Consider the following 72089-nt stretch of genomic DNA (forward strand, 5'->3'; position numbering starts at 1 on the left):
AGAAATATTCTTTAAGGATAGGTGCTGCAGAGGAGCAGCTGTTTCCAGTTAATTACTTTCACACTGAGGTGTGTGGGTGTGTTTCCTAAGGGGCTGAGCAGGAGACACGCAAGGAGAAAATCATAGAGAATGATCAGCAACTCAGCAGCCTGGCCACAACTCCCTTAAAGCTGGTTCCAGCGTAGGATGAGTACATATAGTTACATTATTAATAATATAACAATAGTGTTTAAATTTAATGTATATAAAGGCTGTCTCCCCTCTAGCTATAAACTCGCTGTGGTCAGGGAATTTGTCATTCATTCAGTCGTATTTATTGAGCGCTTACCGTTTGCAGAGCACTGTACTAAGCGCTTGGGCAGTACAAGTTGGCAACATATAGAGACGATCCCTACCCAACAATGGGCTCACAGTCTAAAAGACAACGGACTCACAGTCTAGAAGTCTAGAATTTGTCGACCCACTCTGTTGTATTGTCAGTACTGTAAATTGACCCTCTTGATTAAATTACCTCAAAAGGTACCGGACCTGGATTCCCCTTTCCAGGAAGTTTGGATTTCCCTCTAGACTGCGAGCTCCTTGGGAGCAGGTAGCAGGTTCTCTAACTCTGTTTTATTGTACGCTCCCAGTTGTTTAGTACCGTGCCCCTCACACAGTAAGCGCTCAATAAATACCACTGATCAAAATATTGATTGATTCCCCTGCTATCAGTCATCATCATCATCAATCGTATTTATTGAGCGCTTACTATGTGCAGAGCACTGTACTAAGCGCTTGGGAAGTACAAATTGGCAACATATAGAGACAGTCCCTACCCAACAGTGGGCTCACAGTCTAAAAGACTGTCAATCAATCAGTAACAATAATTGTGGTATTAAGCACTTACTATGAGCCAGACACTGTTCTAGGCACTGGAGTAGATACAAGCAAATCGGGTTAGAAACAATCCTTGTGCCACATAGGACTCACAGTCTTAATCCCCGTTTTACAGATGAGGTAACTGAGGAACGGAGCTGTTAAATGACTTGTCCAAAGTCTCGCAGCAGACAAATAGCTGAGCCAGGGCTAGAACCCAGGTCCTTGTGACTCCCAAGCTCGTGCGGTATCCACTAGGCCATGCTGCTTCTCCAGTTAAGCGCTTGGAAGAGTACAAACAGAATTAGTAGACACATTCCCTGCCCATAGCAAGCTTACAGTCTAGCTGGGGAGACAGCCATTAATATGAATAAATAATTTATAACCTACAAAGATGTGTACAAACAAAGTGCCCTGGGGCTGAGGCAAATATCAAATGTCCAAAGGTCACAGATCCAAATAAATAGACAACCCAGAAGGGAGAGCAAGCTGGGGGAAAAGAGACCTTAAATGGGGAAGGGCTCTTGGAGCAGATGTGGAATGGTTGAAGGTGGAAAGAGTGGTGGTCTGGTATGTGTGGAAGGGGAGGGAGTTCCATCAGTCATCATCAATCGTATTTATTGAGCGCTTACTATGTGCAGAGCACTGTACTAAGCGCTTGGGAAGTCCAAATTGGCAACATATAGAGACAGTCCCTACCCAACAGTGGGCTAACCGTCTAAAAGGGGTAGACAGAGAACAAAACCAAACCTACTAACAAAATAAAATAAATAGGATAGATATGTACAAGTAAAATAAATAGAGTAATAAATATGTACAAACATATATACATATATACAGGTGCTGTGGGGAAGGGAAGGGGGTAAGATGAGGGGGATGGAGAGGGGGACGAGGGGGAGAGGAAGGAAGCAGAGCACCTTCAGAGTTCCATTCATTCAGTCGTATTTATGGAGCGCTTACTGTGTGCAGAGCACTGTACTAAGCGCTTAGCACTGAAGGGTTTTGGTGATGGGTTAGATGAGATCAGGGTACAGTGAATGTCGGAGCTAGAGGAGTAAGTAAAGTGTGCCTGCTGGGCTGTAGTAGGAGATTAGTGAGGTGAGGCAGGATGGGGCAACGGGATTGAGTGCTTTAAAGCCGAGGGTAAGGAGTTTTTGTTTGATGCTGAGGTAGAGCATGCAGAGAAGCAGCGTGGCTCAGTGGAAAAAGCCTGGGCTTTGGAGTCAGAGGTCATGGGTTCAAATCCCAGCTCCGCCACTTGTCAACTGTGTGACTTCGGGCAAGTCACTTAACTTCTCTGGGCCTCAGTTCCCTCATCTGTAAAATGGGGATGAAGACTGTGAGCCCCATGTGGGACAGCCTGATCACCTTGTAACCTCCCCAGCGCTTAGAACAGTGCTTTGCACACAAGTGCTTAATAAATGCCATCATCATTATTATTATTAGATGAGTGGCCATTGGAGGTTCTTGGGGAGTGGGGAGACATGGACTGAACGTTTTTGTTGATAAACGATCCGTGCAGCCGAGTGAAATATGAACTGGGGTGCGGAGAGGCCGGAGGCCGGGAGGTCGGCCAGGAATCAATCAATCGTATTTACTGAGCGCTTACTGTGTGCAGAGCACTGTACTAAGCGCTTGGGAAGTACAAGTTGGCAACATATAGAGACAGTCCCTACCCGACAGTGGGCTCACAGTCTAAAAGATGGGCTCACAGTCTAAAAGGAAGCAGGTGCAGTATTCAAGAGGGGATGGGAGAAGTGCCCAGTGAATGTCTGCCCTACAACACAGGAAGGGACAGGGCTTTTTAAAGGGCAGAACTGGAACATTCTTAAAAGACATGTTGGGCAAGCCCTGGAAAAATAAAACAGGTGAGAGAAGTCCTGCCGCTCACCTGAGCTCATGGCAGAAGCTGGCTGTGATCTCACAAAGGGAACAGCTGCTGGGTAATTAAGGTTTGCTTGAATTTATGACATGAGAGTGAGTTAGTGTTCCCCCCCGCCCCCCCAGCTAATCCTTTGAAATTGAAAGTAGGTGTGAAAACAATCAAACTGATGGAAATGTGAATGATTTGTGAAGTTGAATCAATGTTTATTCCTGCAGTAAATTGGCTCAAAGGAAGGATTGGGCTGGTAATTATTGCTTGCCATGTGTATGGGAGTCGAAGGTTAGTGCTATATATGGCAGCATCTCTTATTATGAACAACAACTCTCTACTTAAAGGGTAAATAGTCGATTTCATTAAAAAAGGTGCTTTCTGTGCTGATAAAGATGTGAATTTAGAGAATTTCACTAGGCCTATTTTTGCCTCCAGCTCCGAGCACAGATGATGCCTACAATTTGTGACACTTTAAAAGGCATAAATTTTGGAAATTCGCTAAGAGGCTGAGACCAATGTCTTATTCATACAGTTTTCTAAAAATGCACCCAGCCATCTGTTCAGGCAGCTCATCGGTCACAAGGATCGTTTTTTGGGGTCAGTTCTCAAGAGTCACTACTAGGGCAAGCTTTGCTTTCTCCCTGTAGCCCCGGAGAGTAAGGCTACCTGAGGCTCTTGGTCTGGGTCCTTTCTGGCGAATCTTGTTGCCATAACCAAGTTGGTATTTTCTGCCCTTTTAAATTCCACATTTTCTCAGGTACACTGTGGAATTTGAATGTCCCCATTTTTGTGTGGTTCATACCCATTGACCGGACTCTCTTCCTGTCATTCTTAGTCATTTCCTGGTAGTCAGGTTCTCACAAGGTATCCGACCTTGGGCCAGTAAGGTATCATTCAACACCTTCCCCTGCTCTGACAGATTTCAGGTTCTTCTGTGTTGACGTAATCCAGGCAATTGATATTTATTGAGCTTCTGTTCTATGCGAAGCAGTATACTAGGCACAGTACAACATGGTCTCTGCTCTTACAGAGCTTCAATCGCATGGGGGAAGCAGGCAGACAGAAATAATGTTACGAATTGTGGGAGCAGGAGGAAAAACAAAGATGTAATAGGAGTATGCAGAGAGGAATAGATGGATACATAGAAAGTGTACACAGCATATGGCATATATAAGCGTTAAGAGTGACTGTTAGGATATGGCTGGGTGTGGAAATTAATCCAAAGACTACTTTAGATAACAGTGCAAACTCCTTCATCCCCTGGAATCACAGAACCCTTATAGAGCTGGGATGAGGGAATTCAGAAAGGGGCCTCGTTGTTAGTTTTCCCCTGCAGAACTCTATTTCTAGCATCAAGAGAGTGGGTGGTGATTTTTATTTTAAGATGGTCCATTTTCTCCCTGCAGAAATGGATGAATTTGATGGAGATGGGCAGGGGGCAGATGGGTACCGATTATATGGCATTGAAAGGCCAGAGATTTCGGAGATAGAGTTTTAAAGGGGAGGGGGGAAGAGGGAAAGGGAAAGAGCAGCAGCGTGGCCTGATGGATAGAGCCCAGGCCTGGGAATCAGAAGGACCTGGATTCTAATCCCGGCTCTGCCGCTTGTCTGCTGTGTGACCTGGGGCAAGTCACTTCACTTCTCTGTGCCTCAATCACCTTATCTGTAAAATGGGGGTTAAGACTGTGAGCCCCACGTGGGACAGGGACTGCGTCCAACCTGATTATCTTGTATCTACCCCATTGCTTAGAACAGTGTTTGGCACATATTAAGTGCTTAACAAATACCGTAATTATTATTATCAGGAGAGATGAGAGGAAGGAAAGGAAGAAGAGAGGGAAGGGCTGCCAAATCTGTCCTACTGGACTCTCCCAAGTGTTCAGTTCAGCATTCTACACATAGTAAGTGCTCCATAGATACCCCTGATTTATTGATTGGGGAGTTCCCCTCTGTTGCCACGCTTGTTGGTATGCAGTTGCCCTGCTCTGCTGCTGTCTCCGTCACTGCCACCGCCAGCCCAGTGGAAACAACCGGTGGTGTTGAGTCGACTGGGCTTGGGAGGTAGCAGAGGAGGGGATGGGACTCCAGGCTTTTGTGGCTCAGCGTAAAGAACATGGGCTTTGGAGTCAGAAGTCATGGGTTCAAATCCCGGCTCCGCCAACTGTGAGCTGTGTGACCTTGGGCACTTAACTTCTCTGGGCCTCAGTTACCTCATCTGTAAAATGGGGATTAAGATTGTGAGCCCCACGTGGGACAACCTGATCACCTTGTAGCCCCCCCAGTGCTTAGAACGGTGCTTTGCACATAGTTAAGTGCTTAACAAATCTCATTATTATTATTATTATTATTATTGACTGCTTTGCCGTAGCTGTTCAGTGCCCTCGAGGACAGTGGTAACTCATGGAACCCTCCTTAAATCTAGCACTCTTCCACTCTCCTATTACTAATAATTAATAATAGTGATATTTGTTAAGCACACACTATGTGCCAAGCACTACTCAAAGCACTGGAGCAGAGAGAAGATCTTCGGGTCCCCCGTGGGGCTCAGTCTAAGGAGGAGGGAGAACAGGGATTGAGTCCCCGTTTTGCATTAGATAGAACTGAGGCCCAGAGAAGTGAAGCGACTCGCCCAACGTCACCCAGCAGACAAGTGGCAGAGCTGGGATTAGAAACCAGAGCCTCTAACTCTCAAGCCCATGATCTTTCCATTAGGCTTGGAACAGTAAATCCCAGATCTACTTCCTACTCTTTCTGCCTCCCAGATGTACTCCCATACTCTTCTGACTTCCCAGCTCTGCTTCCTACTCTTCCAAGCTTTCCAGGAACACAGTAAGGGGGCGGGGAACGCGTGTGCTACATGGTTATATTATACGCTCCCAAACACTTAGTACAGTGCTCTGCACACAGCTAAGCGCTCAATAAATACGGTTGATTGACTGCAAGAGTAATCAAGTGATCCACCTAAGCCTCCCTCATCGCTAATCCAAGTCATCACCATCCCCCTCTCAAGAATTGGAATCATTTCTGATCTTCCGCCACCACTGAGCCAGACAGAAGCACCCAGGCTTTAAAAAGGTCATAAAAGCACGAATGTGTTGGCATTTTCATAAATTCTCTTTTTTCCTGTAGGGTCTATTGCATCCGTATTCCCACCCAATCAAGCCTTCTTTTATGCCTTCTTTGTTAATAAGGATGGTATTTGTTAAGCGCTTACTATGGTCAAGTACTGTTCTAAGCAGCATTTTCATAAATTCTCTTTTTTCCTGTAGGGTCTATTGTATCCATATTCCCACCCAATCAGGCCTTCTTTTATGCCTTATTTGTTAATAAGGATGGTATTTTTTAAGCGCTTACTATGTGTCAAGCACTGTTCTCAGCACGGGGGTGGACACAGTCCCTGTCCCGTACAGGGCATGCAGTCTCCCCATTTTACAGTTGAGGTAACTGAGGCACAGAGAAGTGAAGCGATTTGCCCCAGGTTACACAGCAGACAAGTGGTGAAGCAGAGGTTAGAACCCAGGTCCCTCTGATGCACGGGCCCGTACTCTGTCCACTAGGCTATGCCGCTTCAGTGAAATTCTTCTAAATCAATTTCCAAATGATCCCAGACCCCCATGCTTAAATACTCTCCTGATCTCTCTCCTTGCAGCCAAGTCAATGAAGAAGAAAGCAGCCAACTTAGTTAAGCTAAATGTTTATTTTGAAAACTGGCACCTTTTCCCAGGCTGTAAAATATAGCACCCTGGCTATACCGGTCCCTGTTTTATTTGTGTTTGCAATTTTTCCGGTAACATCCTCTGCTGTTTTTTTTTTCCTTTTTTTTCCCTCCCATGCTCCTTCACACTCAGTAAGAATGACTTTCAGTTGCTAAATAAAACCTGCTGTTATCTTTAATTAAAGGTGCCACAGAGACACTTGATAATAAACCTTCTGTAATCAGAGGAAAAGGAAAATTTTCTTTGGAGTTCTGACCACCAGCATTGGCTCCATGTTCAGTGGTCAGTTGGAAAAAAAAAAATATAGCCAGATCTATTTTGATCTCAGCAGCAAAAACTGGCGCAACTAGTTTGTATGCAGCTCAGACTCACTATCCTACTCTTCCATAATGCAGTGCTCTGCGTGCATTAATTAGGGCTGAAAATCTGGGTTAGGATTATGCATTTAGGCATTTATGTACATAACTTTAAACTTTGCTGCTTCCCCCACCTTAAACTTATTTTTTTTTTTTTGTCTGTCTCCCGGCTATAAACTCTCTGAAGGCAGGGATCCTCTCTAGATTGTAATCTCACTGTGGGCTGGGAATGTGTCTGTTTATTTTTATATTGTACACAGTAACTGCGCACCAAATACCATCCATTTCCTTGCTTAATGCAGGCAAAGTCTCAAGCAGACACGTTGAAGTCAGGATTCCTGAGGCAGGATTGGGGTTCAGTGTAAGACTGGGGATGCCCATCCTTCTCCGATATTTGCCTTGTCTCCCTGCTGCCAAGTTTAGTTTGATTAGCATCATTCATTCAATCGTATTTATTGAGCGCTTACTGTGTGCAGAGCACTATACTAAGCACATTTATCCCCTACAGATTCTGGCCCAAATCGGAGTTTTCTTCTAAAAAAATCACCTTCACAAAAGCAGACAGCAAATGTTTCCTTCCACCTGGAAGTCTATCAATCTTTTTTTTTTTTTGAGCTTCCTTGTGCATTTATTCTATTTATTCTGACGGCTTTGACACCTGTCTACATGTTTTGTTTTGTTGTCTGTCTCCCCCTTCTAGACTGTGAGCCAGTTATTAGGTAGGGACCGCCTCTATATGTTGCCGACTTGTACTTCCCAAGTGCTTAGTACAGTGCTCTGCACACAGTAAGCGCTCAATAAATGATTGAATGAATGAATGAATGAATGAACTCTGACAAAACAGCTTCTCAAAAGCCCATCTCTGAACTATGCCTAATTCAATCAGTGTATTCATTGAGTACTTAATTTGTGCAGCGCGCTGTACTAAACTTTCCGGAGAGCATAGTAGAATTAGTAAACGCAATCCCTGCCTTCAGGGAATTACAATCTAGTGGGCAGACTGACACTAAATAAATTTATTTAATTTATATTCTAAAGTAGACACTAAAACAACCAAACCGAAATTCGAATAACCCCTGAACAAAACTGTGTCTTGCCAATTTATCCCATCCACTCTTTTCACCTATTTTTTACTCTCTGGCTCACTTTTCAGTGCTGCTATCCATCAGTTAAGATCGTATTACATTCGTGTGTGGTTGGTTTAAGTTTTATTTTTTATTACATTTTCTGTAGGACTGCTTTAGATATAATTTATATCCAGGCAAATCAAACATTGCTTTTGATTGCTGATACAGATCTCTCTCTCTCTCCCCCACCCCTTGTGTTCACAAGTCCTTTTCACATTATGTGAATGTGAAAACTGTCCACTTGCATCTGATGACATTGCTTTTCCATCTTGGGGTCACATTTCACCCAAAGCCATTTTTTTTTTAACAACAGCCACCCCATCTCTATTTGACATCATCACAGTATGTATGTGTTCTCCCAGAAAATGTCAGACATTTTTTTCCATTTTGTGAAAGTAGTTCAGAATATGACAGTTAAAAGACAGGTTACCTTAGAAACTGCTGGGTATTTTGGTTTTTTAAACCCATCGCACTATCCCAAAATGGATAATGGTGACTCTTGGGTGTGTTTGATTTTTGAAATGACCATGCACGTGAAATTGTTTTTTCTCTGTGTGCAGTTTCCATAGCAACCATCCAGACTGTGTATCATCCTGCCTGACCTTTTCTTCTGCCTTGCTTTTTCCTCTTCTCTCAGATCCCCACACAACCTTCCTGGATTTGAACAAGGTTTTCTTTATCTTTTTGCTGAGCCTCCTATGGTCGTGAGTTACCCTGAGGTCACACTTAATACTTTAGGGTGAAGAAGCAGTCTAATACTGAAGGTCTGGGCTGGAAAATGTAAAAATGTAGTCGTGGTTATCTTTGAGTTGGGAAGGAACATACAGAGATTGTCTAGCTCATTACTACTGCTACACCAAGCGCTTAGTACAGCGCTCTGCACACAGTAAGTGCTCAATAAATACAGTTGAATGAATGCACTACTACTATTAAATCATTCCAGTCTAATTTTCCAGGGAAGGAGGTCCCACAGCCTCTTATGGGTAAACCCGAGACTGAATTTGGTAGCCGACTAGCTTTGACTGGCGATCAGGTCAGTCGGGAGGCCCAGATTCTAATCTCGGCTTCTCTGCTTGTCTGCTGTGCCGCCGGGTAGGTCCACTCAAATCTCAATTTTCTAATCTGTAAAATATGTATTAAATACCCGTTTTCCTTCCCGTAGTCCCATGAGGGAGGGGGATCGTGTTGGATCAGGTTATCTTGTATTTACCCCCGTACTTAGCACATTGTAAAGACTTAAATATTATTATAATTGTTTTCATGAACCATTTTTGGATGCCCTAGTTTGACACCTCCCGCTCCCCCGAGACATAAAGAAATTGGCTTTATTTTTTAGCATTGTTGGTGAAAGTGAGCACCCAGTTTGACAGAATGTAAGCTCCCTGTGGGCAGGGATTCTGTCTTCTGCCCCTTTTAAGCTCTCCCAATTGCTTGGTACAGTAACCTGTACGCAGTAGGTGCTCAGTACATAATGATTGATTGATAGGGCTGGAAATTGAGGGATCAAGATGCTGATATTCAAACCTCCGTTCACCGTAATCGCTCAGCGGTGATTGCTTCTGCAGTTTTTGGCCATCAGATACCCTCAGACACCACCACAGCATCCCTCTTCCCCCAAAAAACACACACACACACACACACACACACACACACACACACACACACACACACATTCTAGTCACCCAATGCTTAGCATGCATTATTGGAATAGTGTATTTGTGTGTTTACATCTGTTCAATATCTGTGCTGTGGACGTGACAGTTCTGGTTTTCATACGCAATGTGAACAAAACCAGTCTTTCATTTTGGTTGTTGCAGTAGCAGGAACCCTTACAATCCAATCGTTTCGGGGTACTTACACGTTCATCTGTGTTCATTGAGCCTTAATAATAATGATGGCATTTATTAAGTGCTTACTATGTGCAAAGCACTGTTCTAAGCGCTGGGGAGGTTACAAGGAGATCAGGTTGTCCCACGGGGGGCTCACAGTCTTCTTACAGATGAGGTCACTGAGGCTCAGAGAAGTTAAGTGACTTGCCCAAGGTCACCCAGCTGACAACTGGCAGAGTTGGGATTTGAACCCATGACCCTTGACTCCAAAGCCCGTGCTCTTTCCACTGAGCCAGGCCGCTTCTTAATGTGTGCGGAGCGCTGTGCTAAACGCCTGGGAGGGTATGCGGGAGTGAGTCAGGCCTTCAGTTGTCTTTATTGAGTGCTTACTGTGTGCAGAGCACTGTACTAAGCGCTTAGGACAGTTCAAAATAAAACTAAACACATTCCCTACCCACAACGAGCGTGCAGTCTAGAGGAGGAGAAGCAGCACGGTGTAGGGGATAGAGCACAGCCCGTGGTTCCGGGAGTCACAAGGTCATGGATTCTAATCCCCGCTCCACCACTTGTCTGCCGTGTGACCGTGGGGAAGTCACTTCACTTCTCGGTGCCTCAGTTATCTCATCTGAAAAATGGGGATTGAGACCGTGAGCCCCACACGGGACAGGGACTGTGTCCAACCTGATTTGCCGGCATCCACCCCAGCGCTCAGTACAGTGCCTGGCACCTAGTAGGCGCTTAACGAATACCGCAATTATTATTAACCCGATTAGCTTGGATCCACCCTGGCGCTCAGTACAGTGCCTGGCACCTAGTAGGCGCTTAACGAATACCGCAATTATTATTAACCCGATTAGCTTGGATCCACCCCGGTGCTCAGTACAGTGCCTGGCACCTAGTAGGCGCTTAACAGATACCTTAATTATTATTTACCCGGTTATCTTGGATCCACCCCGGCGCTCAGTACAGTGCCTGGCACCTAGTAGGCGCTTAACAAATACCGCAATTATTATTAACCCGATTAGCTTGGCTCCACCCCGGCGCTCAGTAGTGCCTGACACCTAGTAGGCGCTTACCAAATACCGCAATTATTATTGACCCTGTTAGCTTGGATCCACCCCGGCGCTCAGTACAGTGCCTGGCACAGGAGAAATACCGCAATTGCTATTAGCCCGATTTGGTTGGACCCCCCCCCCCCCGCCAGCGAACGGTTATTGACCCGATTAGCTGTCCCGATCCCGCCCCTCCCGGCGCTGAGCACAGTGGCCGGCCCGGAGCAGGTGGTTAAGCAGTGCGGTGGTGGTTCGGTGAGGAATCCCGGGCCGGCCCGGGCCTGGGCCCCGCTCCGTCGGGCGGCATTGGGGGGTGGGAGGAGGGAGGAGCCCTCGGCCCGCCCCGCCCCGCCCCCTCCCCTCCCCTCCCCTCCGACCCTCCATCTCTGCACTGCAGCGGCTCCCTCCTCTCTCCTCTCGTCTCCCCTCCCCTCCCTTCCTCCACCTCCCCATCATCTCCTCTCCCCTCCTCCACCTCCCCATCTCGTCTCCCTCCCGTCCCCTCCCCTCCCCTCCATCTCCGCTTCTCCTCCCCCCTCCTCTCCCTCCGTCCTCTCTCCTTTCCTCTGCTCTCCTTCATCTTCTCCCTCCTCTCCTCTCCTCTCCCCCCTCTCTTCTCTCCTTTCTCCTCTCCCCTCTATCTCTCCTCGCTCCTCTCCTGTCTCTTCCCTCTGTCTTTCCTCTCCCCGTCTCTCCCCTTCCCTGTCTCTCCTCTCCTCTCTTCTCTTCTCTTCTCCTCTCCTGTCCTCTGTCCTCTCCCCACTGTATCTCCTCTCCTTTCTCTCCTCTCTCCTCTCCCCCTGTATGTACTCTCCTTTCTCCCGTCTCTCTTCTCCTCTCTCTCCTGTCTCCCTCCCCTCCTCCCCTCTTCCCTGTCTCTCCCCCTCCTTCCTCTCTCTCCTCTCCTCCCCTCTCTCTCCTCTCCTCTCTCCTGTCTCCTCTCCTCTCTCCTCTCCCCTCTGTCTCTCCTCTCTGTCCTCTCCCCTCTGTCTCTCTTTTCTCTCCTCTCCTGTCTCTCCTTTCTCTCCTCCCCTGTCACTCCCCTCTCTCTCCTTTCTCTCCTCTCCTGTCTCTCCTCCTCTCCCCTCCGTCTCTCTCCTCCTCTCCCCTCTGTCTCCCGTCTCCTCCTGTCTCCCCCCGGGTCCCCCCCCCCGGGTCCCCCCGTCCCGGGCCCCCCCCCGAGGGCGGGATGAGAGAGGAGCCGTGTTCGGGGGGGGCGCGGCGCGGGGGGCGATGCGGGCGGCGGGCGGCGGGGGGCCCCTCCTCGGGGGGCTGCTCCTCCTCCTCCTCCTCGGGGGGCGTGGGCGGCGTCCTCACCAACGTGCTCAAGAAGCGCAGCTGCATCGCCCGCACCGCGCCCCGCCTGCTCTGCACCCTGGAGCCCGGTGAGGCAGCCCGCCCGAACCTCACACCCCCGGCATCCCCTCCCCTCTACACCCACCTGGTCCCCCCCTCCCTCTCCCCCTCCCCGGGACGTCCCCCTCTCCCCCCGACCCCCAGGTGGTCTCCCTCCCCCTCTCCAGGACGTCCCCATCTCCCTCCCCCCGACCCCCAGGTGGTCTCCCTCCCCCTCTCCAGGACGTTCCCCTCTCCCCCCGACCCCCAGGTGGTCTCCCTCCCCCTCCCCGGGACGTCCCCCTCTCCCTCCCCCCGACCCCCAGGTGGTCTCCCTCCCCCTCCCCGGGACGTCCCCCTCTCCCTCCCCCCGACCCCCAGGTGGTCTCCCTCCCCCTCCCCGGGACGTCCCCCTCTCCCTCCCCCCGACCCCCAGGTGGCCTCCCTCCTCCTCTCCAGGACGTCCCCCTCTCCCCCCGACCCCCAGGTGGTCTCCCTCCCCCTCTCCAGGACGTCCCCCTCTCCCCCCCGACCCCCAGGTGGTCTTCCTCCGCCTCCCCAGGACGCCCACCTCTTCCCCGGGACTCAGGTGGTCTCCCTCCCCTTCCCCAGGCCGTCCCCCTCTCCCCCCTGGGATCCGGGTGGTCTCCCTCCCCTTCCCCATGGTGTCCACCTCTCCCCCCGGCACCCAGGTGGTCTCCCTCCCCAAGACGTCCCTCTCCCCCCTGACACCCAGGTGGTCTCCCTCCCTTCTCCCCAGGACGTCCTCCTCCCCTCTTCCCCCACCCAGGATGTCCACCTCCCCCACCCACCCATCCCCCCGGGTCCACCCACTCCCGGGGTCATTCGCTCATTGTCATATTTATTGAGCGCCTACTGTGTGCAGAGCACTGCACTAGGCGCTTGGAAAATACAGGGGTCCGCCTGTTGTGGAAGGACTGGACTGGAGCACTAGGGACTGAGAGAGAGAGAGAGAGAGGGCATATTCATGCAATCGTATTTATTGAGCGCTTACTGTGTGCAGAGCATATGTGACTATGTATGGAACATAATAATGATGGCATTAGTTAAGTGCTTACTATGTGCAAAGTTCTAAGTGCTGGAGCACCGTTCTAAGCTCTGGGACATGTGAGATGGTGTGTGTGTGTGTGTTTGTGAACGCCCCCCGAGTCCTCAGCTCATCCCTAAGAGGAGGCCCCATTCCAGGGTGACTGGTCCCATGTCCACCCTCCGACCCTCCTCTGTACTCTGCACACAGTAAGCGCTCAATAAATACGACTGAATGAATGAACCTCCTCTTTTTCCCTCCCCAAGCGCAGACCCACCTGGCCCGGGCCGGCTTCTGGGCTGGCTTCCCCGAAATCCCCTTTGAAAAACGAAGCGTTGGGCTTTTCAGACCCCAGAATGGCCAAGGTCAACGGGAAGAAATATATAAACGCTCAAACAGGGCCCTATTCAGCTGGAAAGGGACTCAAGCGACCAGGTGCAGCTTGGGTGGGGAAATCATCATCAATCGTATTTATTGAGCGCTTACTATGTGCAGAGCACTGTACTAAGCGCTTCAATGGGGGCAAAGAGCAAAAAAAAACAACCAAAAAATGGCTCTTCATTTGGGTTTGGCCTTGACAAAGACCCCCTTTTCTTTGCACCCCTTCCTCTGCCCTTACACCATCCCCACATCACTCGTGTACCTATGTTTATACTCCGTTGCTTCTTCGGCCTGAAATATATTCTGATGCCTGTTGCCGCCGCTCGATAGCAGGGATCCTATGTCTTCCAGCTCCACTGTACTCTCCCAAGCGCTTAATACAGTGCTCGGCACACAGCGTAGACAGTACCTCCTTGTAGACCCTCTAGATTGTAAAATCCTCGCGGTAGGGGACGTGTCTACCAATTGTGTTCTTCTAAGCACCCAGTACAGTGCACTGCACATAGTCGGTGCTCAGTAAAGACGATGGAGAGTGAGCGTTCAGTAAATACTGTGGATTTGTTGGTTGACTAGACCAGCCTGGGGGGCGGGTGGGTAATTGAAACCTCAGTTCTCACCATCCAGTTGAAAGTCTTGCAGCACTCACAAGGAGCAACCAGGCAGAAGATATGCCAACTCTCAGTGGCTCAGGAAGAGAATCTGTTTTGTTTTAACAGGCAAGGCAGCGAGGCCTAATGGATAGAGCCCGGGCCTGGATGTCAGGAGGACCTGGGTTCTAATCCCAGCTCCGTCACTTGGCTGCTGTGTGACCTTGGGCAAGTCATTTCACTTCTCTGGGCCTCAGCTCCCTCCTCTGTAAAATGGGGATTAAGACTGCGAGCCCCGTGTGTGACGTGGGCTGTGTCCAACCTGATTAGCTTGTATTTAGCCAAGCTTTTAGCACAGTGCCTAGCACATAGTAGGCACATAACAAATATCATTATATGTATTTGTATACATATATGTATACATTATATGTATACACCTGTATATATGTATATATGGTTGTACATATTTATTACTCTATTTATTTATTTTACTTGTACATATCTATCCTATTTATTTTATTTTGTTAGTATGTTTGGTTTTGTTCTCTGTCTCCCCCTTTTAGACTGTGAGCCCACTGTTGGGTAGGGACTGTCTCTATATGTTGCCAATTTGTACTTCCCAAGCGCTTAGTACAGTGCTCTGCACATAGTAAGCGCTCAATAAATACGATTGATGATGATGGTCATTAATGTCACTCATGGGAAGCTGCGTGGCTCAGTAGAAAGAGCCCGGGCTTGGGAGTTGGAGGTCATGGGTTCTAATCCCGGCTCCGCCGCTTTCTAGACTGTGAGCCCACTGCTGGGTAGAGACTGTCTCTATATGTTGCCAACTTGTACTTCCCAAGCACTCAGTACAGTGCTCTGCACACAGTAAGCGCTCAATAAATACGATTGATTGATTGTCAGCTGGGTGACTTTGGGCAAGTCACTTCACCGCTCTGTGCCTCGGTTACCTCATCTGTCAAATGGGGATTAAGACTGTGAGCCCCCCGTGGGACAACCTGATCACCCTGTATCCTCCCCAGCGCTTAGAACAGTGCTTTGCACCTAGTAAGCGCTTAATAAATGCCATCATTATTATTATTAAAAATAAGGCCCCAGAGACTAGCGCCCACATTTCCATTTCAGCACTTAGGGTTTGGGACAGCACCAGTCTGCCTAAGCAGTAAAACAGGAGAGTTTATTTTATTGTTTATAACAGGAATCAAAAGGACCAGATTGGAAGGGATTTTCGGAGCAGTAATAAGAGCAGATATTCAAAGCACCGTACTGAGTGCCGGGAGGGAAACAGTTGTCTGTAGTGTGACCTTGGGCAAGTCGCGTAACCTCTCTGTACCTCCGTGACCTCCTCTGTAAAATGGGTATTAAGACTGTGAGCCCAACGTGGGAGATGGATTGTGTGCAGCCTGATTATCTTGTGCCTACCCCAGCGCTTAGTACAGTGCCTGACAAATAGTAGGAGCTTTGACATAGTGGACAGTGCACCAACCCGGGAGTCAGGACGACCTGGGTTCTAGTGCCGGCTCTGTCACTTGTCTGCTGTATGACCTTGGACAAGTCACTTAACTTCTCTTTGCCTCAGTTCCCTCATCTGTAAAATGGGGATTAAGACTGTGAGCCCTATGTTGGACAGGGGCTGTGTCCAACCCGATTATCATGTATCTACACGAGCACGTAGAGCCAATGCCTGGCACGTAGTAAGTGCTTAACAAATAACACAATTATAATAATTATATATAGAAAATAATAAATACCATTAAGAACGCATTGATGGGATAGGGAACCGGTCTCGGTCCTCAGACTGGTCAAAATATGCTAGTCTAAATTAGGCAGGACCCTAATTTAAATCACATGCGACACGTGAAAACATATTTTCTTTTTACTCATCAGACCACAACTCCCTTCAGCTCATTCCAGGGTGCACAGAATAGATCCCACTTTTCTGGTGGGGACCATTTTCTTGGGAAGCGAGGATATTAAAAAGTGGTAAGCTATTATGTGAGATCCTTTATTTTGCCTTGGTTTTATGAGTAGCACAAATGTTATTTCCTCTTGTTCTAAATCCCCTTCCAGTCCAACTTTTTACCACTCTCTTCTGGGCTACAGAGGAGTAGCTCTTTTTTCAAATACTAGATGATTGACAACTTAATCATAAAAATCATATTTAAACAAGAGCAATTGGCTAGTTTTTCCACTGTTACTGAAACAAGCGCTTAGGCATTAAATCATAGAGCCTTACAGCTTCTTGAAATTTTAAGGGGTATTTTCAACAGTTGATTAAAATAATGCAGAGCATGGTACCTGACTCTAGATCCAATTTAAGGTCTACAGAACGGCAGTGGTATCATCATCATCATCAATCGTATTTATTGAGCGCTTACTATGTGCAGAGCACTGTACTAAGCGCTTGGAAAGTACAAATTGGCAACATATAGAGACAGTCCCTACCCAACAGTGGACTCACAGTCTAAAAGAGGGAGACAGAGAACAAAACCAAACATACTAACAAAATAAAATAAATAGGGTAGATATGTAAAGTAAAATAAATAAATAAATAGAGTAATAAATATGTACAACCATTAATAAATATGTATCCAACCTTTATGAAAGCTGTGAGTTCTGAGTACCACATCTGGCTCCTTGAGCAGTTCATTCAATCAATCGTATTTATTGAGCGCTAACTTGTGTGCAGAGCACTGTATTAAGTGCTTGGGAGAGTACAATATAATAATAAACAGATGTATTTCCTGCCCACAATGAGTTTACAGTCTAGAGACCGATGACATTTATGGATCATTTTCAATATCAACTGGCAGGACAAAAGTCACAAAACAATGAAGTTCTGGAGTGGAGTCCGTCTCCTAACCTTGAGGCTACATTCTCTTCAATTCAGCTGTTTTGGGTGGGAACCTGGGAGAAGAATGAATGACTACTGTGTGGGCAGGAGAAGTTAGGAAACAGAAAGCAAGGAAATATGTTAAGAACTCAGTAAAGCAAAGATGCATCTCAGCTGAAAACTGAGCTTTGAGTGAAGTGCTATCAAGAAAGGAGTTTCAAAAAGAGGCAGAAGAGAAGCCAGAAACCAGGGGCTGCAAATCACAAACATAATAATAATAATGTTGGTATTTGTTAAGCGCTTACTATGTGCAAAGCACTGTTCTAAGTGCTGGGGAGGTTACAAGGTGATCAGGTTGTCCCACGGGGGGCTCACAATTTTAATCCCCATTTTACAGATGAGGTAACTGAGGCACAGAGAAGTGAAGTGACTTACCCAAAGTCACACAGCTGACAGTTGGCAGAGCTGGGATTTGAACCCATGACCTCTGACTCCAAAGCCCAGGCTCTTTCCACTGAGCCACAGTTTGTGTGTGAGTGTATGTGTGTGTATACACGCATGTACAATATAGCTGTTACCTGGTTTTTGGGGGTGGTGGTTCCACAATGGTCTTTTAAGCTGCACACACATTCATAGGTGAATTTCACCATCAATCAATCAATTAGTGGTATTTATTGAGCACTTACTAGGTGCAGAGCACTGTACTAAGTGTTTGGGAGAGTTCAAAAGAATTAGAAGACATGTTCCTTGCCCATAATGAGCGTACAATCTAGAGGGGGAGACAACATTAATATAAGTGAATGCTTCATAATACGTAATTCAAAGATTTGTACGTAAGTGCTGTGGGGTTTGGGGTGGGATGAATATCAAATTCCCAAAGGTCACAGAACCAAGTGCATAGATGATGCAGAAAGGAGAGGGAGCCGAGGCACAACTAACTCTCTCTCTCTCTCTCCCTCTCTCTCTCCCTCTCTGTATTCATACACACACACACAGGCACACACAAAGTGATGTCTTCTGTGGCATTCAAAAATTTTTTTTAAGTTAGGAAACAGTTTGCAAGGGGCTTAGAAGATTAATTTGTTGTTACTCATAATGTGCTCCATAATCCTTTGTCTGTAGTACTACACATAGTACTGACAGGGCACTATATATCTTCGAAGACCTACTGATATTAAGAATTTAATCCTCAAACCCCAGTTACCAAATTATCTCCAATCCAGAGGTGTGGAAACTGTGATTCAGAGGTTTATCCAAGGCATCAGTTAGTAATTCAGCATCAGCTTGATTTAGGCCTCAGTTCTTCCCATACTTAACCTGAATTTTCATTGCACATTCTGTGTGAGGATTCTACATAGAGTAGGACTGTCAAAACAGTTGCTTTTTTTAAATCCTAAAACGCCCTGAACGAATGATTGCATTGAATATTGGTTGCCGTCATCTGGAATGGCTTATTAAAATTTAGAATAACTAAGCAAACACATATTCAGTAAACCCATTATTTTATGTATTTATTTTTGATGAGATGAAATTCACCCACCAGTCAATTAGTAGTGTTTATTGAGCACCTACTGTGTGCAAAGCCCTGTACTAAGCATGTAGGGGAGAGTACCCTAGAGGTAAAGGACCCAATCCCTCCCCTCAAGGAGCTTGCTTTCTAATGGGCAAGACAAACACAAAGTTATTTACAGATAGGAGGAAAGATGGGTAGAAGAATAAATAAAATGCTTCAATAGCAGAGTATATAAATTAATGTTTATGGAAATACTACAGGTGATGAGAGTGTAAAGTGTTGAAGTGGTAATCAATCAATCAATCGTATTTATTGAGTGCTTACTGTGTGCAGAGCACTGTACTAAGTGCTTGGGAAGTACATGTTGACAACATATAGAGACGGTCCCTATCCAACAGTGGGCTCACAGTCTAGAAGGGGGAGACAAAGAACAAAACCAAACATATTAACAAAATAAAATATAATAGATATGTACAAGTAAAATAAATAAGTAGAGTAATAAATATGTACAAACATATATACATATACAGGTGCTGTGGGGAAGGGAAGGAGGTAAGAAGAAGGTAATTAGAAGGATCAAACCTTAAGGGGAGACAATTGACTGAGAGAGACTCCTGAAGGAGGTGGGATTTCAGGAATGCTCTGACGATGGGGGAGACCCGCGGTGGATTTGAATGTTGGGGTGGGTAAGGAACTCCCAGGGAGGGGGTGGGCCTGGGGAAGGGGCAGGAGAGGGGAGGGAGAGGGACAGTGGGAAGGTTCTCTTGGGAGATATCTGAAGCATGGGCTCGGGAATAGGGGGTGACTAGAGTGGGCTAGTAAATTGTAGAGAGCAGATACATATCTATTCTATTTATTTTATTTTGTTTATATGTTTGGTTTTGTTCTCTGTCTCCCCCTTCTAGACTGTGAGCCCACTGTTGGGTAGGGACTGTGTCTATATGTTGCCAACTTGTACTTCCCAAGCGCTTAGTACAGTGCTCTGCACACAGTAAGCGCTCAATAAATATGATTGATTGATTGGTTGAGGGCCTTTATAACCAACGGTTAAGGTTTCTTCTTGAGGAGCAGGATAATAGGTAGCCAGTAGGAGTTTTTCCAGAGGGCAGAGAGATGAAGAAAACCACATTTAGTAAAGCAGCCTGATTAGGAATTTTTCCAGAGGGCAGAGAGATGAAGAAAACCACATTTAGTAAAGCAGCCTAGCCTAGGACCAGTGGTCAGGAGACCAGGATTCTAATCCCACCTCTACATGTGCCTGCTGTGTGACCTCGGGCAAGTCACTTAACTTCTCTGTGCCTCAGTTTCCTTATCTGAAAAATGGGGATTAAATTCCTGCCTTCCTTCCTCCTTATGCTGTGATGGCAATGTGGGATGGGGACAGTGTCCGATTTTTATTTTTATAGTTTTCGTTTAGCCCTTACTATGTGCCAGACACTGTACTAAGCACTGGGGTAGATACAAGTCGATCAGGTTGGACACGGTCTCTGTCCCACATCGGGGTCACGGTCTTAATCCCCATTTTTTATAGATGAGGTCATTGAGGCCCTAAAAAGTGGAGTGACTTGTCCCAGATCACACAGCGGACAAGTGGTGGAGCCACATGGAGCCGGGATTAGAAGCCGGCTCCTTCTGATTCCCGTGCCCAGGCTCTATCCACTAGGCCATGCTGCTTCTTGCTGCATTGTATCTAACCCAGTGGTTGGCACATAGTAAGCGCTAGCCAAATGCCATTCGTCATCTTCTTCTTCTTCCTCTTTTTGTAATGACGCAGGCTGTGGAGGGTAGAACAGCTCGAAGAGCATAGTAGTAGTATTAATAGTAGCAGTAGCAGCATTTTTCCAGTGCCTCGTTGGTGCGATGCATTGTACCAGGCCCTTGGGGAGTACAAAATAACAAAGTGACGTGTTCCTTACCCACAGGGAGCTAATACTGTAAGGCGGGGTGACAGACGTAACAATATTTATATGTAGAGGATCAAAATGAAGAAGGTGAACAGATATATAATCATAGTGCTAAGGACTGTAAGTTCTTTGTGGGCAGGGGATGTGTTGGTTATATTGTCATATCGTGCTCTCCCAAGCGCTTAGAATAGCGGTCTGCACACAGCCCTCAGTAAATACCACTGATGGATGGATTGATTAACAGTGTAAATAAGTTATTAAGGGCCAGCATTGGCTGATGGAACCATATGGCTCAGGGTGGTGAAAAATTAACTGGAGGAAGCTGGGAATACTTGAAGTCAGAGAGACCAGTGAAGAAACTGTTACAGGAATCTGAGAAATGATGAGGACTTGACCCACAGTGAAGGCTATTTAAAGGGAAAAGAAGGAGTGGATTCAAGAGGCTGAATCGACCGATCAATCAATCATATTTATTGAGCGCTTACTTTCTGTAGAGCACTATACCAAGCACTTGGGAGCGTATAATAGAATAATATAACCGATACTTTCCCTGCCCGCAACGAGAATGTGGAGGTTAAAGATAGCGAGGAATCAGAGACGACTCTGAGATTGAAGGTTTTGGGGGGACAGGGAGGCTGATGGTTGCTACTGACATCTTTATGTTAGAAATGACAAAGAACAAATAACATAAATTGTGTGTTTTTCTTGCAGGGGTTGACACCAAGTTGAAATTCACTCTTGAGCCATCTTTAGGTCAAAATGGTTTTCAGCAGGTAACTTTTATTAGTTCGACAAAGTTGAACTTTTATTTCCACTGTTATCTTTCGCAGCAGGGAAGGGTATTAGTTTCCGTTGCCAAAACGATCCTTGCAACTCATATGTTTGAGAGGCCCACCTTTTCATTGCAATTAAAATTTTGTGAGTCTGTATCTGGCCATGTCTCATCAAGAATTCACATCTTTATGTCCTTTCGACCAATCCACTCAATAATTAGCTGTAAAAACAATTACCAAGTATCAACAGTGAACCTTTTGTGTGTTTCGATACTAGGGTAATAGGTTCCTTTTTTCCCCATCTTCCGTCTTTGTTCTCAGTGGTACGATGCCCTCAAAGCAGTAGCCAGACTATCAACAGGAATACCGAAAGAGTGGAGAAGGAAGGTATGTATAGATTGCCAATTCTTTTCTTTTTCAAAGATAATTTTGGGGATTCCGAATTTTCGGAAAGAAAGTTTAGCTTTGGAGGTTTGAACTGAATGCGGTCTCTGAAAAACCGGGTCCTGACCCCCAAAATGGAAAAGATCTTCTTAGAACATTGCTTCAGGATAAACTTAATATCTGCCCGCTTTGCCTTATTTGGGTGAGGAGTGTTTTTTCATAAAATAAGCCGTCGTTAAAAAAGACAACAGGAGATAAGTGTTTAGGAAGAAGTGTGGCCTAGTGGAAAGAGCTTGGGCCTTAGAGTCAGAAGATCTGTGTTCTAATCCCGGCTCCACCACATGTCTGCTCTGTGACCTTGGGCAAGTCACTTCTCTTCCCTGTGCCTCAGTGACCCCATCTGTAAAATGAGGATTAAGACTGTGAGACAAGGATTGTGTCCAACCCGATTATCTTGTATCTGCCTCAGCGCTTTGAACAGTACTTGGCTCATAGTAAGCCCTTAACAAATACCACGATTATTATTATTAGGAGTCCCTGCGTGACCTAATGAAGTACCGTAAGAGAAAATTGTTTCATCGGGCTATCCAAAGGGAGCCTGTTTGGTACGCGTTAAATGTGTGCTGTTTGAACGGTTGTTGTCTCAATAAGGAAAAGTCGGAACGTGCGTTTGACTCAGACACTGATGACATTGCTGTAGGTTTGGCTCACCTTGGCCGATCACTATTTGCACAGTATCGCCATCGACTGGGATAAAACCCTGCGTTTTGCATTCAATGAAAGAAGCAATCCCGATGATGATTCCATGGGAATACAGATAGTAAAGGTAAAAGCCTCATTTTCATTCAGCTTTTTGTGGGAGGGCATTGGAAATCTGTAGCTGATATGGTGATTTCTGCTTATGGAGTGAAGATCTCAAGTTTCCCAGGTGTAGCAGTGAAGGTCTTTATCGAGTGCTTGTTTTGGGCCTGATACTGTGCTTTTCCAAATAAGTGAAGTTAGCCACAGCCCCTGCCCTCCATAGGGGTCATAATCTAGATGGCAGGGGGATGGCAGAGGGGAGGACCTTTAGAAGGGAGGAATACATTTGGGAAGCAGCGTGGCTTAGTGGAAAGAGCATGGGCCTGGGACTCAGAGCACCTGGTTTCTAATCCCAGCTCTGTCGCTTGCCTGTTGTGTGATCTTGTGCAAGTCGCTTCACTTCTCAGCACCTCAGTTTCCTCCTCTGTATAATGGGGATTAAATTCCCTGTTCTCCTTCCTCCCTAAACTGTGTGCCCCATGTAGGGCAGGGACTTTGTCTGACTTGATTAACTTGTCTCTGTCCCAGGACTTTGAACAGTTGCTTGACATAGAGTAAAGCTTTAGCAAATTCCATAATTATGATAATAAGGGAATTCACTGCATCTCTGCACAGTTTAAGGAGCTTTTACTGTTACTAGTGTTTTGGTGCAGAACTTAGTCTAATTCCCTCGTGTGCAGTCTCTCCCAATCAGTCATATTTATTAAGCACTTACTGTGTGCAGAGCACTGTACCAAGTGCTTGGAGAGTACAATATAACAGAGTTGATAGACACATTAGTACAGTGCTTTGCACACAGTGCTTAATAAATGCTATTACGACTATTTCTCTTGTGCTCCTATTGTTAAGCCTCTGTTAATAGAACCGTCTTGTGGATTGGCTTTGCCTTTTTCTTTTTTTTTATGGCATTTATTAAGCTCTAGTTCATTCTTTTCAGCGATGGGGATTAAAGGATGGACACCAAAATGACTTTTTCACTCTCTCGTCAGGGCTGCCAATTAGATATTTGAAGAGGAGTGATTCAGAAATAGCCACCTTCCATTTTTATAAGTGTAGGGAGTGGAAGCCACCCTCCTGCTTCCACTCCCAGAAGCCCACAACCTTGGGTTCAACCGAAACATCACGCTGCTTTTTTTTTTTTAATGGTATTTTTTAAGCACCTACTATGTGCCAGGCACTGTTCTAAGCACTGGGGTAGATACAGTTTAATCAGGTTGGATACAATCCGTGTTTCATGTGGGGCTCGCAATCTTAATTGCCATTTTACGGACGAAGTAACTGAGGCACAGAGAAGTGAAACGGCTAGCCCAGGGTCACACAACAAACAAGTGGCAGAGGTGGGATTAGAACCTAAGTCCTTCCCAACTTCCAGGCCCGTGGTCTATCCACTAGGCCATGCTGCTTCTCTGCTTCACTGTCTTTCGACTTTCTCATTCAATCAACTGCTGAATCCTTCCAGCTCTTCCTTTTTAACATTGCCCTAATCCACCCCTTATTTTCCTTCCAAATAATCACCACCCTAGTTCTCTAGACTTAAAGCTTGTTGCGGGCAGGGAATGTGTCTGTTTATTGTTAGTTTGTACCTTCAAATGAGCTTAATACAGTGTTTTGCACACAGTAAGCACCCAATAAATTCGATTGAATAAATGGTTAAAGGCACTTTACATCACACGGTTAGATTGATATAATAATAATAGTAATAATAATGACAGTATTTGTTAAGCACTTACTATGTGCCAGGCACTGTACTAAGCACTGGGGTAGATACAAACAAATCGAACTCAGCACTGTCCCTGTCCCATGTGAGGCTCACAGTATCAATCCCCATTTTGCAGATGAGATAACTGAGGCACAGAGAAGTGACTTGCTCAAGGTCACGCAGCAGACAAGTGGCAGAGTCAGGATTAGAATCCATGACCTTCTGACGCCCAGGCTCTATCCACTACACCGTGCTGATTTATCAGTCTCCCTGCTGGTCATTCCGCCAACAGTCTCTATCCCCTTCATTTCCAATTCCAAGCCCAGATTGCCTTCCTGAAATGTCACTCGTGTCACTTCACTCCTTAAAAATCGTCCAACGGCTGCACGATTCCTTCCACATCACAACTCCTCCTTTGTTGGCCTCAAACCTTTCCACCAGCTCTCTCCATTTAACATATTGGTTCTCTTCTCCCACTTTGCATTAAACTCGTTCGCAATGAAACAGTGATCATTTTGTTCAGAGTGTATTTTCCTGTATGTTATTGAAGTTCCAGAATGTAGTAGCAGACCGGTTTTGGAATAATTGTCTAAAAAATGCCATCTCTATTTGGAAGTTAAATGAAATTCCCTTGTATTAAAATTTTAAATGTACCAAATGTTCCTACCTTCTCATGCAAATTATACATTATGCTGAATATGATGCTTTTTTGGGGCATCTGAGATGAAGATTGACCTCTTTTTTATTCTCTGATATCAAAGAGGAATTTCCAGGTTTGCTTATTATGAGGCTTGAGCATTGGATTCGGTGCAGAGTTCTGTAGAAATAATAGAATGCATTGTCAAGACCAACCATTTATTAAGTATCAATTTTCATTGTCTAATGAGCTTTAGAAAAATGTTGGATGAACATGAAATTGAGTCTGCTAAATTGAATCACTTCTAGCCCACATTTTTCTGATGTTCAGCCTCTTTTAAAACGACGAAGTAGAGCGTTTCCTTTGTGTCTTTCATGAGAACATTTGCATTTTGAAAAACTGAAAGGGCATTTGTCAAACGAGTCCATCAAATAGTCCCAGATTAAATGAAACCTTGGGGAAACTATTTTGAAACTATTTTTTGTGGGGAATAAGATTGGGGGCCTTGTGAAAATGTAACTGGATTTGACCCGTTCTGTTTTAGGGCTTTACAGGTAGACGTTTTATAAACACCTCAATTGTTTTAAGGTTCAACCCCCACCAGATACAGAGTCTGGAAGACATTAGGCTAAGCCTACAGTCAGACCTTGGGCAAGTATGTTTCTTTCAGTACTTGATACTCCGTGGCCTCAAACAGAACACTTTGAAATCCCTTGGGGATGTGGGAAGAGCTGATGAAGTTTTGGCAGGCTGGTGTAAACTCTTGTATGCGGTAGTGGAATTTCCGGAACGCCATTGCCGTATTAGAGCACTTGTTCTTTCAAGCATCCTGTCACCAGTGTTGGGAAACAGGATACAGGACCCTCTGGATTACTGGTCTGACCCAATAATGGCAGTGTGTTGATGTTCTTATGCTATGCTTTTCCCTCTCTTCAGGATCTTCACCGAACAGGCTGTAGTTCTTACTGTGGCCAAGAGGCAGAACAAGACAGAGTGATACTAAAACGAGTTCTGCTGGCATATGCCAGATGGAACAAAGCTGTCGGCTACTGTCAAGGCTTTAATATCCTGGCGGCGCTTATTTTGCAAGTAATGGAAGGCAACGAAGGGGATGCGCTCAAAGTGAGTCTGGTTCCCTGAGGGGAGGGTGGAGGCTGACATCGTCTGCTAGGATCTAAGCTCCTTGAGGGCAGGGATCGGGTCAATTGATCCGAGAAGCAGTGTGGCTCGGTGGAAAGAGCACGGGCTTTGGAATCAGAGGTCATGGGTTCAAACCCCGGCTCTGCCACTTGTCAGCTGTGTGACTTTGGGCAAGTCACTTAACTTTTCTGGGCCTCAGTCACCTCATCTGTAAAATGGGGAGTAAGACTGTAAGCCCCCCGTGGGACAACCTGATCACCTTGTAACCTCCCCAGCGCTTAGAACGGTGTTTTGCACACAGTAAGCGCTTAATAAATGCCATTATTATTATTAATTGATCAATGGTATTTATTGAGCACTTAGAACGTGCAGAGCACTGTACTAAGCAATTGGGAGAGTACACTATGACCGAGTTGGCAGACACGTTCTCTGTCCACTGATTCTTGTAGCCTAGTGGAAAGAGCACGGGGCTGGGAGTCAGAAGGATCTTGGGCATGTCACTTCACTCCTCTGTACCTCAGTTACCGCATCTATAAAGTGGAGATTAATACTGTGAGCCCCATGTGAGATATGGACTGTGTCCGACCAGATTTGCTTGTATCCACTCCAGCGCTTAGCACAATGGTTCACACATAATGAGTGCTTTGCACGCAGAAAGCGCTCAATAAATACAATTGAATTGAGATGATAGTGACCACCTCTCTATTTCAAATATCCACACAGACACACTCAGGGGTTTTAGCTAATAGACATTCAGGCCTTGTAGATGCTTACAGTCTGACATTTGCCTAGACAGACTAGACAGGCATTTGCCTAGACACTTTGACCGTCACAGAATACTTTCTGTTACCGCATCATACACCGATCCATGTGAATCCTCTCTAGGAGTTTGCCCGTGTGCCCGACTGCCGTGATAATGCATACCAGAGGTCACCCAATATCCCCTGGTCATAAGACTTCATTTCCCCGAACAAATTCTAGTTTTAGCACTACTGCAGTAATACTGGGGAGTCTGAATTGGCAGGACTCCCCTCTCCCCTAAACCCAAACTAGTTTGCTCAAAATGATTCCAACATCCTCTCATTGAGCGCTTTTTGCATGCAGAGTACTGTACTAAGCGCTTGGATGAGTACAATATAACAGGATTGGTTGACACGTTCCCTAATCACAACAAGCTTACGACCTAGAGGGAATTTACAATGTAGGGGGATGGTGTTGGATTGAAGAAAATGAGCTGTGAATATTTTCCACTGTAAGCTAACGTGACAAAAAAGTAACTGAGTATTATTGATGCTATTCTGCAGGCGACGGTAGAATGATAAGGTACGGCCTGTTACAATTTAGATTTCTAGTTGCTTGTTGGTTATTTATTCACCGGAAGGCCCTTTAATCTTTTCCGCCCATTAAATCGAAAGCTAAATTGTGCCATCCACAGATGCAAGTCGGCACTGAAATTTAGTGCAGTCAGGGTTTGCAGGCACTTACATAAACAGGAATTAAGTCTTTAAAATGAGTTCTGGAGAGAACAGGGAAGAGAGGGAGGAAATGGTGGGTCCATTTATGGTCTGAAAGTACTCACGGATTCTCTGAGAGTGCCAGGTTAATTGAAGAAATGGGCAATCCATAGTTGTAAAGAATGCCTAATCAAAGGTGAGAAACTTTTCAGATATAAAAACTGTTAATCGTCCCAAAGGAAATGAGTCATGCCTGCAGCGTTAACATCCTTGTCTTAGTGCCTTAGTCCTGTGCAGTTCAAAAATATAAAAATTATACTGGATTTTAAAAGGGAACGATTGAAGAAACACTTTGGTGCAGTAATGCCTTTTCTGCTGGGGCTAATTAGACTTCAAATACTTATCCTATGTAAAGAAACGATTGGAGAAAGGACTCTTGAGAATGTCCCCTCTTTGTCAGCATTAGATTAACAGTTTCTTTGCTGTGTTTTACACCTTCTGGCCGTTTACATATTATAACTTACTGTTACAAATTACTGATTCATATTAATGTCTGTCTCCCCCTCTAGACTGTAAGCTCATCATGGTCAGGGAATGTGGGAATGTGTCTTTCAGCTCTGTGGTAGTGTTCTCTCCCAAGCGCTTAGTACCGAGCTCCGCACACAGTGAGCGCTACATAAACACCATTCATTGATGGATTCCTCCCCCTCTCCATCCCCCCCCGCCTTACCTCCTTCCCCTCTCCTCAGCACCTGTGTATATGTTTGTACGTATTTATTACTCTATTTTATTTGTACATATTCTATTTATTTTATTTTGTTAATATGTTTTGTTTTGTTCTCTGCCTCCCCCTTCTAGACTGTGAGCCCACTGTTGGGTAGGGACCGTCTCTCTATGTTGCCAACTTGTACTTCCCAAGCGCTTAGTACAGTGCTCTGCACACAGTAAGCGCTCAATAAATATGATTGAATGAATTGAATGAATAGATTTAGTCAAGTTTCTGTCATGATTTAATTCTGCATTCAATTCGAGAAGGTTAGTGTATGAAAACAACAACCAGAGTCAGTCAGGCGAGCCGATACATGCTTCCACTCTTCATGACTTCTAGAAATACGAGCTCGATTTTGAGAGATTTTACAATTTCCTTCATCACTTGAGTAGAGCATTAAGCAAGGGGAAGCATGCTCAGAAGGTCATATTATATTTTAGTGTGTTTTTCTAAATGCTGAACTGAGGTCAATATTTAAAGGAATATTTGCAGGATAATATCCACTTCCTGAGTCACACTGATTTTGAAATAAAGTGGGTGGAATGATGTGATCAGAGAACGACTACCAGCATATATCCTGGAGGTGTCTCTGGTCACCCTAAGTAGCAATATAAAAGAGGGGTGATTTGAAGAATTGAGAGTTATTTGAAGAATTGAGAATTGTAAGAGCGGCCAACTTGGAAACATCGGCCAATAGCAATACTTTGGCTTCCACTGGCTAAATAAGTTTGTAACCCTGTGGGCAGGGAATGTGTCTATACCGCCTCTGCTTTATCATACCCTCCCAAGCGCTCAGTAAATACCATCGGAATGATTGGTTGGGGTCTTTCAGCCGATTGTCGGCCATACTTTTGCTCACTGGGCTAACTGTTGGAACGCTTTGATCCAGCTCTAATCTGTTTCTTTCTCAGATCATGATTTACCTCATCGACAAGGTGCTTCCTGAAAGCTACTTTGTCAATAACCTTCGGGCGTTATCTGTGGACATGGCCGTTTTCAGAGATCTCCTGAGAATGAAACTTCCCGAATTATCCCAGCACTTGGACATCCTTCAGAGAACTGCCAACAGGGAAAGTGGAGGTAGAGGCCGTGTCCCCATCATTCTATTGTCTGAACTGGTTGTGGATTTTGAGATCGTTTTCCCCTGGGTATTGGCTTTGAGTCATACAGATCTTTTAGCTTTTAGCTGGTGTCTATTTGGGTAAGGTTTACTAATTTTTTATTTGTTTCTTAATGGTATTTGTTAAGTGCTGACCATGTCAGGCATTGTACTAGGCGCTTGGGTAGATAGAAGCTAATCAGGTTGGACACGGTCTGTGTCCCACATGGGGCTCACGGTCTTAATCCCCATTTTACAGATGAGAGAAGTGAAATGATTTGCCCAAGGTCACACAGTGGGTACGTGGTAGAACTGGGATTAGAATCCAATCCTCCCAGGTCCATGCTCAATCAATCAATCAATCAATCAATCATATTTTTTGAGCGCTTACTGTGTGCAGAGCACTGTACTAAGCGCTTGGGAAGTACAAGTTGGCAACAACTTGTCTATCCTCTATACAGCGCTGCTTCTTGTTTGTTGGTCAACTCACCGCCCCCCGTGACAAATCCTGAATGTTTCTTCTCATTCCAAGCCCCAGCCCACTCCTCCCCTAAGAATTCCTCCCACTGAGATGATACTTGCTATGATTAAGAGAAAAACCTTTGTTTGTCACAACCCATTCTAGATCTGTACCAATATCTTTCTCGAGAATGATCAGTGTGGCAGCAGCAGCGATGGCTGATGAAAATGAAAACCACTCAGAATTTTATATTCTTTTAATAATAATAATAATGTTGGTATTTGTTAAGCGCGTACTATGTGCAAAGCACTGTTCTAAGCACTGGGGGGAACACAAGGAGATGAGGTTGTCCCATGTGGGGCTCACAGTCTTAATCCCCATTTTACAGACGAGGGAACTGAGGCACAGAGAAGTGAAGTGACTTGCCCAAGGTCACACAGCAGACATGTGGGGGAGGTGAGATTCGAACCCATGACCTCTGACTCCCAAGCCCACGCTCTTTCCACTGAGCCATACTGCTTCTTTAATGGGGTAAAATACTTCCTCTCCCTCTTTCTTAGACTGTGAGCCCTGTGTGGGACAGAGATTTTGTCCAATCTGTTTATCTTGCACCTACCCCAGTGCTTAGCCCAATGCTTTGCACATAATAAGCTCTGTGCCTCTAGTAGTAATAATATTTGTTAATAATAAGAATAATGATGGTACTTGTTAGGCACTTACTATGTGCCAAGCACTGTTCTAAACGCTGGGGTAGATACAAGGTTGTCCCACATGGGGCTCAAAGTCTTAATCCCCATTTTACAGCTGAGGGAACTGAGGCACAGAGAAGTTAAGTGACTTGCCCAAAGTCATACAGCTGACAAATGGTGGAGCCGGGATTAGAATTCACGACCTCTGATTCCCAAGCCCGGGCTCCTTCCAGTAAGCCATGTTGCTTCTCTAAACTCATATTAAGCTCATATTGTGCGCAGAGCACTGGAGTGAGTTTGGGGAGACAATATTCCAGTCTGTAAGGACCTCCTACAATGCATAAACTCCCTGTGGGCAGGAATTGTGTCTATTTTCTTGCATTGCGCACTCCCAAGCCCTTAGTACAGTACTTTATACACAGTAAGTGCTCAATAAATATCATTGATTTATAGTAAGCTCTTACCAAATGTCGTCATTATTTTATTTTTTCTTCCCTTTGGGAATCCTCCTCACTCTTCCACTGATGCTCCCAGAGAAGCTGCGTGGCCTAGTGGAAAGAACCCCTGCTAGGGAGTCAGAAGGACTCTGCCAATGGCTAGATGGGTGACCTTAGACAAGTTACTTAACTTCTTTGTACCTCAGTATCCTCATCTGTAAAATGATTCAGTACCATTCTCTCTCTTAGGAACTGTATCCAACCAGATTAACTTCTATCTATACCCCCAGCACTTAGAACAGTGCTTAGAACACAGAGTAAGCACTTGGCAAATACCATAATAAAATAGCAATTAATATAATATAATGTATATATTATTATTCAAGAAATGAGTGAGAAGAAACCCAAGGAATCCTCGGACACGAGGAAGGCGTCGTCAAACTGTGCGCTATCTCCAGCTTAAGTTTTTACAATATTCTTTGCTTATATGCACATATGCACTTATTTATGTGGATCGTAGGTTCATTCTCCCTGTCTCCCTCGGTAGATTAAAAGCTCCCTGAAGGCTGGCGGCCTTGATTATAAACTCCCTGAAGGCAGGCGGCCTTGCCTAGTTTTTCAAGTGTAACCCTACTGCTTACAATAGAGCAGGGCTCAGTTGATCAATCGATGGTATTTATTGAGAGCTTACTGAATGCAGAGCACTGTACTAAGCTCTTGGGAGAGTACAACAGGTTGGTAAACATGTTCCCTGCCCAAAAGGAACTTATAGATCTAGAGAGGGAGATGGACACTGAAATAAATTACAGATGGGTACCTAAGTGCTCTAGGGCTGAGGCGGGGTGAATAAAGGGCACAAAATCAAGTGCCAGAATGACCCAGAAGGAAGAGAGACCACTATAGATGCTCCCCCCATCCTCTGTCCCCACAGGGTGACCATGGACAAGTCACTTATCCTCTCTGTTACTCGGTTTCTTCATCTGTAAAATGGGGATAGAGTATGGATGCAGCAGGAAACGGATGTGGGTTCTAATCCCCATCTGCCACTTCTCCGCTGTGTGACCTTGGCAAGTCACTTAACTCATCTGTGCCTCAGCCATCTCATCTGTAAAATGGGGATTAAGACTGTGAGCCCCAGGTGGGAGAGGGGCTGTGCCCAGTTCGATTTGCTTGTATCCATCCCAGCAGTTAGTACAGTGCCTGGCACATAGCGCTTAACAAATGCCACAGTTATTATTTTATTATTATCATAACTGATTCAATTTTCCTCTCAGACTGCGAGTCCCTACAAGATAAGGGCTATGCCCAATCTGATGATGATGCTGATGAGCACAGTCACATAGTTGTATTTTGGAAGAGTTTCAGGAAGCCGCAAATTATTTAAAGGCTTGGGGCTTAGAGCCATGATTCTGTACGGTCCCAGGACACTCAGTTTGACATGAACAGCAGGACATTTGGGATCGGGAAGAGTTGCGTAAAAAGTCATTTTGAGCTGTGCAGAAAAATAAGAACACTGAGGTGGTGTGGAAATTAGTTTCTTGTTTGTCAAAACTTGCATTAAGAGTCAGGGTCAGGGTTCAGGGCCAAAAAGATCACACTGGTTGCTCTTTTGGGGATCTCCTATTTAGGAGCCTATGGAAGAATCCAAGATAGACTGTAAAAAATCAGTCAGGGGATCTGAGATCTATTCCCGGCTCTACCACTTTTCCGCTCTGTGACCTTGGGCAAGTCATTCCATTCCCTCTGTGCCTCAGTTTCCTCCTCTGAAAATGGGGTTTAACAACGTGGCTTAGTGGTTAGAGCATGGGCCTGGGAATTAGAAGGACCTGGGTTCTAATCCCCGCTCCGCCACTTGTCTGCTGGGTGACCTTGGACGAGTCACTTCACTTCTCTGGGCCTCAGTTACCTCATCTGTAAAATAGGGATAAGACTTGGAAGCCCCATGCGGGACGGGGACTGTGTCCAACCTGGTTAGCTTGTATCTACCCCAGTGCTTAATACAGTGCCTGGCACCTAGTAAGCACTTAACAAATAGCGCAGTTATTATTATTATACCCATTCTCCGTAGGGGGCCCGATTATCTTATAACTACCCCAGTGCTCAGCATACAGTAAACGCTTTACAGTTGCCATTAGTATAATTACTTATTGCAGCATATGCTTGAGAGCAAATGTCCTAACTTGCAGGTAGAAATCCGGATGAAGACGACATTTTTTAATATAACTCGTCTTCAATCTTGGGGAACAGAAGCCCTTGGAAATGTTGGTAGCTCTTTCTCGGCTCAACCAACTGGTCTGACCTTGACTCCTCCCTCTTCTACTGACTTTTTTCCACCTAAAGTCTTGTATCTGACCAAACCTCGTAGGATTTCAACCCTGTCCGGATCCTTCCTTCAAAACATCGGCCCATATTTCACAGGGCGGACCCCAAGATTTCCCCTGAACCCACCCTACAAAACAACCTTTAGGCTGTGAGCTCTGTATGGACAGGAATGTATCTGTTTTTATATTGTACTCTCCCAAGCACTTAGTACAGTGCTTTACATGCAGTGAGCGCTCTATAAATACGATTGAATGAATGAACAACCTCCACTTTGGCTCTGCCATTTCTTCTCCTTTTCAGGGATGGAGGCTAGGCTGAATGGGAAAGGAGAGAGGGTTAGCAGATGATCTCCCTTTCTCGTTCCTCCAACTAACACGTCTGTGCACAGCCAGGCTCACCCCAAAATAGGCAGGGACAGACGTTTCGGGAGCGGGAAGATGAGCCGAAAAGGCCGGGGGAGGATTTCAGAAAGAAAGAAGTGGGGCCATTTGCAGGGAGGATGGGCCAGAGACTAACTGGAAATGAGATTGGGCCCATTTTCATGTGCGTCTGTGTCTTTGAATCGATCAGTCTTTTAGGATTAAAAGATTTGTTCTTTTCTAGGTGGTTATGAGCCCCCGCTTACAAATGTCTTCACAATGCAGTGGTTCCTCACTCTCTTTGCCACATGCCTCCCTAGCCACACGGTTTTAAAGATCTGGGATTCAGTCTTCTTCGAAGGATCTGAAATCATCCTGAGGGTATCACTGGCTATCTGGGCAAAATTGGGAGAGTAAGTGATTTTTTTTTTTTTTAATATTCGGGAAGTCAGAGGGTTTAAGTGAGTTTTGCTTCTCATACTGTAAGATTTTGTTAAGGATGAGGCCCTCAGAAGTTACGTGCCCTACTGGATAGAACACCTGGGAGGCAGAAGGATTTGGGTTCTCATCCGGGTGATGCCACTTGTCTTCTGGGTGACCTTGGGCAAGTCACTTCTTCTCTGAGCCTCAGTTACCTCATCTGTAAAGTGGGGATTAAGACTGTAAGCCCCATGTCAGATGTGAACGGTGTCCCACCTGATTACCTTGTATCTACCCCAGTGCTTAGTACAGTGCCTGGCACATAGTAAGCGCCTCACTAATACCATAGAAAGGGAGGGCATGAAACCCACCTATTGATTTGAGACCAAGCATTACAAACATAAGCAATGTTGGGAAGCAGCCTGGCCGAGTGGAAAGAGCACAGGCCTAGGAGTCAGAGGACCTGGGTTCTAATTCCAACACTGTCACTTATATAGGTTTGGTTAAATTCTCTGGGCCCTGGGCCTCAGTTAACTTCTCTTGGCCTCAGTTTCCTCCTTTGTAAAATGGGGATTCAATCCTACTCCCTCCTATTTAGACTGTGAGCCCCATGTGGGACAGGGATTGTGTCCAACCTGATTATCTCATATAATAATAATAATATTAAGTGCTTACTATGTGCCAAACACTGCACTAATTATTGGAGTAGAGACAAGATAATCAGGTCCCGCATGGGGCTCACAGTCTAAGTAGGAGGGAGAACAGGTATCGACTCCCCATTTTGCAGATGAGGAAACTGAGGCACAGAAAAATGAAATGACTTGCCGAGGGTCACGGCAGCGGACAACTGATGGAGGCGGGATTAGAATTCAGGTCCTCTGACTTGCAGGCCCATGGTCTTTCCAGTAGGCCACACTGCTTTTCTTGTCTCTTGTATGTACCCCGGCACTTAGTTCAATGTTTGGCAAGTAGTTCTTGGAAGAACTAGATGGTGGGTTGCATTCTTGGACTTCCAGCCTCATGGATAAGGATGGACCATCTAACATTGTTACCTTTTCCCTTTCCATCCCCGATGGTCCTTCTGATCACTTATTCTGGATCTCCTGACTTTATCCAAACCCATCTTGAGCCTCCGGATGTTTCCTTTGTTAGGGAACGCCACACGCTTGCCATCCACTATGTGAGGAATTATTTCCTTTTGTTTGTTTTTGACCTACCACCTTCACATTTCAGTGGAGTCTTCTAGAGCTGAGGTTGTGAAATGTTGTGAAAAACAACCTCATCCCACAGTAAAGTCTTGATCGCTCAGGAACGGATTACCGGCTATAGATGAGATTGTGGCACAGTGAGAAGGTTAGCATTGGACAGGTAAAGAGAGCCGGTTGGGTTGTAGAAAGAGAGTAGTGAGGTGAGGTAGGAGAGGGCAAGATGATTGTTTGATGCAGAGGGGATGGGCAGTCAGCAAGGAGGCTCTTGCAGTAATCCAGGTGGGATAGGGTGAGCAATTGTATTAACGTGGTAGCAGTTTGGATGGAGAGGAAAGGGAGGATTTTAGCAATATTGGGCAGATTTGAGAAAAAGGTGATTTTTGGAGAATGTTGATCCGGTAGGCTTTTTCATGAATCGAATGAACAGTATTTGAACTCTGTCTAAACAAGATCAACACAAACATAATGCAGTAATTTGCAGAGAAGTTCCCCATTTTCAACTTTATGTGTAGGCTAGCTTTCAGAGAAGAATAGATGACCCACTCAGCCCTGATTCTATCTTTAACAGTAATTTTAACCTGGACTACTGGAATCTGGTTTGAAACCCAAATAATTGACTTTGGTTAGGCTGAATTACTACCTTTCCTTTATGTGAAAAGGAATGTCGTTGTGGGCGGGGAGTGTTTCTGTTTTTGTTGTATGGTACTCTCCCAAGTGCTTGGTACAGTGCTTTGCACACAGTAAGCACTCAATAAATATGATTGAATGAATGAATGCATTTAATAGGAAACAAAAGATTACCATTCCAAAGACACCAAAAACCATTTCGCATATTTTGTCTAAGATGCTGAAGTCAGAAGTAAATGTATGAGATTATCTTTGGGCACACTGACTAGACTAGACTTCTAGACTGAGAGCCCACTGTTGGGTAGGGACCGTCTCTATATGTTGCCAACTTGTACTCACCAAGCGCTTAGTACAGTGCTCTGCACACAGTAAGTGCTCAATAAATATGATTGAATGAATGAATGAATGATTGACTTGATTTTCCTGGAATGGAAGCAGAAATATTAATGTGAAAATCAGTAAAGAGAAAAGCCCAGTTACAGTCAGACTGGTCTTTTACATGCATCAGTCAATCAATCATATTTACTGAACGCTTACTATGTGCAGGACACTGTTCTAGTCGCTTGTGAGAGTACAGCACAACAGCATTAGCAGACATGTTCCCTCCCCATAACGAGCATTGATTTCCACTGCCCGTTGTGGTCTGAGAGGTTACCATAGTGCCGCTCCAATTATCACCGCCAAATAAACCTTTTTGAAATATCGTGCTGAAAATTTGTCACTTAGCCGTCATGGAGGGAGAGAGGTGCAATTCTCACCATTGGTGTGTTGCCATGGAAATCTGAAACAACAAGGGGGCTCTCCTCGCCTCGACGGAGGAAAAAGGATGAGTAATCCATCAATGTCACTGTACTGTACTAAGTGCTTGGGAGAATACCATAGAACAGAGTTGGTAGATACGTTCCCTGCCCACGATGTGTTTGGCCAGAGGTGGGAGTTGGCTTGGTGTGGCCTTAGAGGCCCCAAATCTCCAGGGGATGAGGGGGAACCTGTTTCCTTTCCCTGTCTCCTAGAGATAATTTGGAAGTAGAGGATTGACAGCCCCTGCCCTCCCCATCCCTCCCCCAGCCCCATTTCCATTCCTGGAGTGGTATGGCTCGCCAAAGTTCAGAAGTCGTCCCTCATGACATAGCCAAACTTCTGGAAATGATATCTTTATGCAATCACTTGGGGACCCTCCTTCCCTAACAACCCTGTCCAACCCCCCAGCCAAGTAGTGCTTTCGAACATATCTTAAAACTCGGTTCTTTCCCCTACCTGTAATTTATTGTAAGCTTTTTGAGGGCGGAGCCCTATCTGTATTGTATTTTAATGACCATCTCCCTTGCTCAATTGTAAGCCTATTGGGGCTCACTCTCTGGTACTCTCTCTCGAGTGCTTGCTTAGTGCTGTGCACAGAGTGAGCGCTTGATAAATACTATCATTCATTCATTCATTCATTCATTCAGTCGTATTTATTGAGCCCTTACTGTGTGCAGAGCACTTTACTAAGCACTTGGGAAGTACAAGTTGGCAACATATAGAGACGGTCCCTACCCAACAGCGGGTTCACAGTCTAGAAGGGGGAGACAGACAACAAAACAAAACATATTAACAAAATAAAATAAATATGTACAAGTGAAATAGAATAATAAATATGTACGAACATATATACAGGTGCTGTGGGGAGGGGAAGGAGGTAAGGCGGGGGGGAGGGGGAGAGGAAAAAGGGGGCTCAGTCTATTACAGTAGTCAATGTGACCTCTGCCATCATACAGAGAAGCAGCGTGGCTCGGTGGAAAGAGCCCGGGCTTGGGAATCAGAGGTCATGGGTTCTAATCCCACCTCTGCCAGTTATCAGCTGGGTGACTCTGGACAAGTCACTTCACTGTGCCTCAGTTACCCCATCTGTAAAATGGGGATTAAGACTGTGAGCCACACGTGGGACAACCTGATCACTATCGATTCATTGACCGATTGATGGCATTGTTACAGGGAGATAGAGTGTTGTGAAACAGCCGATGAATTCTACAGTACCATGGGAAGACTGACTCAGGAGATGTTGGAGAACAATCTAATCGACAGCAACGAACTCATGCAGGTCAGTACACTGCTTTGGTCAGTGACATTTGAGTGGTTGCACCTTTTTTTGGGGGGGCATTTGGGTAGCACTCACTAGGTTCCACTCACTGTACTAAGCGCTGGGATAGATACAAGCTAATCAGGTTGGACACGGTCCATGCCCCACCTGGGGTTCACAGTCTTAATTCCCATTTTATCGATGAGTTACCCGAAGCGCAGAGCATAATCACAATTATAATAATAATAATAATAATAATGGCATTTATTAAGCGCTTACTATGTGCAAAGCACTGTTCTAAGCGCTGGGGAGGTTACAGGGTGATCAGGTTGTCCCACGGGGGGCTCACAGTTTTAATCCCCGTTTTACAGATGAGGTAACTGAGGCACAGAGAAGTTAAGTGACTTGCCCAAAGTCACACAGCTGACAAGTGGCAGAGCTGGGATTTGAACCCATGACCTCTGACTCCAAAGCCCGGGCTCTTTCCACTGAGCCATGCTGCTTCCATTATGGCATTTGTTAAGCACTTAGTATATGCCAGGCACTGTTCTAAGCACTGGGGTAGATACAAGGTAATCAGGTTGCCCCGTGTGGGACTCACAGTCTCAATCCCCATTTTACAGATGAGGTCACTGAGGCACAGTGAAGTGAAGTGACTTGCCCGAGGTCACCCAGCAGACAATTGGTGGAGTCGGGAGTAGAATCCAGGTTCTCTGACTCCCAAAGCTATACTTTATTCATTAGGCCGTGCTTCTTCTCTGTTGCCCTTTGCTTATATTTGGGAACTTTGGAAGATACTTCTTGACTGCAGCTTCCTAAGTAGAAAATAGGTGACCTCGAAGCCACACGCTATTTTGGCATCAGCATATTGAAGCAAAATCTAAAATGTGACGCCAAAGCAGTGGTACTTGTTAGGTTTCTTTATCAACTCTCAGATTTTGTTTTCACATTCAAAAACTAGACCATTCGTCACTAGCCATCTGTAGTAAAAGCTGTGTTATTTAGCATTTTACAAAATGGCATTTCACAAAATGGCATTTCTGATTTTCCCCCGTATAAGCTTGGTCTGGGCTCTTATGGTGTTCTATCAATCAGTGGTATTTATTGAGCACTGCATTGTACTAAGTGCTTGGCAAAGTACAGTTGGTAGACACAATCCCTGCCCTTAAGGAGTTGACTGTCTAGCAGAGGAGACAGGCGTTCAAATTTTAAATTTTAATCTGAAAAGTCAACTGTGCCCCCACATTTCTGATTGTGGCATGGCCCGGTATAAAGAGACCAAGCCTGGGAGCCAGAGGCCCCGTGTTCTAATCCTACCCGAAGCCGAGTCTAAATGATTTCCATTGCCAGCAGATTTTCCTCTGTATGGGAGAGAATAATGGAAGCATCCCTAGGCCCAGCACCACAGGAAAGGCTAATAGGACTGGCCAATATCCCACTTTTTTTTTTTTTTACAGTATTTATGAAGCATTTACTATGCGTAGAGCCCTGTTCTAAGTGCTGGGGTAGGTACGAGTAAATTAGGTTGGGCATAGTCCCTGTCCCGCTTGGGGCTCATAGTCTAAGTAGGAGAGGGAACAGGAGAACTGAGGCACAGACAAGATAAGTGACTTGCTTTCACCCATCACCTGGGGATAGGTTCATTTGGGAATCAGTGAGGTGAGAGAGACAGACTGGGGACAGAAAGGCTGAGTTTATACAAAATTTATTCCGCAAGGCGAATTGAACTTCCCTTTTAATGATATTAGAGCTTCCCTACCGGGAAGAATATACTTATGCATTACTCGCGTGTGGCGAAACACCTAGCTCCCGCCCACGAACGCTCCCTACCCGGGAGGAATTCACTTAGGGCTTGTTTGCACATGGCGAGGCAAGTGAGCACCCACCCACAGATGCTTCCCTCTTGGGAGGAATCCATTTATTCGTTCTACACCCGTGACGAAGCGCCCTAGCTTCCAGCCCCACGAGCGTTCAGCGGGATACTCACTCATCCCACGGCTCCTCACTCGGTGCAGGCAGAGCGGGTATTCCAAGCTTCGGGCAGCAGTGACACACAGCCGGCTGTTGCAAGTCTCAACCCGCTACCCGGAAGGTCAGAGGCCGCTGGAGCTTATTACCAGTAATCGTAGGGTATTCCAGCTTCCGGCCTCAGTTTATCCATTCTCCGCCCTCCCCACTCCTCCATAGCTTATTTGATTGGCAAGGGAGCACCTTCTGTATTCCCGGACTGGGTTGTCAATCTGGTGGTTTCGGTTTGCGGGTGCAGTGTCCCACCTTGAGCTTCCAAGTTCCGTTTTGCCTGGCTCAGGCAGTCACGATTGACCTCGAGATGGTGGGTACCCTGATTCACCCTGGGACACTTGCCCAAGGTCACACAGCAGACACGCGGCAGAGCTGGGATTAGGACCCAGGTCTTTCTGACTCGTATGCCCGGGCTCTTTCCACTAGGCCATGCTGCTTCTTCATGCTGCTTTTAATTTTGACAATCATAGAGGCAGCGGAATGGAGAACCAACCAGGCACAAGAGGGGAAGGAGAAATATCCACTAAGGGTTCTTTGCATTGTTCCATGCTTTGTTCATTCATATTTATTGAGTGCTTCCTGTGTGCAGAGCACTATACTAAGCGCTTGGGAATACAATATAGCTATAAAAAGACACATTCCCTACCCACAATGACTTTTCAGTCTACAATCTAGTACCCTTCTCACGGTGCTTGGGGTAAGGTGCCATCCTCCTCCTCCTCCTCCTCCTCCAAACAGTGCCAACCTGGTTACCTTGTATCTACCCCAGCACTTAGAACAGTGCCTGGCATATAATAATAATAATATCAATAATAATTGTGGTTTTTTTAAGTACTTTGTGCCAGGCACTGTACTGAGGTAGAGATAGATAGAGGCTCAGGTACATAAAAGATAATCAAGTTGGATACATTCTCTGTCCCAAGTGGCGCTCACAGCCTTAGCTTAACAAATACCAAAAGAAAAAGACGACTTTGAAGACACCATTGTAAAACCAGGCATCTTTTTTTTTGTTTGTTTTAGACTGTTTATTCAATGGCTCAGTTTCCCTTCCCACAATTGACAGAACTAAGGGAGAAATACACCTACAACATCACTCCATTCCCAGCCACAGTGAAGTCAGCTTCAGTCTCAGGGTAAGTGGTTTTATAATGGGCAGAAAATTGAATGGTCTTCCTGGGTCATTACTGATGAAGAATCAACACCCCCTAATGCCAGCGACAAGGGGGACAGGAGCTGCATGAATGTGTAATGCACTCCCATTGAATGGAAAATAAATTTACAGGAATTTACAGGAATTTTCAGGCTCCAAATGGATCACTGCACAATGGGCAGAGCATTTAAATTTAAGCGAGGGGGCTTGGTGTGGTCGCAATTTTGTGATAAAGTGGAGAAACTATATCTCTACTGTAATCAGCATTTGAAGGGGACAATCAACCTATTACTCAGTTGATCGCTTGATGGTATTTATTGGGCACTTTCCATGTGCCAAGCACTGTACTAAACACTCGGGAAAACACAGTACCTCAGAGTTGGTAGGCACAATCCTGACCACAGGAACTGTCTCCTCTTTTAAACTTTGATATGTTCTACCAACATGTAGACACCCTTTACCAACTCCGTTGGATTGTACTCTCCTAAGTGCTTAGGATAGTGCTCTGAACAAAGTAAGCACTCAATAAATGCCATTGCTTGATTATAGAGAGAACTACAGACTATGAAATAAATTACTGATGGGGGAATGGCAGAGTGTACGGAAGTGCTGTGGGGCTACAGGAGGAGTAAATATCAAGTGCTTTAAGGTGTAAGATCCAAGTGCTTAGGCAAAGCAGAAAGGAGAGGGAGTAGGGGAAATGAGGATTTAGTCGGGGAAGGCCTCTTGGAGGATATGTGATTTTAGGAGGTCTTTGAAGATGGGGAGAGCGTTGGTCTGTCATATATGAACGAGAAGGGATTTCATGGATGCTACTGAGGAAGCAACAACCCCTTTCCTCTTAAAATTTCTCTCTCTCTCTCCAGGCGGCTTGGTAGGAACAGAGACAGTGATGAAGAAAACGATTTAGATGATGAAGATGCTGTAGCTAATGCAGTGGGATGTCTCGGGCCTTTCAGTGGACTTTTGGCTCCAGAACTACAGAAGTATCAAAAAACAATTAAAGGTAACCCGTTTTAATCATGAGGAGAAAACCACTGGGTGATCCATTAGCCGTTGATAAGTTAAAATGGTGCAAAATTCAAAAAAACGTTTTCAAGAGAAAGCTCACAAGTTTGCATTTTACATGTATTTGCCCTCACAGTTCTTCATATCGCATGCTTTTCCTATGAGTTTTGGATAAAATGCTGTTAGTTCCCTAACAGGGATACTGTTTTCTGATAGTGCCCATGTCTCTGGAAAGAAAGTAATGAGGTGGAAGAAAGTGGTTGTGAGCACTGATTCCAAGGCAAGTTTCTTTAGCAATGGGTGTAAAAAAAAAAAAAATGTACCCACCCTGCCATAGGAGAATAGAGTCTATTTTACATAGTTAATATAACTTATTTTATATTTAAAGTTGTAATAAACCAAAGACCCTCCTATTATTCATTATGTTTTTAGAGATATTTTTATTTGCAGTTGACTATAGAAATGTGTACTCTTGAGAATGAAGAGGCTCAATTTTGTTCAGTATTGAAAGGAAAATTTAATCTCTTTGCTTTTTCCCTTAAGAAAGATTGTTCCAAGATTTAAAACTCCTGGAGCCATTACTCCCATGAGATTAATGTATAATGGAAATATGTGCTGGTGATAGAAAGTAAACATTATTATTATTATTATCGTGACACTATTAGTAACAAATGTGGTATCTATTCAAGCACGCATGTGCCAAGAATCAGTCAGTCAATCGCATCTACTGAGCGCTTGTCGTGTGCAGAAAGCACTGTATTAATGGGAGAGTGGGAAGAAGTGAGCGAGGGGTCGGTGGTGAGATAAATGAGATTGAGGAGTGGATTGTACAGATTGGGTTGTAGTAGGAAGTCACATGGCCTAGTGGATTGATCACAGTTAGAAGGATCTGGGTTCTAATCCTGGCTCTGCCACGTGTCCGTTTGGGCAATACACTACTACTCTCTGCCTCTGTTACCTCCTCTGTAAAATGGTGATTAAGACCGTGAGCCCAGTGTGGGACAGAGTTGTGTACAATCCAGTTACCTTGAATCTATAATAATAGTTATTATGGCATTTGTATTTTATGCATTTTAGACTGTGAGCCCACCTTTTAGACTGTGAGCCCACTGTTGGGTAGGGACTGTCTCTATATGTTGCCAACTTGTACTTCCCAAGCGCTTAGTACGGTGCTCTGCACACAGTTAGCGCTCAATAAATACGATTGATTGATTGTAAAGCGCTTTCTGTGGGGAAAGCACGAGTTAATCAGGTCGGACACAGTCCCTGCTCTACGTGGGGCTCACACTCATATAGTACAGTGCTGGCACATAGTAAGCGCTTACCTTATACCAAAATTACTATTATTAGTAGTAGGAAATCAGTGAGATAAGATAGGAGGGAGAGAGCTGATTGAGTACTTTAAAGGTGAGGACTTTGTCGGCTCCGAAAGTGGACCGGCAACCACCAGAGGTTTCTGAGGAGTGGAGAGACGTGGACTGAAAGGTTTAGCTTCTCTGAGGGTCAAAGGTGAATGGGGCTGATCCGCCACTTGTCTACTCTGTGACCTTGAGCAAGTCACTTCACTTCTCTGGGCTTCAGTTACCTCATCTGTAAAATGAGGATTGAGACCGTGAGCCCCACGTGGGACAGAGACCGTGTCCAACCGGATTTGCTCGTAGCCACCCCAGCGCTTGCACACTGTAAGCACTTAACAAACACCGCAATTGTTGTTATTAATTATTATTATGGTTATTATTTCCATTTCCTTCCTCCTCCCTTCCCTGCTCCTTGTCCCGTCCCAGAGCCGAGTGGGGAGCAGAGTCTGGGATCCAGTAACATCGCAGAACTGAGCCCGGGTGCCATCGACGCCTGTCGCGGGGAATACCACGCTGTCTTTAACAGTATGATGATGGAACGCATGACGACAGACATCAACGCGCTGAAGAGGCAGTATTCGCGCATTAAGAAGAAGCAGCAGCAGCAGGTTCATGAGGTGTACATCAAAGCAGGTAATGCACGGGGATCCTTTCTTGAATGCTCGCCTCTCAGGTGGAGAGCAAATAGTTCCCTGGGGAAACAAGAAGTAATTCCATCAACGGTATCCATTCAGTGCTTACTATGTGCAGAGCACTGTACTAAGCGCTTGGGAGAGTACAGTGCAACAGAGTTGATAGACATGTTCTCTGCCCACAGCGAGCTTGTAGTCTAGAGGGGAGTTTACAGTCACTGATTAATATTGGCACCGGTGCCGCAGAAACAAATTCCGGCCACGACATCACTTTTATTTTATGATTTTGCTTTAGGTTCTGGAGGAGAAAAAGACCTTATGCCTGTTTTAGGTGCCAGAGATCAGCCGACCGATGGTATACATTCAGTTCGTATTTATTGAGCGCTTACTGTGTGCAGAGCACTGTAGTAAGCGGATGGTATCGCAAGATAGCGTTTGCGGTGTATGCCTGGGGAATACAAAATTCAAATCCGTGCCATCCTTGGACTTGAGAACTAGTGACTGACTTCTTCTTAAATGCTACCCCATCCTACCTGCTCCCCCGTCCTCCAGAAACCAAATGTGATGAAAAGTGGCCCCGATCTATCATTGGCAGCCATTGTTCTGATCTTTCCAAGCACCAGTGGTTTCAAACAGGAGTGGTGGTGGTAAAATGCATCTGGGAAGGTTCTCTTCTCCAAGGATCAGCAAACACTTTGATTTCTCTAATTCTGTGGGCAGTGCCAATTTATGATTTGATGAGGTTAATTCTCAGATCTGTGTTTTGTCATGTTGATTTTCAATCGATCAATCAATCAGTGGTATGTATTGAATGCTTACTCCGAGCAGGGCACTGTGCTAGTTGCTGGGGAGAGGACAGTAGAGCATGTTGAATGAAAATCATACAGGTTAAAATTTGGGATGTTTTCAAGAGACCCATTATTGATCATGTCCTACAGTTATTGGAAGTGAAGGATAAATATCTTTGGAAACCAAAACTTCTCTAGAAGGGAGTCCAGAGTTCTGAACTGCCCCAACCACTAAGAACAGTATCCATATTTTCAAGGCTGCTTCATATTTGAAACAGTGGGGCCGAGTGGAAAGAGCACAGGCCTGGGATTCAGAGGACCTGGGTTTTAATCTCGGCTCTGCCGCTTGTCTGCTGTGTGACCTTGGACAAGTCACTTGACTTCTCTGTGTCTCAGCTACCTCATCTGTCAAATTGGGATGGAGACTCTGAACCCTATGTGGGACAGGGACTGTGTCCAGTCTGATTAGCTTGTGTCTGCCCCAGTACTTAGTACAGTGCCTGGCACCTAGTAAGTGCTAACAAATACCTTTTTTTAAAAATAAAAAGGGCCTTTGAGGTTCCTAGTCAGCAGTCCTTCTCCTTAAAATCAGGACATTGCCCAGCCATATATCGTTATGAGAAGCAGCGTGGTTCGGAGGAAAGAGCCCGGGCTTGGGAGTCAGAGGTCGTGGGTTCTAATCCCGGCTCTGCCACTTGTCAGCTGGGTGACTTTGGGCGAGTCACTTAACTTCTCTGTGCCTCAGTTTCCTCATCTGGAAAATGGTATTAAAACTGTGAGCCCCCGTGGGACAACCTGATCACCTTGTAACCTCTCCAGCACTTAGAACAGTGCTTTGCACATAGCAAGCGCTTAATAAATGCTATTATTATTATTACTATAGTTATCTTGAATAGACTAAGAGACGTAGTGTGGCCTAATGGATAGAGCACGGGCCTGGGAATCAGAAGGACCTTGGGTCTGGTCCCGGCTCCACCAGTTGTCTGCTGTGTGATGTTGGGCAAGTCACTTCACTTCTCTGTGCCTCAGTTACCTCATCTGTAAAATTTATTCATTCGATCATATTTATTGAGTGCTTACTGCGCATAGAACACTGTCCTTGGAACTGTGAACCCCATGTGGCACATGAACTGTGTCCAACCTTGTGTCTACCTTAACGTTTAGTATGATGCCTGGCACATAGTAAGTACTTAACAAATGCCATGAAGAAAGAGAGAGAGACTGACATTATACCTCAGTGAAGCACTGAATAGTTTAACTGTCCCTGATTGGGATAGCCAAGAGACTTGGTAAATGGTGATTACGCTGTTTTTGCAGTACTTTTCCATCACTTCTCTCAAGCCATTTGCATTCTCTTCCTGGTCTATAAGGTTTCCTTTCTCTCCCCTTCAACAGTCAACCAAGCGTACACCACAGATGGTCTAATTCCTTTCTGCAAGAACTTTCTGATTAGCACATTCCTTAATTGGTTCCGGGAAAATAGCGTCAAGCAAAAGAGAGCTTAAACAAAGAATAGTTTCCCCAAGGAAGTCTTGTAAAGCATATTAGTGAATTCTCCAGGCCCAAAAAGGTGATCAGAACAAATGGAAGCACGATCACCTATGCATGCTCAAATGATTACGTGCCAATAATGAGTGTGTGACTTTAAACAATAGAACAAACAACCATCTAAGGAGTTTCAGAGCTGGTTGCTTCTCTACGGTCTCCATGGTTATTCCACTGGGGATTTCTTTCTCCTCAGAAGTGGGGCAGGTACACAGATGCTCCTGAGATTGAAGGTATTGCCAAGATTGGTTCAGAGTCAGATGCCAGTCTTGATGGAACTTTGAATTGAAGTAGATCAAGTTGTTGTTTTTTAACGATATTTGTTAAGCACTTACTATTTGCCCAGCACTGTACTAAGCGCTGGGGTAAATACACGCTAATCAGGTCAGTTAGAGTTGCTAAAAGAAGAACGTTGTAGTGGGGAGATCCTTGCGGTATTTTAAAATAGCAAAGCCACCCATTTTCAAGTACTTCGGTGCCTTTTAAATTGCGACTCACGGCTAAACATGCAGCTCAAGAACCAACCAACATTCCCTCGTTGGCAGGGAATGTGTCTGTTACTTTGCCCTATTGTACTGTCCCAAGTGCCTAATACATTGCTTGGCACAGAGTAAGTGCTCAGTAAATACAATTGACTGACTGTAGACTGTAAGCTTGTGGTTTTAGTACAGTGCCGGGCAAATAGTAAGCGCTTAACAAACACCATTTAAAAGAAAAGACTTGATCTACTTCTATTCAAAGTTCCATCAAGACTTGTATCTGTCTCTGAACCAATCTTGGCAATCTGTTTAGTGTTACATTGTACTCGCCCACATGCTTAGTACAGGGCTCGGCACACGGTGAGCACTCAATACATACTGACTGGCATTTATTGAGCACTTTACCAAGTGCTCGGGCGCTTGCAATAACAGTTGGTAGGGCGCTTACTCTCAAGGAGCTTAAGGTCTTACAGTCTCAAGAAATGATGAATCTGTTCTTAACTAACCATTCTTAAACCCTTTCTTCCTTCCTCGTCACCATTCTGACCCCTTGTCCCCCTGCCAAAAAAGCGGCCAGTAGTTCCCCTTCCCTCCTGGAGTCATTTAAAGCCAAGAGGGAAGTTGTCCAGAAAGTGAGTAGCAGCAGGAGACAAATTCAATCTAGTCCCCAATTCACTGAGTGATTCTCATTCTCTTTTGAGTTAAGTCACAAAACTGCCTTTTCATTCGTTCATTCATTCAATCATATTTATTGAGCACTTACTGTGTGCAGAGCACTGTACTAAGAGCTTGGGAAGTACAAGTCGGCAACGTATAGATTATTCTTTTCATTATATTGATGATGGTATCTGTTGAGTGCTTACTGCGTGCCAAGCATTATACTAAGCACTAAAATAAATATTGGATAATCAGGCTGGACGCAGTCCCTGTCCCATGTGGGGCTCACAGTCTAAGTGGGAGGGAAGACCAGGTATTGAATCTGCATTTTATGGATGAGGTAACTGAGGCACATGGGGTGGAAACAAGCTAATCAGGTTGGACACAGTCCGTGTCCCACATGAGACTCACAGTCTTAATCCCCATTTTACAGATGAGGGCGCAGAAGAGTGAAGTGACTTATCCAAGATCATACTGCAGGCACGTGGAGGAGCTGGGATTAGAACTCTTCGGCCCACGCTTTCTTCACTAGGCCAGATCTAGGAATTAGTCTGTATTCAGCTGATAGGAATAACAAAATAAGGCTTCTAGAATGTATAGAATAATTATTTTTGTGGTATTTGCTACGTGCTAAGCACTGTACTAAGCCCTGGGGTACATACAAGCTAATCAGGTTGGACCCAGTTCATGTCCCCCACTGGGACTCACAGTCTGAATCCCCGTTTTACAGATGAGGTAACTGAGGCCCAGAGAAGTGAAGTGACATGCCCAAGGTTACCCAGCAGACAAGTGGCCGATCTGGGATTAGAATTCAGCTTCTACTGTAACAAGTCAGGCGATCTTGACGACATTCAGGGGGAAAACAACCAGTAAGTCAGTGATATTTACTGAGTGCTTATTGGCTGCAGAGCACTGTACTAAGCACATGGGAAAATAGATTTCCCTTGATGGTGAATTGTATGTAAAAAAAAAAGAGGACGAGGGAAAGGGAGGAAGAGGGAAAGGGAGGAAGAGAGAAAGGAAGGGAGACCCTGCGTTGATATGGCATAGTGGATAGAGCGTGGACTTGGGAGTCAGAAGGTCATGGGTTCTAATCCCATTTGTCTGCTGTGTGACCTTGGGTAAGTCACTTCACTTCTCTGTGCCTCAGTTACCTCATCTATACAATGGGGATTTCATCTGTGAGCCCCACGTGGGACAGGGATTGTGTCCAGTGTGATTTGCTTGTATCCACCCCAGTGCTTAATACGGTGCCTGGCACATAGCTCTTAACAAATGTCATTATTATTATTATTATGGTATTTATGGTACTATGGCATATTTCATGTGCACTTTGGCATTTCTTTCAGATAAAGGGCCAGTGACCAGTCTTCTCCCATCTCAGGTAAACCATTCTCCAGTCATAAACCACCTTCTTTTAGGGAAGAAGATGAAAACCACGAACAGGGCTGCTAAGAATGCCGTCATCCACATCCCAGGCCACACCGGTGGCAAAATGTCTCCCATCCCCTATGAAGATCTTAAAACGAAGCTCAACTCACCGTGGCGGGCGCACATCCGAGTTCACAGAAAGAACATCCGGGCTAAAGGCCAACCGGGCTGTGGGGACACCGTGGGGCTCATAGAAGAGCAGAATGAAGGTGGGAAACCCGCCCTTCCCGAAGGCGGGAGATCCATGGGAGCAGCAGCCAAATCTCCTGGCGGAGTCGACATCCCAGCGGGAGAGGGAGACGGAGGCTCTGGGGATAGGACTGTCGGGGCTTCGGAGAGGGAATCTCCCCAGCCAGGATCCCGAGAAACCAGTGCCAATGTGGCGGCTGTGCAGCTCAGGCTAAAGGCCCTGGAACTGAATCAGAACACCGACTCACGGGATCCCCCGCCCTGCCCCGGGCTCTTCCCCGAGTCACCCGGTCTGTCCGTCTGTCTGTCTGCCAAGTCCCCGCAACCCAACCACCCCAAGACCCCCATCTTCAGCCCCTTCCCCAGCGTCAAACCGCTGAGAAAATCCCTCGCGGCACGCAACCTGGGGCTGTACGGCCCGACGGAGAGGACCCCGACCGTTCACTTCCCCCAGATGACCAGGAGCTTCAACAGGGCCAACGGCGGGACTAAAAAGCGGTGATTCCACACCGGCCCCTCGACATTTCTTGGGTGTGTTGCGGCCCTTAGTGGCCGGACTGCCTGGAGGGTTTGATGTTCCGTCCACGGAGGCGGGAGACCGAGGCAACGGGGGCGACTATTTAGTTGAGAGGAATTTGGCCCCCGGAACGGGAGGGGGAATAGCAGAGATGCGCGAGGGCCATAAGTTAGGGGAAATGGGGGGAAAATTGTGAGTGTCAATGAGGAGAAGAAATCTGGGGGGGAGCGTGAAGTATGTGCGTACCTTTTCATTCTGAGCAGTTTAGGAAGGCCTAGACTGTGAACCATTAATCCCCCCACCTCCTTGTTCCTTATCCCATCTCAGACACTTCTTTTCACACACCCGCGCGCACACACACACACCCGACACTCATCCACACACTTTCACACACACCCCTGCCTGCCTGCGTGCTTGCAACCGTTACCAAAATTGCCCTTGATCAGTTTTTCCTGATTTATTCATTTTCAATCTGCAAAGACTCATCTCCTTCATCGTCTCATGGCCACGTCTGCTACTGTGAAGACTGTGGTTTTCGTTCTTCAGTCCGAGAGCTGGGGAAACCTTTCGTGAGCCCTCCCGTTTCTGTTTCGGTCGTCACTTAAATACATCCCCTTTCAGTCGGGAAAAGGCATTGGGTGAGGTGCCTGGTCTCTTCTGAAACGCCAAAGAATGGAGAAGTACGCTGCGTTAATGAACTGTTGAGGTGGAATCTAACAACTCTCTTTCTCATAGCATTTTGATCATTTCCACTAGGTTTATTGAATTTTAACATCTGCTCAGTACTTTTCTTTCCAAGGAACAATTCCTTAATAATATCAGTCTTTGCTTTCAAAGGGCTTTTTAAATTCTGAATTAACCAAGTGGGATCATGTGGTTACAAACATGGATGAAATAAACTATGTTTGTGCTTGGGTTTTTTGATTTTGCCATTATAATACTGGCTGGCTATCACGAGTTAACTTCACCAGGGTGTTCCAAGTGTTCTCAAGTGTTCTCACTCTTCTTCACTGCTCCTGAGTGGGAGAGAAGGTGGTTTTATTCCCATTTTCCAGGAGGGCAAGCCACCCCTAGAGTAATCAGTAATTCCTCAAGATAAATACATATCAATCAACATAACTTTTAGATCCATTTTACTCTGATGTGGGAAGCAGGTAAGATCTTGGAACGTAGACTCATTGATCTCAAAGATTTGAAGGACTATTTCCCTACCAGGGTTAGGGATAGAGAGACTCAGAGAATTCGAAGAGAAACTTTTTTCAAAATGGGACAGGGTTGAGACCAGAGAGCCTCAAATCAGCTTGGAAAGCAGCATGGCCTAGTGGAAAGAGCATGGGCCTTGGAGTCCAAGGACCTGGGTTCTAATCCCCGCTCCGTCACTTGCCTGCCGTGTGACCTTAGGCAAGTCACTTCACTTTTCTGCGCCTCAGTTACCTCATCTGTAAAATGGGGTTGAAGACTGTGAGCCCTCAGTGGGACAGGGACTCTACCCAACCTGATTAACTTGTATTTACCAGTGTTTAGTAGAATACCTGGCACATAGTAAGTGCTTAAATACCATTGTAAAAATGCATCTCTGTTCAAAGAGGAACAGAAAATCAGCCAGCCTGCACCAATTGTGTTGGAAAAGTAGGTGGACAATGTGGGCTTGACCAGCAAAGAATCCCCCAAAGAAAAGATCAAGGTTTCAGTAGTTATAGGCTAGTGACACACGTTTTCCTCCCATCCACCAAATTTTGACGAGAATCACACCGCCTCGAAGCGTCTCTTTCCCCGTTGCTTCCTCCCTTGTGTAGGTGACTCAGAACTAGTGGGTTTGGAGCCCCATGATTCAATTACAAATGCAGTTACTGACAGATTCTGTCTCTCTCCTCCCTTCTCTTCGGCAAGTTGGGGTTCGGGCAGGTGGGTGACAGAGACGAGGAAGCAGGGAGTCACTGGACCTCGGCAAAACCCTGGACCACTTTCAATTCTAACTGCAAGTCTTTTTGCTCTCAAGTCCCTTTTGGCTCCTCCCAAGGTTCATCAACTCAGGGGTCACTTGACTTGTTCGTGTTTGCCCCCTGACTCCCAATTCATTCATTCAATCGTATTTATTGAGCACTTACTGTGTGCAGAGCACTGTACTAAGCACTTACTCCAAATCATCTAGGCTAATAAATTCAGGACACTGAAGTAGCTACTGAGTTTCAGACTGGAGTGATTCCGGCTCGCAAGTAACCAATCTTCTGTAGTGTAGATTTAATGAAGTAAAATCTGCGTGTCTTGTGCAATATACTTACCATGCGAACTTACCCGAATAGAATTTCTTGCCTGCTTTATAGAATATCAAGTCTCTCTAGGCCTATATTCCGGGCAAAAATCCCTCCTGCAACTTATCACCTGATTTGTCGGGGACTATGTGTAGGCCCCAGAAGAACCGGAATGGTAGAGATGTCTTGATTTTTGCTGCTCTATTGGTGCAGATACAGCACTTGTCTTGGGAATTTACCTCTTTATGTTGCTGCTACCTCTTTTTGCTCCTCTTATCTAAGTCTATGAACGGCCTAAATTCTCTTTATAAGTTGGCTGTGGCGTCATGAAATGGTATGCCCTTATCTGCTCCTGCTCTGAAGGAAAGTGTATTTATCACGGATTTCTGCATAAAGTGCTTTTCTTGGAATCTGGGGTCATTTCCAAATCATAGCCCAGAGCGATCCGGTCATGCTACTCGGCATTCTTCTCACTGGTCTTGCATCCATCCCACCCGAGCGTGTAGAACCAAAGGAAGCCGAGAGGCCTCTTTGATACACCAAAGCACGGGCTTCTGAGAAGCTAAAAGCAGAAATGGGTTTGGAGATGGCGATTAAGACTGTGCCCTTCATGTCGGGCTGGGAGATGGAAGTTGGCCTCCCCCAGCTGTGGGCAACTGGACGGAGACGACTGATTGTCTTTTAGTTGGGTAGTGCCTCTCATCTGGGACCTTGAGACAGAAATTAAGTCGATGTGAAGCGTCTGAGCAAGAGTCGGGGAGAATGTACCAGGGGCCACTTGGATGGGAAACATCACTGGACAGACGGCAGTTTGACCTGTTCATGGTGTACATTCCCAGTGTGTAAGCATGTGAATTTTCCCGTGCCCCCTTTCGGATTGTGTTGTAACAATATTTTCTGTCTTTTGTCAAGACCTTGTGGGGAAAAAAAAAATTGGACTTTTCCTGCTTAAATACCTCTTGGACTGTCCTGCTAAATAAAATTGAATTTTTAATTGTGCAAATTGATGGCTCTATATAGTTTTATTTCTTAAAAAGTGTTCGAAGAGTCATCCTCAAGTTGGAAGACGTATTGCCGTTGTGTAGCCTTATTGAAAGCACATCTCCTCCAGGAGGCCTTCCCTGACTGAGCCCTCCTTTCCTCTTCTCCCACTCCCTTCTGCGACCCCCTGACCTGCTCTCTTCATTCATCCCTTCTCCCAGCCCCCTATCACTATTTATTTCTATTTATTTCTACTAATGTCAGTCTCCCCCTCTAGACTGTACACTCGTTATGGGCAGGGAATGTGTGTGATTACTGTTGTGCTGTAATAATGATAATAATAATAATAATGGTATTTGTTAAGCACCTACTATGTGCCAAGCACTGTTCTAAGCACTGGGGGGATACCAGAAAATCAGGTTGTCCCACGTGGGGCTCACAGTCCATTTTACAGATGAGAGGACCGAGGCACAGAGAAGTTAAGCGACTCTCCCCGAGTCACACAGCTGACAAGTGGCAGAGTCGGGATTGGAACCCATGACCTCTGACTCCCAAGCCCGGGCTCTTTCCACTGAGCCACGCTGCTTCTCTAGTACAGTAGTCCGCATACGGTAAGCGCTCAATAAATATGATTCAATGTACTGAATGAATGGTGATGCGGTTGTTTCCGGCGGGATGTGCCCCTGACAACCAGCAGTGTATCTTTTGGGGTGAACAGTGCTCAGATGCAGGTAACAGGACATTCACTGAGTTGTTCGGGTGGTAGTGGTGATGGTTTGCACCGACTCATGCCCACACTCTTTACTCTTTCACCATGTTCCTTTTTTTTTTTGTTTTCGTGGTATATGTTAGATGCTTACTATGTAGCAGGCACTGTTCTAAGCGCTGGAATTAGGAAGAGATGGGACTCGGTTCGTGTCTGAGTTTCTCCAGAGTTGTAGTTGGGAGGACCCCCCTTTTCCAGGAGGGTCAGTGGGCACGGCGGCAGATCACAAGATGGCACTATTCCTCCACGGATACCTTGGGGCCCGGCTGGCTTTCCAGCAGCGACACCCTCATCGAGGCAGTGCGGCCTAGTGGGTAGAACACAGGCCTGAGAGTCAGAAGGACCTGGGTTCTAATCCAGCCTCCACCGTCAGCTGTGGGACCTTGGGCAACGTCTCTGTGCCTCGGTTACCGCATCTGTAAAATGGGGATTGAGACCGCGAGCCCTAGGTGGGACAGGGACTTCGTCCACCTGCCTCATTTAGTGCTTAGGGCAGTGCCTGGCACATGGTAAAGGCTTAAATAATAATGATGGTATTTGTTAAGCGCTTACTATGTGCCAAGCACTGTTCTAAGCGCTGGAGTAGGCACAGGGTAATCAGGTTGTCCCACGTGGGGCTCACACTTTTACTTCCCATTTTACAGGTGAGGTGACTGAGGCACAGAGAAGTGACTTGCCCAAGGTCACGCAGCAGACGTGTGGCAGAGGTGGGATTAAATGTCATAAAACAGTGGATGGGTTTATGATGGAAATCGTGTTTCGTCCATTCTTCAGCAGCCTGGCCTAATAATAATGATGATGATAATAATGATGGCATTTATTAAGCGCTTACTGTTCAATTCATTCAATCATATTTATTGAGCGCTTACTGCGTGCAGAGCACTGTACTAAGCGCTTGGGAAGTACAAGTCGGCAACATATAGAGACGGCCCCTACCCAATAGTGGACTCACAGTCTAGAAATGTGCAAAGCACTGTTCTAAGCGCTGGGGAGGTTACAAGGTGATCAGGTTGTCCCCCGGGGGGCTCACAGTCTCCATCCCCATTTTACAGATGAGGTAACTGAGGCACAGAGAAGTTAAGTGACTTGCCCAAAGTCACACAGCTGACAATTGGCGGCTTATCTTTTCTATGCCCGTTACCTCATCTGTAAAATGGGGATTAAGACTGTGAGCCCCACGTGGGACAACCTGATCACCTTGTATCCCCCTCCAAAGCTTAGAACAGTGCTTTGCACATAGTAAGTGCTTAACAAATGCCATTATTATTATTATTATTATTATTAATCCTGGCTCCGCCAATTGTCTGCTGTGTGACTTTGGGCAAATCGCTTAACTTCTCTGGGCCTCAGTCCCATCATCTATAAAATGGGGGTTTTGACTGTGAGCCCCATGTGGGCCGTTGATTTGTGTCCAGCCTGATTAGCTTGTATCTATCTCAGCGCTTAGTATGGTGTCTGGTACATAGTGAGTGCTTAAATACCATTAAAGCACCCATATAACTTAGCACTCATATTGAGTACCTTCTATATGTTGCCAATTTGTACTTCCCAAGCGCTTAGTACAGTGCTCTGCACATAGTAAGTGCTCAATAAATACGATTGATGATGATGATGATGATAAGGGAGAGGTGAGGAGGTGGTCTTGTGGGTGAAGTGACTAAATCCACCCCGCTCCTCCTGTTCCACCTCCCCTGGGAGTCAGAAGGTCGTGGGTTCTAATCCCGGCTCCACCGCTTGTCTGCTATGTGACCTTGGCCAAGTCACTTCACTTCTCTGGGTCTCAGTTATCTCATCTGTGAAATGGGATTGAGACTGGAAGCTCCATGTAGGATAGGGGCTGTGTCCAACCTGATTTGCTTGTATCCACTCCAGTGCTTAGTACAGTGCCTGGCACATAGTAAGAGCTTAACCAATAGCACAATTGTTATTATTATTGCGTCTGTGCTCTCCCAAGCACTTAGTACGGTGTCTGGCACATAGTAAGAGCTTAACAAATACCACAATTATTATTATTGCGTCTGTGCTCTCCCAAGCACTTAGTACAGTGCCTGGCACATAATAAGAGTTTAACAAATACCACAATTGTAATTATTATTGCATCTGTGCTTTCCCAAGCACTTAGTACAGTGTCTGGCACATAGTAAGAGCTTAACAAATACCACAATTATTATTATTGCGTCTGTGCTCTCCCAAGCACTTAGTACAGTGCCTGGCACATAGTAAGAGTTTAACAAATACCACAATTGTTATTATTATTGCATTTGTGCTCTCCCAAGCACTTAGTACAGTGCCTGGCACACAGTACAGTGTCTGGCACATAGTAAGAGCTTAACAAATACCACAATTATTATTATTGCATCTGTGCTCTCCCAAGCACTTAGTACAATGGCTGGCACATAGTAAGAGTTTAACAAATACCACAATTGTAATTATTATTGCATTTGTGCTCTCCCAAGCACTTAGTACAGTGCCTGGCACACAGTGAGAAATTAACAAATGCAACAGTTACTATTATCATAATTATTATTATTGTATTTGTATTCTCCCAGGCGCTTAATACAATGCCCCGCACACTGTAAGCGCTGAATACCACTGAGTGATCAATCAATCAATCAACGGAATTTGTTGAGCACTTACTATGGGCAGGGCAGTGTACTAAGCCTTTGGGAGACTACAGTACAACAGAATTAGTAACCACGTCCCTGCTCACCATATGCTTACCGTATAGAGAGGGAGATACGTATTTATTACTCTATTTATTTTACTTTTACATAGCTATTCTATTTATTTTATTTTGTTAGTATGTTTTGTTTTGTTCTCTGTCTCCCCCTTCTAGACTGTGAGCCCACTGTTGGGTAGGGACTGTCTCTATATGTTGCCAACTTGTACTTCCCAAGCGCTTAGTACAGTGCCCTGCACACAGTAAGCGCTCAATAAATACGATTGATGATGATGATGATGAGATAGACATTAATATCTAGACATAAGTAATTCTGGAAGAGCGACTGTTATGAGTGTGAAACTAGGAGAGTGGTAAAGGATAGGACAGGCACATCCCAGGTTGGTCCTCTGAGGGGCACGGAGAGCCATGGGCTGTCCAGTACGAGCTCGTTCTCCGGGTTTAATCAATCGATCAATCGTATTTATTGAGCGCTTACTGTGTGCAGAGCACTGTACTAAGCGCTTGGGAAGTACAAGTTGGCAACATATAGAGACAGTCCCTACCCAACAGTGGGCTCAGAGTCTCCAGGTTTAGGCTGGAGAGTAGTAACTATTGTTACCACTTTGGATTCTAGAGTTGGAGGATAGAGTGGGTGTCTCTCATCATCATCAATTGTATTTATTGAGCGCTTACTGTGTGCAGAGCACTGTACTAAGCGCTTGGGAAGTACAAGTTGGCAACATATAGAGACAGTCCCTACCCAACACAGAGGCTCACAGTCTCCAGGTTTAGGCTGGAGAGTAGTAACTATTGTTACCACTTTGGATTCTAGAGTCGGAGGATAGCGTGGGTGTCTCTTATCATCATCATCATCATCAATTGTATTTATTGAGCGCTTACTGTGTGCAGAGCACTGTACTAAGCGCTTGGGAAGTACAAGTTGGCAACATATAGAGACAGTCCCTACCCAACACAGAGGCTCAGAGTCTCCAGGTTTAGGCTGGAGAGTAGTAACTATTGTTACCACTTTGGATTCTAGAGTTGGAGGATAGAGTGGGTGTCTCTCATCATCATCAATTGTATTTATTGAGCGCTTACTGTGTGCAGAGCACTGTACTAAGCGCTTGGGAAGTACAAGTTGGCAACATATAGAGACATTCCCTACCCAACACAGAGGCTCAGAGTCTCCAGGTTTAGGCTGGAGAGTAGTAACTATTGTTACCACTTTGGATTCTAGAGTCGGAGGATAGCGTGGGTGTCTCTTATCATCATCATCATCATCAATTGTATTTATTGAGCACTTACTGTGTGCAAAGCACTGTACTAAGCGCTTGGGAAGTACAAGTTGGCAACATATAGAGACAGTCCCTACCCAACACAGAGGCTCACAGTCTCCAGGTTTAGGCTGGAGAGTAGTAACTATTGTTACCACTTTGGATTCTAGAGTTGGAGGATAGAGTGGGTGTCTCTCATCATCATCAATTGTATTTATTGAGCGCTTACTGTGTGCAGAGCACTGTACTAAGCGCTTGGGAAGTACAAGTTGGCAACATATAGAGACAGTCCCTACCCAACACAGAGGCTCAGAGTCTCCAGGTTTAGGCTGGAGAGTAGTAACTCTTGTTACCACTTTGGATTCTAGAGTCGGAGGATAGCGTGGGTGTCTCTCCTCACAGAGTCAGCTCAGGGGTCACTCCTCACAGAGTCAGAGGATAACACGGGTGTCTCTCCTCGCAAAGTCAGAGGATAACACAGGTGTCTCTCCCCACAGAGTCAGAGGGTAACACAGGGGTCTTTCCTCACAGTAAGAGGATAACACGGGGTCTCACCTCACAGTCAGAGGAAAGCACGGGTGTCTCTCCTCACAGAGTCAGAGCCAAGAGGGAGATGTAAGCAATATGCTTCTAGAAGGAAGCTGAGGTCTTTGTGGGAAGGAGGGGAAATGACACTCTGTGGCGTGAGCAGGGAAATGAAGTCCCCTCAGGGCCCTGTCGTGCCCTCTCTTTCCATGATCACTTGTTATGAGAGGAAACATCTCCCCCGCCCACCGTTGACCATAGCTTCGGCCCAACATAATCTCCCTCCTTCCTTGTGTGTGCTCAGGTGTGTGGTGTTCCACGCACTACTTTCTGACCAGGGTCCAAGTATCTGGAGAGTTCTTCAGCTGTGTCTCAAGATTTTCACAATGGTACGCGGGCAGTGGGGAATGTATCGGCACCCGATTAGCAGATGGCCACATATTGCATTTAAACTTGGGAAGTGAGGATGAGGTGTGTGTGTGTGTGTGTGTGTGTGAGAGAGAGAGAGAGAGAGAGAGAAGGAGGAAGAGAAAACAGAAAAGATGACTGGCTTCATAAGAATACACTCATTCTTCCACAATCCTTATTTAAATTGGGGGAGCGATGATGAGGTGAGAGAAAGAGAGAGAGAAAAAACAGGTTGGCTGGTTTCATGAGAATGCATCCATTCTCCCATAATCTCCATTTAAACTGGGGAAACGAGGATGAGGTCTCTGTATGTTTGAGAGATCGAGCAAGAGAGAGAGAGAAAACAGAAAAGTTGGCTGGTTTCATAGGAATACATATATTCATTCTCCCATTATCTCCTCAGGTAAGGCCTCTTGACCTCTTTTGCTTGAAGGGGAACCAAAGAGGCCAAGCAGGCATTCAGAAGGGTTCTCCTGCAGCCCATTTGGAAAGGGGAGGAGCAGTAGATATGGGACGTCTTACAATGCACCTTCAACTCCTTGGGTGCTTTGAAATGAGACAAGGTCTGACTCCTTCTGCACACCTGCCAACATCCTGAACTGAGATTCTGGACAGACCCCATTGGATCACAAGTAGGCTGGCTGGGACACCTTTAAGAGCACGGGCCTGGGAGCGAGAAGGTCATGGGTTCTAATCCCGACTCTGCCACTTGTCTGCTATGTGACCTTGGGTAAGTCACTTCACTTCTCTGGGCCTCAGTTACCTCATCTGGAAAATGGGGATTGAGACTGGACAGAGGGAGGGACTGTGTCCAACCTGATTTGCCGGTATCCACCTCAGCGCTTAGTACTGTGACTGGCTCATAGTAAGCGCTTAAATTCCACAGTTATCATCATCATCATCATCTATTGTATCTTTCGAGGGCTACTATTTATTAAGTACTTGGGAGAGGGTACAATACAGCAGAGTTGGGAGATGAGTTCCCTGCCCGCAGTGAGGTAAATGGGAAGCCAGATATTGGGCAAATTGCTTACCCTCTCTGGGCTTCGTTTTCCTCCCTTGAAAATGGGGATAAAATAGATTGACAGCCTTGTGTTGAACAGGACTGTGCCCAATCCGATAACCTTGTGTCTACCCCAGAACATAATAAGCGCTTGGTAAATGTCATAATCATTATTATTATTATTATTCAAGGGGAACGGGGTGGGCATGAAATGATGTTAGACTATGTAATCAAAAAGAAAGAGCTAATTGTCCCTAATTGTCCCTAATATTCTTTCTAAGCAGCATCAGGAAAGACCTATGGCATTACAGCTCTCATTCAAGCCAGCATTTCTTCATTTTATTCTCTCTCCTAATCCTAAAACCAATGTTCTGTCATTGACCCATCTCTTCCACAAAGGAAATACACAATTGAAGTCAAGGGTAAGTGAGATATTGTCACTGAAGCCAGCTGACTGCCACATGGAAGCATTTTAAATGGAACTAAAGTTGATTCTACTCCAATACTGAACAATCACTCGTCTTATAATGGTCTTTCTCATAACACTATTGAATTTTAATATTGGCATTAGTCAGTCAATCGTATTTATTGAACACTTGGGCGAGTAGAATGTAACAATAGCCAGACACATTCCCTGCCCACACGGAGCTTACAGTTTGAGATATTACTTGTAGAGCTCTTTCACTTGGGTATCTATGAAGTCCACTTTTACTTAAGTCCTTTCCTTCCTTCCCTTTGAACAGAGTGATTAAGCCCACTTCAATTTAACATTACTATAGATAAGGACAACAGATCTATTTAGCATTGACAAAGTCAGATCCTCAACTTGCCTTTTCACTCAGTAGGCTGTGAAAGATAACACCTGGAAAATTTTAGTGCTCCATTCGCAAATAGAGTAATTGAAAATCTTTCATTATTCGTACATATTTAAATTTCTCATGTTACTGTTTGGTGTTTTTAAGTGTGACCTTGGGCAAGTCACTTAACTTCTCTGTGCTTCAGTTACCTCATCTGTAAAATGGGGATTAAGACGCGAGCCCTGTGTGGGTCAGGGATCTGATTAGCTTTTATCTACCCCAGCGTTTAGAACGGTGCTTCACTCATAGTAAGCGCATAACAAATGCCACCATTATTATTAATGACAGAGATGGAAATCGCAGGAAATTATTGACCTGGGGAAGGTGTGAATGTAAGCATGGCAATGGATCAATAATAATTTGGAATTTCTAATACGATGTGGTTGCCGGGGGCTGGGGGGACAGACCAGTGATGTAGGGAGCTTTGAGATACAAGAAAAGAAGAAAATGATGTGAAATCTCACCTGAAATGCTCTTCTTGGGTTACCACTTAATAATCTGGACCTCCTCACCCTAGAGACGGAGACAAATTGGACAGAATTTGGTGATGGGCCATAAAACTGATGGAGAGTGAGGAAGAGAGAATGAGTTATGAGGAGAGATGAAAAGAACTAAAGCAATCAGCAGAGCTAAGTACTGATTTAAGCGGGACCTGGTAACCTGAGTTATTTAAAAGGTGTAAAAATCTTAGAGGGGATTTATGAAGTCTGGTGCAGGGGTGAAGCTGAAGGAAAATATATTGTTAGGAGAGCCACCAGACTGGAAAAGAAGCATCTCTCTGGAGCAATGCAGAGACTCCAGTATTGGAATAATTGAGCCCAATTCTCTCTCTTCTCCCTGTTTCTACTCACTGTACCTCAATCTCATCCATCTCACTGTCAGCCCCTCACTCACATCCTGCCTCTGGCCTGGAATGCCCTCCGCACTTAGAACAGTGCCAGCGCTTTGAACAGTGCTTTGCACATAGTAATCGCTTAACAAATGCCATTATTATTATTACTATTATTATTATTAATATTATTTCATATCTGGCAGGCCTTCATTCTCCCCACCTTCAAAGCCCTCTTAAAATCACAATGCTTCCAGAAGGCCTTCTCCAACTAAGCCCTCATTTCCCCTACTCCCTGTCCCTTCTGCATCACCCTTGCTCTGGGATTTTCATCTTTTATTTATCCCACCTTCAGCTCCACAGCACTTAAATACGTATCTGTAATTTATTTTACCGTCCATCTCCCCCTCTAGATTGTAAGATCCTTATGGGCAGGGAGATGTCATCCAGATCTGTTATATTGTACTCTCCCAAGCCCTTAGTACAGTGTTCTTCATACAGTAAATATGATTGATTGACTGGATTGCTTGATTGGTCAGTGGACTTGGGGAATCTCTGGGTCCTGGCCACTCTATCATGACGCTGTTCTTGAAACAGGAATGAGGTTCCCTTGTTTGGCTTAGTGGGGAAAGCCCGGGCTTGGGATTCATTCATTCATTCATTCAATCATATTTATTGAGTGCTTACTGTGTGCAGAGCACTGTACTAAGTGCTTGGGAAGTACAAGTTGGCAACATATAGAGACGGTCCCTACCCAACAGCGGGCTTACAGTCTAGAAGGGGGAGACAGACAACAAAACAAAACATATTAACAAAATAAAATAAAATTTTGCCACATGTGCTGTGTGACCCTCTCTGAGTCTCAGCGTTCTCATCTGTAAAATGGGCCTTAAATGACCTGTTCTCCCACCCCTTTGGATTGTGAGTCCCCTGTAAGACACGGATTGATTTTGTTGCAGCTAGACCCATGCTTAGTACAGTTCTTGCCCCATAGTAAGCTCTAAATCAATATCACAATGATTTTCTTTAAGTATTATTATTATTACTAGGTAGCCAGGCAGAAGTGAGAGCTCTATGCTGAAACTGTGCTCTAGAAAGTACAGCAGATGGCAGAGTTTACAGGCCATTATATTGGGAGTACCTGCACCGCCATAAGGTAATAATGTAATTGTGGTAATAATAATGATTTTACAGATAACTGTGGTATTTGTTACGCACTTCTTAGGTGCCAAGCACTGTAATGAGTCCTGGGCTAATATCAAGATAATCAAGTCAGATACAGTCCCTGTCCCACATGGAGCTCTCAGTTTAAGGGAGAGGGAGAGCAGATTTTTAATCCCCACTTTACAGATGAGGGAAGTGAGGCCCAGAGAAGTGAAATGATTCATCCCAGGTCACATAGCAGATTAGTGGCAGAATTAGGATTAGAACCCAGATTTCCTGACTACCTGTCCAGTGTTGAGAAGCAGCGCGGTTTAATGAGCATGGGCCAGGGACTCAGAAGGACATGGGTTCTAATCCTGTTTCCGCCACATGTCAGCTGTGTGAACTTGGATAAGTCACTTTACTTCTATGGGCCTCAGTTACTTCATCTGTAAAATGGGAATTAAGATTGTGAGCCCCAGGTTGAACAGGGACTGTGTCCATCCTGATTTGCTTGAATCTACCCTAGCACTTAGAACAGTGGCTTGGCACATAGTAAGGGCTTAACAAATACCGGAATTATTTGGTTCCTTCTTCCAAAGAGTCCCTCAGGTTCTGGCCAACTCCAGGACTGCAGGAAGCAACATCTCTGAGCTACCATTCCAAGGCTGCGAGAAGAAAGCCATCTTCTCCGGTTCAAAAGCTCGTTAGCAATTCATAAACAGGCGATTCATTGAGTGACACAACTGAGTTTCCCATTTATAAATAGTGATGTCATCCCACAGGAGCTCAGTCCAAAAATCTGCCCGAAAAAACGAGCACGTCCCCTTTTATTGGCCGTCGTCTGAAAGGGTGCAACTGTGTTTTATGGATGCCAAACACTGGGCTGTTTCTCTTTCTGAGTTTAGAGTGTATCCTTGCCTCCTCTCATCTTGAGGTCTACCCCTGCCAATCCCCAAATGAACGGTATTAAGCCAGACTTTGAGAGGTAGTACTGTAGCTGTGTATAGGGAATATATTTCCCTAGATATTGGCGGCCGAATAGGGCGTGGGGTGTGTCCACCCCATTGTGTGGTTTTCAAACCAGAGTTTCCATATATGTTTTATGATTGGGGTTGTTTTCCACCTCCTCTCAAGATGGTCTGGAAGTAGTGGCCTTTATATTTTGTTTTTGTTATGTCTGATTCTAATTCTGTCCAGGGGCTGCTGGGGTTGGCTGAGCTGAAATCATAGGAGGGATTCGTGCCAAATTAAAGGCTTGTTTGTATTTTTTTCAACATGGGGTATTTTTAACCCTCCCCTCCTGGAGAGGAGAAATGCACTCAAACACACATGAGCATGTGAGCGCGCGTGCGCGCGCGCACACACACACACACACACACACACACACACACACACACACACACACACACACACACATTCTTCTCCCAAAGTCCGCAAATGGGAAATGGGTTGCATAAAAATGAGATTTTCAAATGGACAATCACTCCACGGCATTTTTCTTCAGAAAATGAGGGTGCAAGGATTTCCTTCCCTTAAGCTGGGTTGGGGTGAGCTAGTGACTCTTGGCTGATGCCAGGAAAGGGAATAGGGTGGGGAAAAGGGGATATTGTGAGGTAATACTATTTCATAATTCATCTTAGTTATACGGAGGCGGTCACCTCCACCAGCAGTCTTGAGTGCTTATTGTTGTACACTGAGCTGGTCGTTTGTAGGAAGACTGTTAAACCGCCGCCCCTCTCACACTCATCACAAAGACACTGACATGAGCCCCCTCAGTGGCCGACAACCACTGCGGTTCGGCTTAAGAAAAAACATGGACCTTCAGGGTGGTGAAACACTGGAAAAGATTCCTAGGTGAAGCTGAGGGATATCCATTTCCGAAAAATCTTTCCAAAAAGAATATAGGTCTCTGTCCGGCCAGAGGCAGGGGCGGTGCTCATTGACCCCTTGAAATGCATCCTCTTTAGTGTCCTATTGTTTGAACGCCTCCCTTCCAATCAGGGACCATGAAATCTTCCAGAGAAGTTGGGAGGACAGTTGTCCTGAAGTACTAGTGTGGCTGAGGAAGAGAGAGAGAGAGAGAAGAAGGACATTCCAGGACAGAGAAGCTTTCCCTGACAACTACAAACAGCCAAAGTGCAAAGTTATCTCATGCTAAAGGGGAAGTGTAGTCTAGTAGTCTAGTCTAGTCTAGTAGTCTAGTAGTGTGGTCTACTAGAAAGGACAGAAAATGGGATTCAGAGGGCCCGTTTACTAACCCCTGCTCTGCTTCTGGCCTGCTTGTGTGACCTCAGCCAAGTCACTTGACCTCTCTGGGCCTCATCTACCTCATCTGTGAAATGGAGATGAGAGATCTCCTCTGTCTCTCTCTCTCTCTCTCTCTCCTATTGCAAGCCGCAAGTCGGGCAGGGATGGCACCAGATCTGATCATTTCAGTTCTACTCCAGTGCTCAGCACAGTGTTTAGCACAGAGTCAGTTATATCGTTCTCTCCCAAGCGCTTAGTACAGTGCTCTGTACACAGTAAGTGCTCAATAATTATGATTGACTGACTGAATAAATCCAGTAAACAAAAAATGAATTCTCCCTGCAACACACAGAAATATACACAGACGCATATGGAGAGTCTTTGATTTAAGCTGCCTTGAGTTAAGATAAATGATTCACAAAACCTTTGTAAATTTACACCGTTTCACCTTTACAGCATATCATTTCCAACTTTGCATCACTAGCCTCATTTATGGCGGTTGCTCCAGAAGTGGGGGAGAGTGTCAGAGGGGGCATGCCGGGGAATCAATTTTAAAAGCTGGGATGGAGAGAGAATAAAGGAAAATGGTTTAAACGTGGCTGGGCTGTGTGGGCGTGGTAATAATATGATAATTATTATTGTATTTGTTAAGTGCTTACTAGGTGCTGTTCTAAGAACAGCACAGGGGTAGATAGATACAAGGTGATTGAGTTGGGCACAGTCCCTGTTCCACATGGGGCTCACAGTCTTAATCCCATTTTACAGATGATGTAACTGAGGCCCAGAGAAGTGAAGTGACTTGCCCAAAGTCACACAGAAGGCAAGTGGTGGAGCAGAATTAGAACCCAGGTCTTTCTGACTCACAAGCCCGTGCTCTGTCCACTAAGCCATAAACAGGGCTCTCACCATGGAAGGGCTATCACATCCATTTCCCTTTCGATGAATTAAAAGTTGGCTACCCTGTCGTGCAACATCTCTAATTCAATATAAATGCACAAATCTAACAGTTCTATTACTTGCCTGCTATGGACTGAGAATGGAATCCTAGGTCATTTTAGTAAAAATTGGGTCTTGTAGTGAGGTTCAGGAACCGATTCCCCCCATTTATAACATTCTCCCCTTTCCGGTGCTATTTGCATCCCCTTCCTGGACTCCCTTTCAAGCATTTAGTAACTCCCTTTCGAGCGTTTAGTACAGGGCTCCGCATACAAAAGGCGCTCAATAGATACCATTGATTGACTGAACCTCCCTACTGAGAAGCAGTGTGGCTTAGTGGATAGAGCTTGGGAGTCAGAAAAACTGGGTTCTAATCCCCTCTCCACCACATGTCTGCTGTGTGAACTTGGGCAAGCCACTTCACTTCTCTGGGCCTCAGTTACCTCATCTGAACAATGGTGATTAAGAATGCGAACCCCAAGTGGGACGGGGGCTGTGTCCTACCTGATTACCTTATATCTACCCTAATGCTTAGAACAGTGCTTGCATAGTAAGCACTTAATAAGTACCATTATTATTATTATTATTATCATTACTGTACTGGCTTGCCTGCTTTGCCCGGCCCATCTCAGTTTGTGGCCTGACCTCTTGTCTTCTTCATTATTTTGCTCCAGTTGAATTGACCCTATTTCACATCAGGTTGTGGTCGTTGGACAGCCTCTCTTGCTTCTAAAGGCAATATCTTTGCTAGCCAAGCTCCACCATGAAACCAGGGTAAATCCCTCTCTGGATTTTTTAAAAATTGAATTTGTTAAGTGCTTACTACATTCCAGGCAATATACTAGGTGCTGGGGCAGATCTGAACTAACTAGGTTGGACACAGTCTTAATCTCCATTTTGTCTTGTATTATGCTGTTGTCTCCAACCCATGGACACATCTCTCTCAGAACACCCCACCTCCACCTGCAATCGTTCTGATAGTGTATCCATAAGAGTTTTCTTGGTAAAAATATGGAAGTGGTTTACCATTGCCTTCTTCCACACAGTAAACCTGAGTCTCCACCTTCGACTCTCTCCCATACTGCTGCTGCCCAGCACAGGTGAGTTTTGGCTTGTGGCAGATTGCCTTCCGCTTGCTAGCCACTGCCCAAGCTAGGAATGGAATGAGTATGTCTCTGCTTGACTCTCCCTCCCATAGCAGAGACTGGTAGAGTACTGGAAACTCTCAAGGTGCGATGCTGAGAGGGGAAATCCCCATTTTACAGAGGGTACAGGGAAGTTAAGTGACTAGCCAGCACTTAGAACAGTGCTTAGCACATAGTAAGCACTTAATAAATGCCATCATTATTATAGCCCAAGATCACATGGCAGATAGTCAATCAATCAATTTACTGAGCACTCACCACATGCAGAGCATGGTACTAAATGCTGGGGAGAATACAACTGAATTATATTTACTACTCTATTTTATTTTGTTAATATGTGTTGTTTTGTTGTCTGTCTCCCCCTTCTAGACTGTGAGCCCGCTATTGGGTAGGGACCGTCTCCATATGTTACCAACTTGCACTTCTCAAGCGCTTAGTACAGTGCTCTGCACACAGTGAGCGCTCACTAAATACGATTGAATGAATCGTATTTATTGAACCGTATTTATTGATATCGTATTATCAGTGAACGAATGAATGACTTAGAAGACAAGTTCCCTGCCCACAGCAAGCTTACAGTCAACGGTGGAGTTGGGATTAGAACCCCAGTCCTTCTGACTCCCAAGCCTGTGCTTTATCCTCTAGGGCATGTTGGATCTTTCAGGTCAAATTACTGTTGGCAGGACCCAGTTGGAGACTAGAATTGGCGTTTCCTGCACGGCAGTTGTTTGTGTTCGTTGATGAATGGGCTTATTCCATTCCAGGAAAATCACCTACTGTTCCCTTTCATATCCATCACCAGGTCTGTGTCTGTTGTCAAGATGTGCGTGTTCCACTTCCAGAGCTTCTGCCTGCTTCTGTGTGTTTCAAGTAAGTCACTTCATGTCTCTGAGCTAAGGCCTGCTTAAGGAATTCAATCTAAAGAGCATCCCTTAAGCATTCTTTTTCTCTCAAAATATTAAACATCAGTTTTCAAGAAACTTATGGGGCAGTCTTTTTCGGTTTCCACGATTGCAGTATTAACTCTGTTGGGCAGCAGATTTCAGGCCGTATGTTGTGAATTATGGTTTTAATTAAGATAGAAACGTGTGTACATCCGTTGCATGGAAGTATGTGCTTAAATCTGTTTTAAAGAAACTGAGTGGCTGGATTTTTTTCCCCCCAATTCCCAATCTGGCTCTGGCGCTCATTCAAGAGAAGCCACTACAATGAAATACTTTCTGACACTCTGTGAAAATAACAGGCCTTGGTGTGTGGGCTTTTATTTATGTCCACGTTTTTGAATGGCTCCCATAAATGCAATCTGGTTTTTTTTTCCCAAGTAGAAATATTTCAAATGAAAGATAGATGTATGTCATTTTAAACTTAAAAATAGCCTAGGCATAACGATCCCAGCATGTGGAGTGTTTTTATTGCACAAGATCTCGTGCGAATTTCTTGTTGACTTTATACTCTACTATTATAGAGACTGTAAGCTCGTTTGGGGCAGGGAACATGCCTGCCAACTCTGTTGCACCGCACTCTCCGAAGCGCTTAATACGGTGTTCCGCCCATGGTGAATGGTCAATAAATAGTGTGTGGGTGGATCGATTATTGGAAGAACAGAGAGGATGGTACGCTAGTGTGTCTGCATTCTCGCAGAGGAAAAGGTGCTCTTACTACTGTCTGTAGTAAATGGAGAAAACTTGGCTTCTCATCTTGGCTCTCCTACAGACTCAGTGCACCGTATCAATTGAGTCTCTTAACCCAGATGATCCTCTGTCACCAGATGTGCAAAAAAAAATCTCCCATTCTTTTTGTGGAAAATCACGATAATGCAGGAACTCATAATGGGAGAATACAGCCCCACCCTGATAGCATTTTTCTCTTTTTCTTTCTTCAGGCTGTTCCTGAAGCCTTCCAGAGGAAGAAGCGGGCTTGAGGGCTCATGGTAAGTTGGATGCCTACCAACTCTATCATACTCTCCCGAGCACTAGTGCAGTGCTCTGCACACTGAGAGCACTCAATAAATACCATCGATTAGCTGATTGATTGATTGAGAGTCCCTCGCTTGTTAGATGATGAGGTTGAAATTATGGTAGTGGTTAAGCATTTCCTCTGTGCTTGATATCGGAAAATTTTGTCAGCCGGTCTCTGTCTCACCTGGGGCTTCTAATCTAACATCTGGGCCGAGAGGGAATCTTACCCTTTGAAAGACAGGATGTGGTCATCTAAATCCCAAAACAGGCTTTAATCAGTCAATCAATGGTATTTACTGAGCGCTTACTGTGTGCAGAGCACTGCACTGAGTGCTTGGGGGAATACAATATAATAATATAACTGAGTTGGTTAGCCCAGACTTCAAAGTCCCACACAGCCAATTAATTTCATCCAAACCTTGCTCTGTTGCTTTGGCTTGATGTTTTACAGCGAGAGGCAAAGCAGCATTAGTGGAGAGCAAGGAGTGAGTGCTCTGCTCTGTTTGGTTTTTGGAAGTTTCTCAGACCAAGGTAGAACTCTTTTTCAATCAAGGGTATATATTGAATGCTTACTTTGGGAAGAGCATTGTACTAAGCAACTGGGAGAGTACAATACGCATGCTTTTACCAGTTGAACCTGGGTTTCTTTAACCTACAATGGTCTAATTAGTCCCTTTGGGACAATTAGGCTTCCATCTAAGAAAGCACCAACTGGTGGTTTTTTTTTTTTTTAATTAATGGTATTTGTTAAACGTTTTTTATATGCCAAGTGCTCTACTAAGCTCTGAGGTAGGTACAAGCCGATCGGATTGGACACAGTCCATGTCCCACACGAGGCTCACAGTCTAAATCCCCATTTTACAGATGAAGTAACTGAGGCACAGCAAAGTCAAGTGACTTGCCCAGGGTCACACAGCTGACAAGTGGGAGAGTCGGGAATAGAACCCAGGTGCTTCTGACCCCAGGCCCATGCTCTATCCACTAGGCCATGCTGTTCATTTGAGGTTCCCCCAACTTGAAAAGAAGGGGAAACAAGACACTCCACTTAAAATACCATTGCTCTTTGCACTGGTGATTGGCAGCATTGAGGAATTCCAGATGGCTTAGCCTTTTCTTTTGAACTTATTGTTTGATCTTCTTTAAATTTCCTTCTCGGTTCACCTGTTCCGTGTTCATTGACTAGAGAATAAGCAGGTGGACATTTTACCCCTGCTACGAGGCCCCACTGAACTACAGGAAATTTACATTCAGGATGGGAATCATATAACATAACTGGAATACTTCAGGTTTATGGGAAAGTGAACGACAAGACGTTTGAGGCCTCGATTTACGATGCAGGAGTCAAAATGTAGTTTGTAGCTGGCAGATGGGGAGGAAAGGGAAGAAACACAAAAACACCATTTTTCTGTGCTCTAACAGCACCCCAATCTGTGGAAGAAACTTGCTTGGGTTTTAATCCAGAAGCCTAAAGTTCGTCTTTAGACAGAGAAGCAGCATGGCCTCGTGGAAAATGCTCGGGCCTGGGAGTAAGAGGACCTGGGTTCTAATCCAGGCACTGTCACTTGTCTGCCATGTTACTTTGGGCAAGTCATTTCACTTCTCAGTGCCTCAGTTCCCTCATCTGTCAAACGGGGATTAAGGCTTTGCACCCCATGAGGGACGTGAACTGTGCCCAACCTGATTAGCTCGTACCTACGTCAGCACTCAGTACAGTGCCTGGCACATAGTTAAGTATTGAACAAAGACCATTAGAAAAGCCACGCATTAGGCTCAGTAGGAAAGAGCACGGGCTTTGGAGTCAGAGGTCATGGGTTCAAATCCCGGCTCCGCCAATTGTCAGCTGTGTGACTGGGGAAGTCACTTCTCTGGGCCTCAGTTCCCTCACCTGTAAAATGGGGATTAAGACTGTGAGCCCCACGAGGGACAACCCGATCACCTTGTAACGTCCCCAGCGCTTACAACAGTGCTTTCCACATAGTAAGCGCTTAATTAAATGCCATTATTATTATTATTATTCAGACAAGAGAAGAGTTGGCTGTTAAAGTGAAATCACCCCCATCCACCCTCCTGGATTCACTTCACCATCACCGGGCTTTTCTAGTTTTATAAAGTGGAACTTCCACTTTCCAAATGAGCAGAGGAACAAACGAAATGTAATCAGGGTTCCAGCAACCTCTGAATCCAGCTTTAAAAACATGTCCCCAGATGGGGAGGACAAGACGGCTACGCTCCTTGAAAGAAAATTCCACACCTCCACGTACCCTTTCTTACAGCTCATAAAATCCCGAAGGGAGGGACGCCCCAGCTGGGATCACTCAGGAAAACCTCGGGGTTCAAAGACCCGGCTCGACAGGTGGAATTTGCATTAGTGGTTGTGTTTGCGAAGAGAACAGATTTTCAGTGTGAAGCGACATGGCTCTTATGTCGAAAGGGAAAACCAAATCCAGGTTGCTTCTCAACAGACTCACTGAAGCAGATTCCTCATCTGTGCGGCTGAATTTCATACCTCTAGACTGTGAGCCCACTGTTGGGTAGGGACTGTCTCTATATGTTGCCAACTTGTACTTCCCAAGCGCTTAGTACAGTGCTCTGCACACAGTAAGCGCTCAATACGATTGATTGATTGATTCACTTCAGTCTTATTGAGTGCTTACTGTGTGCTCTGCAGAGCACTGTACTAAGTGCTTGGGAGAGTATAACATAATAATAATAGTAGTGACATTTGTTAAGCACTTACTATGTGCAAAGCACTGTCATCATTATCATCATCATCAATCATATTTATTGAGTGCTTACTGTGTGCAGAGCACTGTACTAAGCGCTTGGGAAGTACAAATTGGCAACATATAGAGACAGTCCCTACCCAACAGTGGGCTCACAGTCTAAAAGGGGGAGACAAAACCAAACATACTACCAAAATAAAATAGAGTAGATATGTACAAGTAAAATAGAGTAATAAATATGTACAAACATATATACATATATACAGGTGCTGTGGGGAAGGGAAGGAGGTAAGATGGGGGGATGGAGAGGGGGACGAGGGGGAGAGGAAGGAATGGGCTCAGTCTGGGAAGGCCTCCTGGAGGAGGTGAGCTCTCAGTAGGGCCTTGAAGGGAGGAAGAGAGCGAGCTGTCCTAAGCACTGGGGGGATACAAGGTGATCAGGTTGTCCCACGTGGGGCTCGCAGTCTTCATCCCCATTTTACAGATGTGGTAACTGAGGCCCAGAGAAGTTAAGTGACTTGCCCAAAGTCACACAGTTGAGAAGCAGATGCATTCCCTGTCCTCAACAAGCTTACAGTCTAGAGAGGTGACCTCACCAGAAACATGGACAGCCTCAGTGCTCTCCACAAGCCCCCAGGGTGACACGACTCAAGAACAGGATTGAGCCCACACAGGGGACTCAATCAAAGCCTCCTGAGACTGATGTTGTGGTATTTGTTAAGCAGTTACTAGGTGCCAAGACTTATGTGATGGGTCAAGGGCCTAAGAGTCAGAAGGACCTGGGTTCTAATCTTGACTCCGCCACTTGTCGGCTGTGTGACTGCGGGCGGGTCACTTCACTTCTCTGTG

General features: G+C 45.3%; 1 protein-coding gene and 1 non-coding gene across 4 annotated transcripts; one reads left to right on the forward strand and one right to left on the reverse strand.

The window, feature by feature from the left end:
* The first annotated feature begins 12000 nt into the window (after positions 1 to 12000).
* On the forward strand, positions 12001 to 50900 carry TBC1D30 (TBC1 domain family member 30). Of its 3 annotated transcripts, none has more exons than XM_038756636.1 (12): positions 12001 to 12196; positions 21127 to 21188; positions 21510 to 21575; positions 22273 to 22398; positions 25646 to 25831; positions 28984 to 29152; positions 33683 to 33851; positions 37668 to 37773; positions 40795 to 40907; positions 41791 to 41930; positions 43717 to 43923; positions 48741 to 50900. In XM_038756636.1, the coding sequence occupies exons 1-12, from the start codon at positions 12001 to 12003 to the stop codon at positions 49511 to 49513; spliced, it is 2313 nt and encodes a 770-aa protein (XP_038612564.1). In that variant the 3' UTR covers positions 49514 to 50900. The 3 variants fall into 3 exon arrangements, with proteins under 3 accessions (XP_038612564.1, XP_038612565.1, XP_038612566.1); XM_038756637.1 differs by having other exon boundaries at positions 48813 to 50900; XM_038756638.1 differs by lacking the exons at positions 12001 to 12196; positions 21127 to 21188 and having other exon boundaries at positions 21517 to 21575; positions 22308 to 22398.
* A 15624-nt stretch (positions 50901 to 66524) lies between these two features.
* Positions 66525 to 66662, reverse strand: LOC119937366. The gene has a single exon (XR_005454042.1). It is a non-coding gene; the product is annotated as a small nucleolar RNA SNORA7 (small nucleolar RNA).
* Between the last annotated feature and the right edge of the window lie 5427 nt (positions 66663 to 72089).

Source organism: Tachyglossus aculeatus, chromosome 14 (genome assembly GCF_015852505.1).
Source record: "Tachyglossus aculeatus isolate mTacAcu1 chromosome 14, mTacAcu1.pri, whole genome shotgun sequence".
Lineage (NCBI taxonomy): Eukaryota > Metazoa > Chordata > Mammalia > Monotremata > Tachyglossidae > Tachyglossus > Tachyglossus aculeatus.

What these genes read in the sequence shown, in the direction of transcription:
- TBC1D30 (XM_038756636.1), top strand. Translation starts at nt 12,001, where the DNA reads ATGAGAGAGGAGCCGTGTTCGGGGGGGGCGCGGCGCGGGGGGCGATGC. An exon ending in TGGGAATACAGATAGTAAAG is followed by an intron (nt 22,399 to 25,645) that starts GTAAAAGCCTCA and finishes CCCTCTCTTCAG; the next exon opens with GATCTTCACCGAACAGGCTG. An exon ending in TGAGGTGTACATCAAAGCAG is followed by an intron (nt 43,924 to 48,740) that starts GTAATGCACGGG and finishes CATTTCTTTCAG; the next exon opens with ATAAAGGGCCAGTGACCAGT.